Source organism: Salvelinus sp. IW2-2015, linkage group LG1, assembly GCF_002910315.2.
Source record: "Salvelinus sp. IW2-2015 linkage group LG1, ASM291031v2, whole genome shotgun sequence".
Lineage (NCBI taxonomy): Eukaryota > Metazoa > Chordata > Actinopteri > Salmoniformes > Salmonidae > Salvelinus > Salvelinus sp. IW2-2015.
In genome coordinates this window covers 7,172,725-7,244,813 of record NC_036838.1, presented here as the reverse complement: position 1 = coordinate 7,244,813, position 72,089 = coordinate 7,172,725, and the positions used below count along the sequence as shown (strand labels likewise).

The window sequence follows — 72,089 nt, the reverse complement described above, 5'->3', positions numbered from 1 at the left end:
TTTAATTCCTCTGCCTTTTGTAGCCTTTGTTCCATGTCCATATTCTTGTTTTTGTCCGTGTTTCGTTTCAATAATGTCGTCTCAGATTATACTCTTTCAGTACCGCCACACTTTCTCCAAACAGAAGACACACAGGTTTCCAGCTACCTCCGTGAACATATACTCCGACTCCCACCTTGTTTGAAACCCCCGGTTCTCAGTGTCCACCTTCCGTTTTGCCATTTTTGATGGGTATCTGAAAGTTAATTTTACTGTGATGCTGACGACTGCTGTGCCAATAAATATTGAAATGAAGCAGCCTACTGCTCGGTGCGTCACCGTTGCATTGTGGGAAATGTAGTATTGGTTCGTGTAAAAGATCTGCGGGCTGCCGGCTTGCTGCGGTCTGCGGGCCGGTTCTAATAATAAATCAAGATCATCCCAGGGGCCGTAAAAAACCTTCTCGCGGGCCGGATGTGGCCCGCGGGCCTTGACTCTGACATATGTGGTGTAGATGAAGGGGAGGAGACAGGTTAAAAGATTTTTGAGCCTTGAGACAAGTGAGACATAAATTGTGTATGTGTGCCATTTGAACGGGGTATGGTAGTAGGTGACAGGCGCACTGATTTGAGTGTGTCAAGAACTGCAATGCTGCTGGGTTTTTCACACTCAAAAGTTTCCCATGTGTATCAAGAATGGTCCATCACCCAAAGGTCATCCAACCAACATAACACAACTGTGGGAAGCATTGGAGTCACCATGGGCCAGCATCCCTGTGGAACGCTGTCGATACCTTGTAGAGTCTATGCCCCGACGAATTGAGGCTGTTCTGAGGGCGAAAGGTGGTGCAACGCAATAGTAGGAAGGTGTTCCTAATGTTTTGTACACTCAGTGTACATGAAAGTTACAAAACCGAATCATGGTGTGTTTGTTAGGCCATTATTAACTTGTGTATGGACGAGGCACAAAAGAAACCTTACCTTTCTGTGTTTTGACTTCAAAAATCTCAGACTCGTCCCCTGGAGTGAAGTGTTTGAAGTAGGTGCAGTTCTCCGCTGTGGGAGACATGAAAACACAGTCAGCTGGAGGTTCAGATTGTAGCACTTCAGACAATGTGCAGTTTCTCATCAATACGCGGAACATCACAGACGTTACTAAACAATCGTGAAAATAGCTATATTTACCTTGCACAACACTTCGGAAATACAGTAGCATAATAGACCAATGTGTTTACCAAGAACTGTTTCACGAGTCTTCCGCAAATGTAAATACGCTAACTTCATAAAAAAAAAGATTAAAGGATTTTGATGTTTTTTACCTGGACTACCTTTAAACTACTTTTATATGGTACCGATGAATAAGCATTCTGTAGTTGCGGTGTAACAGTTGTTAATCAACACGGATCAACATTTAGGCGCGCAACTTTCATTTTATGGTGTGCGCTGAGTTTACATAAAACCCTTCTCTCTCTGCGCCATGTTGATTGACAGTGTCAGATTTTTTGTTAGTTATGGGCATCCATAAGCGGCGCATCCAATTGGAAGTACATTTAATTGAACTTGCCAAAATGATATAATTACTCCTGTGTATACAAAAATAAATACATTCCTTCAAAACACTACACCAGAGAGTATGATTTAGCCACAGAGGATGATTCGCTTATTTTTTTTTAAATAGCTGTGGATTGTTTTAAATCACAAGGACAGGGCATAACCTACAGTTGGGAAGCGCGCAATTTGGGCAGGCTGCGCAGCATTTCAAATAGCTGATTGTTGATTTACGCCTGTCAGTGAAGTTAGGCTATCAAAATGCTCAACTCACAGTAGGCTATTGAGCGAACAGTAGCCTATTTTATTGGCACTCTATAGCGGAGACCATCGGCCATATACCCGGTGAGCGCGCATATTCAGAGTCTTATTCATTGGGTCCCTGCTCCTGTAGGGACAATAATTTCATCCTCCAGGCTAGTTGAAAGTCATAGCCGGTGTCTCCCCTTTTCATAGGCCTCGATTAGATGGTTGCAGTCAAGACGTTTTTTATTGATCTGAGTTTGTCAGAGTAGCCTGTCATTTTTGTGGCATTAAAGATTCTGCTAGTCTCCAGTTATGGAGACGAAGGTGTCGTAGAATTTCATGAAATGTGTTTATGTTAGTCTGCAAATAGATAGATGCATGCAATTCTTTATCATTTTTTAGCTTCCCCTAACTTGAAACAGCCGATAGGGGCATCCCATTCACTCGGGCCCAATGTGCTAACCACCGGGGATCCGTGCTAAGCACAAGTAAAAGCTGATATTCAGAATACGATCACAGCGATTGCAGAGGGCTAGGAGTATCGCCCTACGCTTTGATGCTAAGCCAGAACGTCAAAACATCCATTCGCCAGGGAAACTATATTTGTAAACGGCGGCGGCAGACCGCTGTGTGTCTCGTCTCTCAGACGTTAGAGGACACTTCAGAGTCGCTCAACTCTGTTCTGTCACCGGAGAGGCCTGCTCTGCATCAGATACGTGGCATCTAATGTGCTGGGCCAACTACAGGGACCACGGGTGAGTAAGTGACAGGCTTTCATGTCGAATTATGTGAGCTAAGCATGTTATCACATCGGCTCCAGCGTTCCTCATATCCACACATACACATGGGCTGGAGATAATTCCTCCCAGGACACCCAGGAAGATAGAGTTAGTGGTGGGTGGGGTTGCCAGTTTGGATGCATTACTCAGAGAAGGCTAATAAAGAAAGATACACAAAGTATGTGCAAGTTCAATTACCTGGATTTGGCGCCCATACATGGCACCAGCAAAACATTCTTTATTGAGTAGAACCCAGCAGACCAAATTTGGAACATGTTTTAATGACTTAATTTTCTCAGCGTAAACTGGTTTTCTGGTTGAGAAGACATCATATAAATCAGAGTACAACCAACTGGTCTGTGTTACAGCCAGGTAAAGATGTATTTTTCAGGACAGAATGAAAACCTGAAGTTAAATATGTCACATTTAGGTTGTTCTCTAGTCAAATCACCAGATTTCCACCAGATAAATATGTATTTTTCTGGTTACTTAAAAGCTGTTCACAAAACAATCTTATACAACTAGTATACAACCTGACAATGATGTCATAAAAACTTACCAAAAACAAACCTTGGTTTTGGTAAGGTAAAGGACCATGAAAAGGGATCTAAATGTTTTAATGTTTGGACTCTCACACATAGAGGATGTTTTTGTGAATGAGGACAGAGACTGGCCATCAAGGGAAAACACAGAGGTGGTTACCTAGCAACTGGCTTGTCTGCTCTTTTTATTGAGTAAGGCGGGTAGGGGAATGAAAAGGAGGCAGAATTCAATGTTTTGGTTTGGCGAGAAAGAGAGAGAGTTTATAGAAGAGTCAGAGTGCATTCGGTCCTTAAAAGGTAAATTGCCGAGTCACCTCAGCTCAACCCAGCCATTTTAAGTCGTTCACCCCTTAAACAAAAGCCTCGGCTCTAGCTTCGGTAGTATCTCTCCGCACCACAAACTCCTTTGTTAATGACCATAATGGACCAGAAGTGATTCTTGTCATCATGCTGAAGACCAAGTGCCCTTTCATTGCGCTGAGAGGAGAGATAGCCCACGCTGCATTATGAGCTACTTAAACAGACATTGGGGCTGTGTCGTTGTCTTTCTGTGTTTGTTAATTGAAACACTAAATCCAGGGATTATGCCAATTATGCGACGGCGGAGCTTGCCTCATTAGCTTTTGATGTCCTCATTACACACTCCCATCCTCACCTTTTAGAGACACACACACACAATATAAAGGCAGTCAGTCAGGTTGGCACAAATACGCACACACACACACACACACACACTGAACGCAGGTAGGCAAGCACACGTGCACGCTCCCTCGCACCCACATGGTCTGTGCCGCTGTGCTCTCTAATGGCATTGGAAGACACTCAAAAGGTCTCTCTAATGATGGGTAGAAGAGACTCGGGCCTTCCAGGAACTGGCTTACAGTATATGTGCTTGGAATTCTATAAGGACTTGTAAAGGCTCCCCCATGTGTTCACCTATCCACATCCATGAATATAGCCCCACACTACCAGATGCCATGGCTCTCTTTGTGTTGTATTAATTCCACCCTGGAACCTTATCACTTGGCACATGTCAGACAATGCTCTGTCTATCAGTGAGTGGATTTGTAATGCCGGTGTTGTCCCACCGTGTAACATCCCAGTGACACCCAAGGCCTCTCCACACCAACAGGGTATATATACAGTGGGGAGAACAAGTATTTGATACACTGCCGATTTTGCAGGTTTTCCTACTTACAAAGCATGTAGAGGTCTGTAATTTTTATTCATAGTACACTTCAACTGTGAGAGACAGAATCTAAAACAAATATCCAGAAAATCACATTGTATGATTTTTAAGTAATTAATTTGCATTTTATTGCATGAAATAAGTATTTGATACATCAGAAAAGCAGAAACTTAATATTTGGTACAGAAACCTTTGTTTGCAATTACAGAGATCATACATTTCCTGTAGTTCTTGACCAGGTTTGCACACAACTGCAGCAGGATTTTGGCCCACTCCTCCATACAGACCTTCTCCAGATCCTTCAGGTTTGGGGCTGTCGCTGGGCAATACGGACTTTCAACTCCCTCCAAAGATTTTCTATTGGGTTCAGGTCTGGAGACTGGCTAGGCCACTCCAGGACCTTGAGATGCTTCTTACGGAGCCACTCCTTAGTTGCCCTGGCTGTTGTTTCGGGTCGTTGTCATGCTGGAAGACCCAGCCACGACCCATCTTCAATGCTCTTACTGAGGGAAGGAGGTTGTTGGCCAAGATCTCGCGATACATGGCCCCATCCATCCTCCCCTCAATACGGTGCATTCGCCCTGTCCCCTTTGCAGAAAAGCATCCCCAAAGAATGATGTTTCCACCTCCATGCTTCACGGGTTGAGATGGTGTTCTTGGGTTGTACTCATCCTTCTTCTTCCTCCAAACACGGCGAGTGGAGTTTAGACCAAAAAGCTATATTTTGTCTCATCAGACCACATGACCTTCTCCCATTTCCTCCTCTGGATCATCCAGATGGTCATTGGCAAACTTCAGACGGGCCTGGACATGCGCTGGCTTGAGCAGGGGGACCTTGCGTGCGCTGCAGGATTTTAATCCATGACGGCCGTTAGTGTGTTACTAATGGTTTTCTTTGAGACTGTGGTCCCAGCTCTCTTCAGGTCATTGACCAGGTCCTGCCGTGTAGTTCTGGGCTGATCCCTCACCTTCCTCATGATCATTGATGCCCCACGAGGTGAGATCTTGCATGGAGCCCCAGACCAAGGGTGATTGACCATCATCTTGAACTTCTTCCATTTTCTAATAATTGCGCCAACAGTTGTTGCCTTCTCACCAAGCTGCTTGCCTATTGTCCTGTAGTCCATCCTAGCCTTGTGCAGGTCTACAATTTTATCCCTGATGTCCTTACACAGCTCTCTGGTCTTGGCCATTGTGGAGAGGTTGGAGTCTGTTTGATTGAGTGTGTGGACATGTGTCTTTTATATAGGTATCGAGTTCAAACAGGTGCAGTTAATACAGGTAATGAGTGGAGAACAGGAGGGCTTCTTAAAGAAAAACGAACAGGTCTGTGAGAGCCGGAATTCTTACTGGTTGGTAGGTGATCAAATACTTATGTCATGCAATAAAATGCAAATTAATTACTTAAAAATCATACAATGTGATTTTCTGGATTTTTGTTTTAGATTCCGTCTCTCACAGTTGAAGTGTAACTATGATAAAAATTACAGACCTCTACATGCTTTGTAAGTAGGAAAACCTGCAAAATCGGCAGTGTATCAAAATACTTGTTCTCCCCACTGTATGTCAGTGCGAATGTAAGGAGTCCAAACCGCACGCTAACCAGGAGGCCACTTCGTCGACGTCAACATCTCAAGGAGACGTTAAGTAATAGCACCCGATGGAACTCAACAGCGTATCAATTAGCCGACTTGCTCAAAACAGAAACTCTACGCACTACTAAACAATCCGACACCTGTCTTGACGGTGAGGAGATCAGAATAAGCCTCCACTCTTGTTGCACTGAGGTGCTTCACAGTGAGTGTGTCTGCCTGTGTATTAACAGCCATTTCATCAACATAAGGTGCTGTGTAAGGCATTTCTCTGAGCCCGTGTTTTCATTCTCTTTGCCTGTTGCACAGGCTATAGCTAGCAGCATGTGTTGTGTTGTAGACGAAAATGACCCACCCAGAAAAATCCCCCCTGACCACTCTAGCTTGTATCCGATGGTGCCAGCTAGGATGAATACGAGACACAAGTTAAATACAAACATTTCAGCTCACGCCTAAAATCGAAATAAGGAAATATAACCCACCATTAGATAGTCTACCCATTGAGATCGTTCTATACAGAAAGGCAAACCAGAAAGACCAACATGCAACATTGGGAACAAGTCACCATTGGCACTTCCACAGCCGGGTTGCCTCTCCCAGGACTGGTATGTGGTTGAAGTTCCCGGTTGCCTACATGCCAGGGCTTTGACTAGCCCACCCCAGGACCCTTGTAGCCCACCCCCAGGGGACGGGAAATCATTTTGAACGGTGGGCAGCAGGGCAGCGCCAGAGGGAGGGGGTTAGGGGTTGAAGGGCTATGCCTGGCTTGTGCAGGTGGCCTTGTCACTCAGTAGGGCTCTGAAGGTGTGCACACACTTGACTCCCTCACGGCTCTTACCCCGGGACAGCTGGGTATTTACACAGCCTATATTTATCCTTCATTGGCCGGCTGCATAGTGCTGCGCACAACAGAAGATCCCACCGATATCTTTGTTTCTGTAACAGTTGCTATATTGGCTTTGGCTGAACATCTCGTCACATCCCTAACCTAGATTGTATGTTTGCTGTTCTGGATAGTATTCATATGAAGTCAATTATATCAATATCCTGTTTCACAGTAATTCTTATTTTCTAACCATCTGTTAGGATTATTTAGGAAGGCAAACAAGATGAGAAACAAGTGGGAAGCAACCTATATGTACATATATACAGAGATCTCCATTTCTCCTCACAGAACTTGATCTTTGTAGACTACCAGCTATAATATATATATATACATTTTTTATTGCAACTCGGATGGCAAAACTCATGGAGGGTCACTTCGACAGTGTCATCATCTTAGAGACGAGAGTGGTTGGCATTTCTCTCATTAAAATGTGGGGCTATAATAAATATTGCTATTCATTCTCAAATAGAGCTAGCGATACCAAATGAAACCCTGGTGTCTAGCTTTGTACATACTAGAAAGGTTATATTCATCTTGGCGCCTATCCACTGCATTACTTCTCACATGCAATGCCATTACTCACTGTGTGTGTGGCATTAGCAATGTAGTCACATTTTATTAGCTACAAGGGAGTTTTAGCAACATGATATTCATTGAGTTTTTCCCATAAAGACCATTTGAAAAGAAGTTTAGGCTTTTTCATTTGTGATCAGAGTGAAGGAGTGTGTTGTCTGTAGTTTCGCCAATGAGTTATCATTCAAAAATGTAAAAGCCAGCCCTACGTCGAGAGATGCCAAGAGCATCTCACCCACACTGGCCACCAAATGTATCCACGATAGACCTACGTCTGATGGTACATAACACCATGTATCTAATAAGACATTGCAAGTTTGGGTATCTCTAAATAGACTGCCCAACACTCTTCCTTACATTACCACTATCTGACTGTGCTGTTGGTTCGGGAATGCCCCAAGCTTAACATTATAAATCCCTTGATTCTTTATAACTAGGAGGAGTCAGCCAAGAATGTTTACAAAATGAGCCTCAACCAGGCATTTCCATCTGTTCATGAACGTGCCTGTACCAGTCGACATATGAAATTCCCAGAAGCCCATAGTTGAGCTAACTATGGAGGGGGGCACATTTGCTTTAGTGAATCTATCCAAGATTGTTGTAAAGGTGTGTATGTTCGGGCATTGGGACCTTTGGCGATTGAGGCGTTCAAATGGCGGAGCAGTCAGAAAGACCTCCAGAAACGCAGGGCAGAATGTATCATAAGTTATCAGAAAGTGTGTTTCCTTCCTTCTGCTTTGTATCAGACCATTACTAAAGCAATGTGTTGTATTGCTTTTACAAGCGCCACTCAATTAGTCCCCTTCCTGTCTATGCGTTTATTTCTCACTCAATGTGATATTGACTCACAACATTTAGTGTGAGTCATCACAAGTTAGTGTAGCGGGATCAAAGCATTAGTTGTCATTCAAAGGTCGGTTAAAGCCGGGATTGAATCCGATCGGCCCTTTTTGGCTATGCACCATTTAAAAAGGCAATGTTACCACAGTCGCAGAGATCGCATTCAAAGTAAACGCTGCAGATGTCGGCTAAATTGGAAATTACCCTTTTAAATGTCAACCGCGCTACAAAACGGATCATCCGTGGTCCAGATTGAATCCTGCCCTGGGTCCTGTTTTGATTGGAGTAAATGACAACTGCGGTCATTATAGAGTGTATTTTAAGGCATTGGAGCTAGACTTGTAATAGCTGGCACTCAGGGGATACTGCAGCTGCAAGAGGTTTTAGTTGCTAAGAGCTGGGGGAGAGACACCTCGTCATTTAATTACTGTGGGGAAGGAGCTGGATTGGGACTTTAAAGGTCAAGATTAGTCTGAAAGTGTTGTGGTCAGTCTGAAATTGCTTGACTTAGCTTAGTTTATCTTATTGTTGTGCTATGTATTGTAGCATAGGCTAATCCTCGCACTGTTGGGTAGTTACGCCTTGTTTCCCGGCTTCTGAAGCCCCAATATCTCAATTCAATAATTGTCTTGACGAGCAGTTTTCCACAACAGGAAGCCTTGTGGTTAAGAGGAACATTAGCTGGCCACATTGCAAAGATGACTGGTGCTTGATGTCAATGGTTAAGTGTTGAACCATGCCCTGAACAAGAGTTAACTGACCCCCTTCCACCAAACCCAATCTCTACAACAATCCAAATACTGTTTTTTATACTGTGTGATGGCACATATTTCTTGATCAGCAGTTAGTGTATCCMKTTTAACAATAGTTATAGACACWGASAATGTTTTAAAYMMSCKKAWTMGMRSYMMMTWKKWTWYGMWYSCRRKYYKKWTMGYKKYYYYYGMRRKYGGMTRYGYWWGYKKKKYYKKGMMSKYYWTTTRKSGMRCKAKSRWWWAYSCSMCRRCSMMMTATCTRGTCTTACCTCCAGGTAAGCTGATGGGGCCACAACCCTTTCCATTGTAGTCCGCCTCACTGATGTAGATGGCCTTCTTACACAGCCTCCAGAGGCCAAAGTGGGCCGCTTCACACGTCGCGTTCACCTGCTCCACCCGCGGGCTCAGCACGGCCCAATGGTCCGTCACCACCGCCGTGAACATGGACGCCATACCCACCAGGATCACAAAGAACGTGATCTTCACCTTCGTACGTTTGTGCATGGTGCAGTTTTGTACGTGGATACACTGACAAGAAGATGTCCAAAGAAGAAGAAATGCGTAGCACCGAGGTCCTCGCTTGGATCAGACTTGAAGGGACGTCAAACCTGTGGGGACGTCAGACTTCTGGAGGCTTCGATGGTGGATTTTCGCGGCCTTCACTCCTGAACAGCCTACACCCTATTACTCTTTGTCTCTCTCTCTCTGTTGGATTTGTGCCTCTAGTTTGAGGGAAAGGGGTCAGTTTTGCTGTGCCCTAGTTTTCGCGGCCCTCTCCCTTCTCTGACTGTGTCGACTGAGGGGGGCCTGTGTGCCTCAGACTACAGCTGTTAAGGTGGATCAGGAAAGTTGATGACCAAACTGACTGCCATGGTGGGGTATGGGAGTGGCGGAGGGGGTCTGCTGCTATAAATGTGTGCAGTGATTCAAGATGTCAGGCTGTCTTTATCGGGTTACATCCGAGTGGGTGGGAATGTGTAAATGCCATGATAAGGGACTTAGTCACGTAAATGATTTTTATCTCCCGATACTTACCGTAATATATTCAACACACTTTATTTGGCAAACATCTCAGTGAACTATATATATGTGCTGTGACAGAGTAAGTCTAGGACCTACCATTTTCACCAGTTCATTTACAACTGCATTGGTGTACTGACCTCTCATGTCCATGCAATGGCAATTAGTGGATGCTGTTTTAAAAGGATTTGTGTTGTTACTATCCTCAAACTGCTTGGTCCGAGTTTCTATGTATCTGTAAACTATTTATAAGGACTAAATGTGTTTGTAAACAGCAGCTGTCTCGCTGTAGGCCTGAGAGTGGCTTTGACATCCCCTCAAGGGACCAGACTCAGAGGTATTACCATTACTGCCATTACTGACTCTGTGCCAAACTCAGGCACATATCAGATTGACAATACATGGTCGTGAGCTTCACCAATGTCCCTAAAAGTAATAATACTTAAGTCTTACTTACTTTTACCCACTACATTCCTACAGAAAAGATGTATGGGAAAGCAAGGTATGTTGTCACACTTTTCACGCTGTCTAACGTTTACTGGGCACAATACATCACAATGGTATAAATGTCATACTTAATGAAAGAAGGAAGTCTTGGGCACATATTTTGTATCATTACATCTTCATATCTTATTTCAGTACAGAGTTGTAGACCGTTAAATAGAGAGCGTGCCCCATCAGCGGGTAAATTGTCACGCTACGTCGGGTAAGTTGTCACATTGGATTATCAACAAAAAAAGAACGCAACTAATTCATTGTGAATATTGATTTTAATTTCAAATTCAAAACTAAATTCAACTTCATTAAAGAACTCAAAATAAAAACAATCATGCCTAGAGAATCTGGCAAATCGTGCCTTTCAATCAAAACAATAATGCTGGCAATACTTTGAAATCGAACGTTCTCTGGCGTGCACATAGATCCACGGTAATTGTTGGAATTGGAATAGAAGGTAATGCTGCAGACAACTTGCTCAAATGTTTAAAGTCTTAACAAAACAGACGTGGTGTTTGAACCCACTAAAGCACAGTTTTGTAACAGCCTATACGACGTACATTCGTATCTGACTAATCAGACTCATCTTCAGAGTCACAGTTCTGGCACACATAAATTGTCTGGCCTGAGGTGCAAGCATCATGGGCCCATTTGTTGCATCTCACACACTTCATCCAAGTCTCCTTTGGAAGGCTYTTTGAAAATGGCTCCACACAGACGAGGCAGAAGCACTCCTCTTCATCTGATGATGACTCTTCTACAATTTTTCTTTTTTCAGCTGCCTTCTTGTTCTGTGCAGATCCAGATTTTGCCTCCCCCCTTSCTTCTCTTTCTTCGGAAACAGCTTTTTGCTAGATTGTGCCTTATTCTTTTCCATTTCTAGTGCCTGCTTCACTGGTGTGTGTCCGTTAGTTTTGTGCCGTTTTCTTCCTTTGCAAGCTGGTTTTCGGGGTCCAGCTTTTGGATATGGCCGGATGTCCTCTGGAGTTGGTAGTCCGCTGTCAGAAATGGCATTGTTGGGCAAGGGTGAGCTGGTGCTAGCATAAGAACTGGGCAGGTCTGAGCTTGTGCTAGGCAGGGCTGGAATGGTGCTGGGGGCCTGGCAGGGCTGGAATTGTGCTGAGGCCTGGCAGGTTGGTGCTGGGGCCTGGCAGGGCTGGAAGGTTGCTGGGGCCTGGCAGGGCAGGGTTGGTGCTGGGGCCTGGTAGGGTTGGGTTCTGAATGAGGCGATCTGTAACGTAGGATGGCGTAAACTCGGTTTCCAGAAATACATCCCTGTTGTAAGGTTGTACCCCAGCCACCCTAAAACCAGCCTGAATGTTCAAGAGGTTTGGAGCCAGAGGATAGGCGATTGCCACAATCCCAGGAATGTCATAAATTGACATTGTCTTCAGGGAATTGTTCCTCATCCAGGCATCACACGCGGTGTTGATGTGCCTCTTTCGCGGCCCGTAGACAGACCCGTCTAAGGGTTGAAGCCGACGAGAGGAATTGGGTGGGAATGACAGCATAATTATGCCATTTTCTTAGGCATAATTGAGTCCATCAATGGACAGATGAGACTCGTGGTTTTGTCCAAAAGGAGTAAACAGGGCTTCTCCTTTGAGCACTTCGTATGCTGTACAAAATGTTTCAGGAAGTCAACAAAGTGCACATCTTTCATCCACCCAGAGGGATTTTCCCCTATGGAGGTATACTATTCCCTGTGGCTGAGACAGCACAGGCCAGTGTGACGAGGGTTCCCCTTTCAGCGGAGGTCAGTGACCCTACTTGTTTGACTCCACGTCTGCCCACCACTTTGTCAGGTTTGTCAGTGGTCACCCCAGTTTCATCAACATTCCATATGTCTCCTGGTCCAAATTGATATCTCTGTAGCACTTCTGATACATTGTCGAAGAAAGCATTAACATTTTCTCTGTTGAAGCTACTTGCCATGGCAAGGCTAGTTGCCTCTGGCTTTCTCAGCGATAGCGTTGGGTGCCGCTTTAAGAAGCCTGTAAACCACTCCGAGCTGGCCTTTTATTTTTTCTGCCCACATTGGCGTGAACTTCAGCTGGTGTGCCACAGCAAACTGGTAGGCAAGTCTTCTGACCTCACTTGGCGACAGACCAAAATAAATGTCAGCTGACCCAGTAGTATACTGAACAAGCTGCATCTCCAAATCAGGTGAAAAAACCTGCCGTGGCTTTATATAGCCACCCGCTGTTGTTGGAGTGGCTCTGACTTTCAACTTCTTCTCTGGTAACCTTTTGACAATACCGAGTCAGAGTACGGTCATTTATGTCAAAATCCTTAGCTGTACTCCTGATTGATTTGTTCTGCAACTTCACCTGCCTCACTGCCTTTAACATCATGCTAGGTGGTGTACTGTACCTTCTTTCTTTTATCATTTCTAACCATCCTTCCTTCCTTCCTTCCTTCCTTCCTTCCTTCCTTCCTTCCTTCCTTCCTTCCTTCAAAAACACATTTCCTCATTGCAATTACATATTCATTACAGGCGTATTACGCCCACCTCCCTGTCTACTATCCTTGTTGCCACAAGGCAAATCATAACACCACACTAAATTCATGACACTGTATGAAGTAGTGTGTGTGGATATACTGTCTCATACAGTAGGCATGTCATGTTTTAGTAGACACACACACACACACATGCCAGAGCCTGTCTGGTGTAGTCCAGGGATATGTCTGCTGCTCTAAACTATACCTATATATACTAATCCATTTACAGTAACATTTAATACTATTATCAGAGCTGATTACACAGTATCACAATGTTTTTTGAGCATGTGCTATGTGCCTATGGATACCGGAGCAAGTTGTCACATGTGAAGACCTGACCCAAGGTCATTGAGACAACTTGCCCCAAACTGACATGTGTGCTAATGTTGACTAAAACTCAAGGTTAGCTCAACATAGGACTGCAGCTAAAGTATCCAAAGGCATGTTATTGTCTCCTCTACTCAGTGCAAAATTATCATTTTGAACATTTATACCTAAAGAAAGTTGTATTGCATAAAATGTAAAGTGCCATTGTTTTACTTTTGAAGGGGAACAATGAGAAACTTGTGCTCACCTCAGATTAGAGTGACCTTGACCACATGTGAACAGGAAGTTGAACATGTAGTCACACAAAGTAGCTATTTGGTTTTTGAGATAGCACCTCTAGTGTTGGAGGTATGAACAGTTTGACAACTTATCCATGTGACTTACCTCACTCTCCCCTACTTTTTACTCCCATATTTTCCCTGAAACAAAAAGTACTTGTTTAATTTCAAATGCTCAGGTAGGAAAGCAATATGGTCCAATTCACGTACCTATCAATATAACACGTTGCCATCGCTACTGCCGCTGATTTGGCGGACTCAATAAACACAAATACTGCGTTTGCAAATGATGGAGTGTGTGCCCCTGTCTGTCCTTTGCTGTGTCTGGGGACGAGTAAAAGTGACTGGAGCTGGGCAAACAATTTCCAGAAAAATCATCCCGACATAGTAAGTGAGAATTAGGGCAATTGCATCATTTAACACACAACACGTGATAAATGTGTCCAAGAAACACTACAAATTCCCCTTGTCAAACAAGCCAAGTAGGCAGCACAAGTTAAAACCCGCATGCAACAACACCGCTGACAAAACAAGCTGACCTTCCAAGTTCGACAGTAAACAAACATGATTAAATACACATCATAGGAGGCGCGTGAGTTTCATGTTTGGGGTAGCAGCTCAACCCGAACTAGAATACATTTATTGTAATCTAATCTGGGCCTACGAAAAGGGGAGACACATTGTACAACATGACATCCATCTAGACAGGAGGAGGAAAGTATCTTCCTAAACTTTCCAGTGGCACTGACTCGCCCAATGAAGACAGTGAATATGCAGTGAATATGCGCACTCACCGGGGATCTGTCCGACGCTCTCCACTAGTGCCAAGAGATTAGTCCTGGTGTAGCCTACTAATGGGAATAAACTACAGTACGTTTTTACAATGTGATTTTCTGGATTTTTGTTTTAGATTCCGTCTCTCACAGTTGAAGTGTACCTATGATAAAAATGACCGACCTCTACATGCTTTGTAAGTAGGAAACACTGCCGATTTTGCAGGTTATCAGATACTTGTTCTCCCCACATATATATATGTACGTACAGCACTTTAGAAGTAAAATTGTTTAACTAGTAGCATTTCACACTTTAGTTGTTCTTATTACACTGATAAATTAACAATGAAAAACATTTGTAATGTGTAACGTGTAATTCAAAGTACAACATTATTAGATTGGAAAACATGTATGTACGTACGTACGTACGTACATACATACATACATACATACATACATACATACATACATACATACATACATACATACGCTTAATATAAGGAATTTGAAGTATTTTTACTTTTCAAGTATGACAATTTAGTACTTTTTCCACCACGGTACTTAAGTACATTTAAAACTAGATCGTTTAAGGCTTGTAGTATTTTACTAGGTGACTTATCTTTAGTCATTTTCTATTAAGGCCTCTTTATTCAGGTATTTGAGTACTTTTTTCCACCATTACCCAGGATAATTTTCTGCAGTTTAAGTTGATTTATAATATGATGATTTTCCTTTTATTTAGCTTATTCACATTTGTTGATGTTTTCCAATCTAATAATGTTGTACTTTGAATTACACGTTACACATTACAAATGTTTTTCATTGTTAATTTATCAGTGTAATAAGAACAACTAAAGTGTGAAATGCTACTAGTTAAACAATTTTACTTCTAAAGTGCTGCTCCCACCACAAGTGCTTTGCAAGTAGCCTGTTGTAACATTGGCTGAAAAGATGCCTTGGTCAATCAAGTTAACCTTTACATGGCTAATTACAATAGCCAATGTGGTTAATGAGTAGAAGTCTATTTGTAAAAGTTTACTTGAAAAACATAAATACACTTTATTTGTAAAGAAAGTACAGGAATTCTAATTCAAAAACCATTTCATTGATGATGCTAGTATACTAATAATACAATGACGTTGTTTGGTCAACTACATCAAACATTTACAGTGAATTTGAATTTTAGTATACTTCTAATTTATTAGAAATATACATAAAATGTACTTAAGATGTATTCAAAGTATATTTGTTGTTCTCTTTATCTAATATACTAAGAATATAAGTACAAAAAAAGTGTCCCAATTTAGATAATTTTATGCATTTAATATACATACAGTTGATGTCGGAAGTTTACATACACTTAGGTTGGAGTCATTAAAACTCGTTTTTCAACTACTCCACAAATTTCTTGTTAACAAACTATAGTTTTGGCAAGTCGGTTAGGACATCTACTTTGTGCATGACACAAGTAATTTTTCCAACAATTGTTTACAGACAGATTATTTCACTGTATCACAATTCCAGTGGGTCAGAAATTTTCAAGGCCTACCTTCAAATTCAGTGCCTCTTTGCTTGACATCATGGGAAAATCAAAAGAAATCAGCCAAGACTGCAGAAAAAGTCTGGTTCATCCTTGGGAACAATTGACTCCAGCTATGTCAGGAGGAATGGGCCAAAATTCACCCAACTTATTGTGGGAAGCTACCCGAAACATTTGACCCAAGTTAAACAATTTAAAGGTAATACTATCAAATAATAATTGAGTGTATGTAAACTTCTGACCCACTGGGAATGTGATGAAAGAAATAAAAGCTGAAAAAAAAACATATCTTTACTATTATTCTGACATTTCACATTCTTAATGTAAAGTGGTGATCCTAACTGACCTAAAACAGGGAATTTTTACTAGGATTAAATGTCAGGAATTGTGAAAAACTGAGTTTAAATGTATTTGGCTAAGGTGTATGTAAACTTCTGACTTCAACTGTAAATACTAATAAAGTTAATATTAAATGTATATAAAATATATTTATTAAATGTTAAATATACTTTAGCGTCTTTATCACAGATACTTAAATATATTAATGAAGTATGATTTAAGTATATTTAAATATGTATTTTTCTGCTTGGTTTGTGATGGAGTCTATTGCTAACACTTAGAAAGAACACCAGTCAGTCATTCCCACCCTGCCGCTGTCTTACTGACAGTTGTGGCTGCTTTGCGTGATGTATTGTTGTCTCTACCTTCTTGCCCTTTGTGCTGTTGTCTGTGCCCAATAATGTTTGTACCATGTTTTGTGCTGCTGCCATGTTGTGTTGCTACCATGTTGTTGTCATGTTGTGTTGCCACCATGCTGTGTTTGTTGCCTTGCTATGTTGTCGTCTTTGGTCTCTCTTTATGTAGTGTTGTCTCTCTTGTCGTGATGTGTGTTTTGTCATATTTCATTTTTTAAATATTTAATCCCAGGCCCCGTCATTGTAAATAAGAATGTGTTCTTAACTGACTTGCCTAGTTAAATAAAATAATAAAAAATAAATAAAAAATATGTTTTAACAGCAACAGTTCAGATTTGTTTACGATGTTTCTGTGGCTGAAATAGAGACTAATCCGCAAATTTGAAAACATGTTCCCATACTTTTGGCCATGTAGTCTATTTAAATTCACAGAATACATTTATAGCAAATTTTTTGTTGAAGACTTCATGTTAGTATTTTTCATGAAGCACAAAAAGCATTGTTATGATTGAAACAATTGTTGTATTCAACACATTGAAACCAGACACATACTACAGTATGAAGTATTGACTCCAAAAATATTTTTTGGGCTTGTTCTCCTAGTCTCTGAAACTGATCCTTTTATTATACTATCTACAAATCTCCACTTTTTTAGTTGTTTTTCATTGTTCTTAAAGTTGAGGGAGAAGGGAGAAGGAAAAGGAGAGATTTCATTTTAGTACAGCAAACTTCTTTGTATGTTAATTTCTAAACCAAAACACAAAAGAGAGGGCAAGGAAGCGTTCAACCACACTTTCAGATTTGGTATCAATTACAGTAGAACAGTGTCTGATATTTCACCTTCTGAAACAATACAGTCCTCAAACATAATTAGATGAATAAACATGTTTTACCCTCACACATGGATGTATTCTACATTCTGATTAGGAACAGAACGCTAGGGGCTTGAACTCCCACTATGAGAAATGTCTGCCATTTTGATAATGAGGATTCAAGCTTTTAAGAAGGAAAAATGTAGTGGGATGGCAGTGTTTTTTTCCCTCCAGTTCTGTGTTTGATCTCTTTTGAGTATTCAGATAATATCTTGGAACTATAAATCTGGATGAGCACAACTCTTTGGTGATCTCAACTCAATAAAATCATGTTTCCCAAATTCCCAATCTGGCTTCAACCATCACGGTCACCTAATAATCCCCAGTTTACAATTGGCTCATTCATCCCCCTCCTCTCCCCTGTAACTATTCCCCAGGTCGTTGCTGCAAATGAGAACGTGTTCTCAGTCAACTTACCTGGTAAAATAACGGATAAATAAAAAATAAATAAAATAAAAATGTTTCAGACAGTGAAAATGACTTTTTTGTTCAGACACTTGGAATCATATACAATACATATTTTAGAGGGAGGCCTGACAGAGATTTCAGTGGATTGATGTTGTGTGTCCCTGCACTAAGAATGAGCCTTAAAGACAAAAAGCCTGGCAGATGATAGAGCTACTCTCATTCATTCTGTATCTCATTTACATGCACGTGCACAAACACACACACACACACAATTGGTGTAAATGGTTTACCAAGGCAGCATCACCACATACACCGCTCCCGAGTGGCGTAACGGTCTAAGGCACGGCATCTCAGTGCAAGAGGTGTCACTACAGTCCCTGGTTCGAATCCAAGCTGTATCACATCCAGCCGTGATTGAGAGTCCCATAGGCCGGCGCACAATTGGCACCAGCGTCGTCCGGGGTAGGCCGTCATTGTAAATAAGAATTTGTTCTTAACTGACTTGCCTAGTTAAAGGTTAAATAAAAAAAATTACTTTCATGTGCCCCAATAGAGTTTTCAGAGATTAGCCAAGATAAGGCCTGTAATATTATCTTCCCGGAATAACATTACATTAAAGTAGCACTGGCTGTTACCAAGACGATGGCAGACATCAATACCTACATTGAGAGAGGAAAAACATCAAGCGGATGGACACTCTTTTCTCCCTGTTCAACCACGACTACTGCCTGTTCTCCCACGACTGCGTGGCCAAATATGACTTCAACACCATCAAGTTTGCTGATGACACGACGGTGGTAGGCCTAATCACCGACGGCGATAAGAGTCTTGGCACCGCCCTTGACCGCAAAAGCGCTACAGAAGGTGGTGTGGACGGCCCAGTACATCACTGGGGCCGAACTCCCTGCCATCCAGGACCTCTATATCAGGCTGTCAGAGGAAGTTCCGAAAGATTGCCAATGACTTCTGCCACCCAAGCCATAGACTGCCGGACGGTATCAGAGTGAACAAACGGTACCAGAGCATTGATTCTCAGACCAACAAACTCTGAGACAGCGTCTACCCCCAATCCAGAAGACTGCTAAATAGCCATAAGACTGCTAAATAGTTAATTAAAATGGTTACCCATTCTATCTGCGCTGACGCTTTGCACACTCACAAGACTATACAGTATAAACACTATACTCACACACTACACTGACACTCACACAAAACCATTCACATACACTACATACGCACACATACTTTTGTCTATGGAGATTACGTGGCTTTGTACTCAATTTTATACACCTGTCTGCAACGGGTGTGGCTGAAATAGCCGAATCCACTAATTTGAAGGTGTGTCCACATACTTTTGTGTGTATATACAGTGCATTCAGACCCCTTGACTTTTTCCACATTTTGTTACAGCCTTATTCTAAAATGGATTAAATAGTTTTTTTCCTCATCAATCTACAAAAAATAAATATTACATTTACATAAGTATTCAGACCTTTACTCAGTACTTTGTTGAAGCACCTTTGGCAGTGATTACAGCCTCGAGTCTTCTTGGGTATGACGCTACGAGCTTGGCACACCTGTATTTGGGGAGTTTCTCCCATTCTTCTCTGCAGATCCTCTCAAGCTCTGTCAGGTTGGATAGGGAGCGTCGCTGCACAGCTATTTTCAGGTCTCTCCAGAGATGTTCGATCGGGTTCAAGTCTGGCCTCTGGCTGGACCACTCAAGGACATTGAGTCTGCGTTGTCTTGGCTGTGTGCTTAGTCATTGTCAGGTTGGAAGATGAACCTCTGGAGCAGGTTTTCATCAAGGATCTCTGTTCTTTGCTACGTTCATCTTTCCCTCGATCCTGACTAGTCTCCCAGTCCCTGCCGCTAAAAAACATCCCCACAGCATTATGCTGGCACCACCATGCTTCCCCGTAGGGATGGTGCCAGGTTTCCTCCAGAAGTGACACTTGGCATTCAGGCCAAAGAGTTGAACATTGGTTTCATCAGAGCAGAGAACTTCAAGCGGGCGGTCATGTGACCTTTACTGAGGAGGCGCTTCCGTCTGGCCACTCTACCATAAAGGCCTGATTTGGTGGAGGGCTGCAGAGATGGTTGTCCTACTGGAAGGTTCTTCCATCTCCACAGTGGAACTCTGGAGCTCTGTCAGAGTGACCATCGGGTTCTTGGTCACCTCCCTGACCAAGGCCCTTCCCCCCCGATTGCTCAGTTTGGCCGGGCGGCCAGCTCTAGGAAGAGTCTTGGTGGTTACAAACTTCTTCCATTTAAGAATGGAGGCCGCTGTGTTCTTGGGGACCTTCAATGCTGCATATGTTTTTTGGTACCCTTCCCCAGATCTGTGCCTCGACACAATCCTGTCTCGGAGCTCCACGGACAAATCCTTTGACCTCATGGCTTGGTTTTTGCACTGTCAACTGTGGGACCTTATATAGAAAGGTGTGTGCCTTTCCAATCATGTCCAATCAATTGAATATACCACAGGTGGACTCCAATCAAGTTGTAGAAACATCAAGGATAATCAATGGAAACATGCACCAGAGCTCAATTTCGAGTCTTATACTATAGCAAAAGGGTCTGAGTATGTATGCAAATAAGGTATTTGTTTTTGATTTTTCATAAAATTTGCAAATATATCTAAAAACCGGTTTTCGCTTTGTCCATATTGGGTATTGTGTGTAGATTGATGAGAAAATAAATATTTCAATAATTTTAGAATAAGGCTGTAACGTAACAAAATGTGGAAAAAGTCAACGTGTCTGATTACTTTCCGAATGCATTGTATAGTGTATCTACCTCAAATACCTCATACCCCTGCACAGTGATATGGTATTGGTACTCCCTGTATATAGCTTAATTATTGTGTATCTTGTTACTATTTTTATTTACAGTATTTTTATTTTTTTATATATTTTTTTTACTCTACATCGTTGGGAAGGACTCTCTTCTTGAAGTATACCAAAATCATTAGCGGGAAGCTGTTAAGAAATAAACTAAAAATATACAGTGCAAAGCATGTTATGGTGATAGCCATGGACCAAGGTTAAAATAAAGAGGTTAAAGTAAATAATGATTGAAAGTTCATGATAAAAAATTTAATAAAGCTGTCTATCAATGTGAAGTTCAAATTAAAAACTAACATGGAAAAGGTTGATGATTAAATGTGTTCCTAAGAGGACTGCCGTTCACTGTTTTGTCGGTCATCTTATCCTCAATTGCTATGAGACAGACCCAGACCAATCGTTCAACATAGTGCAGAGGTACTGTCACACAGTAGCTAGCTAACTGCTAAGTCATTGGCCAAGTGGAACACAAAATCCTGTTATTTCTGTCTCTATTAGAGGGGGAAGAAAATCACTGGCGCACACTGGAGAACAAGCTTAGTTTTATCATGGATGAAACTATCGGTGGTGAGGGGAGAGAATTGTTCAAATTCATGGCTGATGAACAGAACAGGATGTATGTTCAGTGGACCATTATTGCATAACAAAGGCATCATATTCTGTCTCCACAAGTCATGGGTAACAACTAGCAAAGGAAGCAGCAGAACCATGCAACCAACCCTGGTGATTTAAACACGCATAGTCACCTGAAACGACAGAGTCACCAATAATCACCTAATGAAATAAATCAAAATGGCCACTAAAAATAAACACCAGAAGAACAACCGTGACAACGACGAGACAGCCTATAGGGAGGAAGTCAGAGACCTGGCCGGGTGGTGCCAGAATAACAACCTATCCCTCAACGTAACCAAGACTAAGAGATTATTGTGGACTACAGGAAAAGGAGGACCGAGCACGCCCCCATTCTCATCGACGGGGCTGTAGTCGAGCAGGTTGAGAGCTTCAAGTTCTTTGGTGTCCACATCAACAACAAACTAGAATTGTCCAAACACACCAAGACAGTCGTGAAGAGAGCACGACAAAGCCTACTAAAAGGAAACTAAAAAGGTTTGGCATGGGTCCTGAGATCCTCAAAAGGTTCTACAGCTGCAACATCGAGAGCATCCTGACTGGTTGCATCACTGCCTGACATGGCAACTGCTCGGCCTCTGACCGCAAGGCACTACAGAGGGTAGTGCGTACGTCCCAGTACATCACTGGGGCTAAGCTGCCTGCCATCCAGGACCTCTACACCAGGCGGTGTCAAAGGAAGGCCCTAAAAATAGTCAAAGACCCCAGCCACCCCAGTCATGGACTGTTCTCTCTACTACCGCATGGCAAGCGGTACCGGAGTGCCAAGTCTAGGACAAAAAGGCTTCTCAACAGTTTTTAGCCCCAAGCCATAAGACTCCTGAACAGGTAATCAAATGGCCACCCGGACTATTTGCATTGTGTGGCCCCCCCAACCTCTCTTTTTACGATGCTGCTACACTCTGTTTATCATATATGCATAGTCACTTTAACTATACATTCATGTACATGCTACCTCAATTGGGCCGACCAACCAGTGCTCCCGCACATTGGCTAACCGGGCTATCTGCATTGTGTCCCACCCACCACCCGCCACCCTCTCTTTTACGCTACTGCTACTCTGTTCATCATATATTCATAGTCACTTTAACCATATCTACATGTACACACTACCTCAAATCAGCCTGACTAACAGGTGTCTGTATGTAGCCTCGCTACTTTTATAGCCTTGCTACTGTATATAGCCTGTATTTTTACTGTTTTATTTCTTTACCTAACTATTGTTCACCTAATACCTTTTTTGCACTATTGGTTAGAGCCTGTAAGTAAGCGTTTCACTGTAAGGTCTAAACCTGTTGTACTCAGCGCACGTGACAAATAAACTTTGATTTGAATCTAACACAAGGATCCAATGAAGGAATGAGTCAGGTGAACTCTAAATGAACTCCGGTGATGTAATAGGCGTATTACCCAATTCCCTTATAAAGTCTCCAGTTGGGGAGGAGAGATATTGGAGTCTGTTAGTAGACTCACGCTTGGAGTGACTTGATGTTGATTCCCTTCATTCGCACCCTGTGGATGCTCGTAATGTCTTAATGCCTTTCGTGCTGCCACAGAATGGAGCATTACAGGCCTATCAAGCCTGCCTCATTAGCTCAATGTGAGGGGGAACTGAACACCATGAACAATGTGGCGTAAAGGAAGTTGACTCTGAATAGGGGCCTTTTTAAGCCTTGTTCACACTGCAAGCCTTAATGATCAAATCCGTTTTAGAATATTGACGGTCCAAACAGCAAGTTACCAAATCAGATGTGTGTGTGTTCAGACAGAAGTAATTTGCTGACATGGCTATGCTAGTTGTCATAGTAACAATGGGTGTGTGTGCAGTGGTGTAGGCTGATTGGCGGTGGTGCTCCTACTTCCGATCACTCAGAAGTTATGTAGCAAGTTAAAGTGACAACAATGCCAGCCATGGATGTTTCCCAGTTGCTTTGCATGTTCAAAATCATAGTGTAAGAACAGGATCCAACTTTCAAAACGAGTCCTTTTTCGCTAGCCACAGCAGTCAACTAGCTAGATAGCTAGCGGTTTAGCTCTCTAGCACATTCACTCATTTGTTTGTAAACAGTTAACTAGCTAGTTGGCCACCACATGTTCTTGTCAAACTGTCAACAGAGTAGCTAGCAAGAAGCAAGATATTCCAAATAACAGTCTAAAACCCACTTGAGGGCAAATAAATCAGATTTGACCGTTCAGACACAAGTCGCATGGCCAGGAATCAGATTTCTATCTGACTTCAAACCCCCTACAGAGGTGGTTAGAAATGTGGCTTGAACTATCCAATTCCATGTGCTTTTGGGCTGTTCAGAAAATAACATATTCAAGTAGGGGATGCACATTTTTTTTTGGGGGGGGGGGGGGTTTGAGTCACTTCAAACTGCCAATGTGAACAAGGCTTTAGTTTTCCAACACATAAGGGAATGACATTTTCTCAAGATGCTGATCCAAGGTAAGTTTAGAGTTTTATCCCCTCATGGTTAAGGTCAGGATTTTGATGCTAGATCTGTTCCTATGGGCAACTTCTACATGGAACTTGCCATACACACAGTCCTCCACAGAAGTACATGATTAATATGTAGATTCATAAACAACAAGACACAGCCTACAGTGTGATCTCAGCTCTATTTGTGGACACTGATGACAGCCTTTATGGCATTAGATAAGATATAACATAAATGCTTTTATGTAATATACCTAATAGGTAATACTTCATAAGGGTGTAAATGAGTCAATACCAACACATCTTCCCTGAGCAAAATTGAAATTAAACTAACACTCAATAAAGACAATGTACATTTGATTGAAATAAATCTACTATTTATATTGATTGGAATGTTATTCATGAAAAGGAGTTCAGTATTTCCATACATCCCCTTACTTATTTTCAATCTACAAAAGGGTTAGTATTTTAATAATTACTAATAGGAAGAGTATGGCAGTGGGTCAGATAATAGTACAAACATACGTAGCATACAGGTACACCAGTTCCCTCCAATACAAAGACCACAGAGGATAGATAGATGAGTATCACATGACAGTTGGAGGGAAGGATTAGAGTCACAAAATTCCAGTAAGTTTACCAAAATCCCCAGGTTTTAGAAGAACATTTGCTATCTAGAACCGAAAAGGGTTCTTCAGCTGTCCCCATATGGGAACCCTTTAAATAACCCTTTTTAGTTCCAGGTAGAACCTTTTTGGGTTTAATGTATACTGAACAAAAATATAAAACGCAACAATTTACGATTTTACTGAGTTACAGTTCATATAAGGAAATCAGCTAATTGAAATAAATTCATTAGACCCTATTCTATGGATTTTACATCACTGGGGCACAGGCATGGGTTGGCCTGGGAGGGAATAGGCCCAACCACTGGGGAGCCAGGCCCAGCCAATTAGAATTAGTTTTACCCCACAAAAGGGCTTTATTACAGACAGAAATACTCCTCAATTTCATCAGCTGTCCAGGTGGCTGGTCTCAGATGATCCCGCAGGTGAAGAAGCCGGATGTGGAGGTCATGGACTGACATGGTCTGCAGTTATGAGGCCAGTTGGACGTACTGCCAAATTCTCTAAAACGTTGGAGGTGGCTTATGGTAGAGAAATTAACATTAAATCCTCTGGCAACAGCTCTGGGGGACATTCCTGCAGTCCACATGCCAATTGCACACTTCCTCAAAACTTGAGACATCTGTGGCATTGTGTTGTTTGACAAACTGCACATTTTAGAGTGGCCTTTTATTGTGTCCAGCACAAGGTGCACCTGTGTAATGAGCATGCTGTTTAATCAGCTTCTTGATGTGCCACACCTGTCAGGAGGATGGATTATCTTGGCAAAGGAGAAATGTTCACTAACTGGGATGTCAAATTTGTGCACAACATTTTAGAGAAATAAGCTTTTTGTGCACTTGGAACATTTCTGGGATCTTTTATGTTCATATTTTTATTCAGTTTGGAATCCTGTCCAAAAGAGTTCTACCCGGAACCAAATAAGGGTTCTACCTGGAACCAAAAAAGGGTTCTCCTACCCTTAATCAGAATATTTAAAGTGTGTTGAAAGTGTATAGCACCAGTTACAATGGCAAAACCCCTCAAGTGAGTTTTATCACTTGACAACATCAAAACAACAAGATATGACTACCATTTGTTGAGGGGTATGCAAAACACTATCATGTATCACAAAAGCATTGCTACTAAAGGTCTGGGTTTCTGTAGTCTTTTTTTAAATGGACTTATATTAGCTTTACCAAAGGTTTTCGTAATAAACCTTGGGTAATGTTCCATTTCTCCTCCACATCCAAATGAAGACAGACAGCAATTTGTTATACCAAAGAAAAGAGCACACTCCATCATATGAACTATGACCTTTCAACATGGAAGATGGTCTAGGAATTGTAGTTGCAACAATGATCCTGGATCTTGTGCTGTCCAGCTGTTTCCTTTACCGTTTTGTGAAGTCTCCTGTATCCTACCAAGTTCAGAGATGCATTCCAACTCTCACACGGGAGTCGTTCTCCTGTTCACACCCTCCTTCAGATCTTTCTGGAAGCAATTGTGGACCTGCAGGAAGCTTGAGTCACGCTCTGGACTACAGTACCCAGCTATCCCACTTTTCATAGTGTCCCTGCTGAGGGCGTACATGGAGATCCCACCCATGGGCATCCCAAAGCTTGCTCCACTTCCTACGCCTGCTCCCCCTCCCATCTTCACCCCGACGGGTGAGGTCTCTCGGGACGGGTCGGTGGAGCGGGAACTGGAACGTCGCCGCCGGTAACGGTAACTAGGGATACGGGAGTAGGGCGAGGTGGTTTTGATGAACTCACGCCTCGCCCGGCACCGCGTCTCCTTGTTCTTCTCAATGTAGATGTTGACAGCGAGAACGCCGACGGACTCGGCCACGATGAAGGACAGAGCTCCGAAGTAGAAAGACCAGCCGTATCCATAGCTGCCCTTATTGTTCTCGTCCTTCTTGTCGCTGGGGTCACCGGCATTACTGGAGATGTAGACGATGATGCCGATGATGTTGCTTAGACCTGAGGAGATACATAAAGAAAGAGGTAGAAATGAGAGGTGCTACGGCCTCCCGGGTGGCGCAGTGGTCTAAGGCACTGCATCGCAGTGCTAGCTGCGCCACCAGAGATTCTGGGTTCGAGCCCAGACTCTGTCGCAGCCGACCGCGACCGGGAGGTCCATGGGGCGGCGGACAATTGGCCCAGCGTCGTCCGGGTTAGGGAGGATTTGGCCGGCAGGGATATCCTTGTCTCATCGCGCACTAGCGACTCCTGTGGCGGGCCGGGTGCAGTGCATGCTGACCAGGTTGCTAGGTGTACGGTGTTTCCTCCGACACATTGGTGCGGCTGGCTTCCGGGTTGGATGTGCGCTGTGTCAAGAAGCAGTGCGGCTTGGTTGGGTTGTGTTTCGGAGGACGCATGACTCTCGACCTTCGCCTCTCCCGAGTCCGTACGGGAGTTGCAGCGATGAGACAAGACAGTAACTACTACCAATTGGATACCACGAAATTGGGGAGAAAAAGGGGGGTAAAATAATAAAAAGAGAAAAAGTTTTAAAAAGAAATGAGAGGTGCTTGTAGGGCCTTGCCCATACAGTAGCTTAGTGATTTCAAAAGTACATACAGTATATGTAAAATTAGTGGGTAATCTCTACTCCAAGGCAATGCTAAATATGCAGGAAATCGCCGCCATTGCAATATTATTAATAGCTGTGTGACGTCACCTACCTGCAGCCACAAACAGGATGCCGGCGCTGAGCAGGATGTTGTTCCTACTGCTGTAGATCCTCCCAGCCCCGACACACAGTCCTCCCAGCAACAACAAGATGTTGCTCAGGATGGGGAAGAGGCTGGAGGCCCGCACTATACCTGTATAGTACACAGCAGTTAGGATGGTTAGTATGTTTGCAACGTTAGCATGACTACAACATTAGTATGTTTAGGATGATTAGCATGTTTCAGCATTAGCATGTCTAGCATCGTCACTAACTCACTATCTCTGTACATTTTCTGCTGTTATTGCATTATGGATGTACAGAGAAGTGTGCTAGTACTTTTAACAGTATTGTTAATGCCCCATGTTGGCTGCTATTGCATTACATGCATGTAGCCAAATGTAAAGGACTAGACATTTTTGGCATCATCACTAACATACAGTTAAAACTATGACACGAGCCGTTTTTTCTTAGTTTTTCGCATTGTTTTATAAATGTATTTTTGTAAGGTGGTTACCAACACACAGCAGGCCAAGTGCTAGCAGCGGTTAAATTTCTATTTACTTTTGATACTTACGTACAGTATATTTAAAACCAAATACTTTTAGACTTACTCAAGTAGTATTTTAACTGGGTGACTTTAACTTGAGTCATTTTCTATTTACGTAACTTTACTTTTACTCAAGTATGGAAATTGGGTACTTTTTTCCACCACTGACGGCTCTATATAAACCCAGCACTTACGCCATTGGTCTCTCTCTCTCCATAGCTCCAATTACTGCCATGACATCATGCTGTTATGGACCAGGGCCAAGGGAGTATTGACAGATAAAGCACACCTTGTCCACTGACTACCATTGAGTATCTATGGGCAACCATTGAGTATCTATGGGCAACCATTGAGTATCTATGGGCAACCATTGAGTATCTATGGGCATTGTGCTTTTACACACGATGATAAAGGATGAAAAGACATCAGGATGTGGTGGCGGGAGACAAGCACTTACGTAAGATGTATTCTGAGCTGTCTGTGTCATAGTTGTTATCTTCTGGGAAGTGATTGATCCGAAGACAGCTTCCTTTGTTGATCCCTGTGGAGTCCAAAGAACCACAGAAAGTCTTGTTAGAAAAGAGTGCACACTTCACAGAGAAGGGTTCGAGACGTTGATTCCAGCTCGTGCAGGTTAGTGGACATTTGAAACATGGCTAATGGTTTTTATACAGTACCAGTCAAAAGCTTGGACACACCTACTCATTCAAGGGTTATTCTTTATTTTTACTATAATAGTGAAGACATTAAAACTATGAAATAACACATATGGAATCCTGTAGTAACCAAAAAAGTGATAAACAAATCAAAATATATTTGAGATTTGAGACTTTTCAAAGTAGTCAGCCTTTGCATTCTCTCATCCAGCTTCATGAGGTTGTCACCTGGAATGCATTTCATTTAACAGGTGTGCCTTGTTAAAAGGAATTTCTTTCCTTCTTAATGCGTTTGAGCCAATCAGTTGTGTTGTGACAAGGTAGGGGTGGTATACAGAAGATAGCCCTATTTGGTAAAAGACCAAGTCCATATTATGGCAAGACATTTACTCCTGAGGTGCTGACTTGCTGCACCCTCGACAACTACTGTGATTATTATTATTTGACCATGCTGGTCATTTATGAACATTTGAACATCTTGGCCATGTTCTGTTATAATCTCCACCTGGCACAGCCAGAAGAGGACTGGCCACCCCTCATAGCCTGGTTCCTCTCTAGGTTTCTTCCTAGGTTTTGGCCTTTCTAGGGAGTTTTTCCTAGCCGCCGTGCTTCTACACCTGCATTGCTTGCTGTTTGGGGTTTTAGGCTGGGTTTCTGTACAGCACTTCGAGATATCAGCTGATGTACAAAGGGCTATATAAATAAATTTGAAAAATAAAATAAATTTGATTTGAAATAAGCAAAGAGAAATGACAGTCCATCATTATTAAGACATGAAGGTCAGTCAATGTAGAACATTTTAAGAACTTTAAAAGTTTCTTCAAGTGCAGTCGCAAAAACCATCAAACGCTATGATGAAACTGGCTCATGAGGACAGCCACAGAAAATTAAGACCCAGAGTTACCTCTGCTGCAGAGGATAAGTTCATTAGAATTACCAGACTCAAAGAAATGCTTCAGAGTTCAAGTAACAGACATCAACATCAACTGTTCAGAGGAGACTGCGTGAATCAGGCCTTCATGGTCGAATTGCTGCAAAGAAACCCCTACTAAAGGACACCAATAAGGAGGAGAGACTTGCTTGGGCCAAGAAACCCAAGCAATGGACATTAGACTGGTGGAAATCTGTCCTTTGGTCTGATGAGTCCAAATTTGAGATTTTTGGTTCCAACCGCCCGTGTCTTTGTGAGACGCAACGTAGATGAACAGATGATCTCCGCATGTGTGGTTCCCACCGTGAAGCATGGAGGAAGAGGTGTGATGGTGCTTTGCTGGTGACACTGTCAGAGATTTATTTAGAATTCAAGGCACACTTAACCAGCATCGTTACCACAGCATTCTGCAGCGATACGCCACCCCATCTGGTTTGCGCTTAACGGGACTATAATTTGTTTTTCAACAGAACAATGACCCCAAACACACCTCCAGGCTGTGTAAGGGATATTTGACCAAGAAGGAGAGTGATGGAGTGCTGCATCAGATGACCTGGCCTCCACAATCCCCCGACCTCAACCAAATTGAGATGGTTTGGGATGAGTCGGACTGCAGAGTGAAAGAAAAGCAGCCAACAAGTGCTCCGTATATGTGGGAACTCTTTCAAGACTGTTGGAAAAGCATTCCAGGTGAAGCTGGTTGAGAGAATGTCAAGAGTGTGCAGTGCTGTTATCAAGGCAAAGGGTGGCTACTTTGAAGAATATAAAATATATTTTGATTTATTAACACTTTTGTGGTTACAACATGATTACATATGTGTTGTTTCATGTCTTCACTATTATTCTACAATGTAGAAAATAGTAAAAAATTAAGAAAAGCCCTTGAATGAGTTGGTGTGTCCAAACTTTTGACTGGTACTAATATATATATATATAACTCCAATTCAGCATTGATTCAGATTGTTTAATAGTCACATGTACAGAGTTGCAGGTGCGATTGCAGGGCACAGTGAAAATCTTATGCTTTGAGCTCCAACATGCAGGGGAGCAACAGGAGAAAGAATGTTCATAGGGGGAGTTGCAGGTAAGTTGAGACAACACTACACAACAACACTATACTAATCCAACAATGGTTGTACATGAACAATGTCTGCTCATTAGAAAAATATATTATGCCTCATGCCATGTCACAGTGGAAGTGAAGCTAAAATGGTTCCCAACACTCAATGCACTTCTGTGTTGAGCTGTAAAGGCACTCACTAAGTCTTAGAGATTGCAGTTTTGCTATACATTGGGGTTGCTTAATTGTCATAATTAAAAATGACAATACAAATTGATTGCCAAAGAAGAGATGCCAATTAGAATGCTGATTATTTTGTTACCCCACTGATTTTCATACAAAACAAACAATTTAACCTGTGAATTATTCATTTATTTAAAATTATTGTCAAATCTGCAAGGGACATTTTGTATTCTTGTGGTTAGGGTGTACCACAGTTAGACAGACAGTCCATTTTCAATATACACATCCCACCACTAGGGGCAGCAGCGGCCAGGCGATTTTAAGTGCCAACAGGGTTAAGAAAGAGTGATTGCTCACAGGCAGGGGTTGAAACCAATTTTTTTCCCAATCATTTAGTTCTGAACAGAACCATATTTTTTTCGTTCCGTTACACTGTTCCAACCTGCAAAATAAAGTTCTGAACCGGTTCTAACCCCCAAAAAGTTATGGTTTATATTGTTCCTTTTTAAACCTCTGAAATGTTTACATTTAGCTCAACATTAAATTAATTCACCAATCAGTGAGGATAGAGCAGCTTGCAATGGAGTGGGCAATCTATAGTTGTTTACATGTGCGATGGACAGACAACTGTAGGGCTTGAGATTACAACTGAAATTTTGCGTATTGGGAAAGAGCGAGAGAGGTTGGAGGAGGCTTGACATGCATTATCTGAATTAGGCCTACATAATTATACATTCAGAGGAGCGGCTTCTATGGAGGAACTTTGAATGTCTTTGAACTTCAGAGAGTTGGCTAAACGTTGAACCAGAGCAAGCGAGCTAGCTAGCAAGCTGTGTGTGCAGTGCGGCACAAGAATTAAAAACACGTCTTATCTTTTTGTAGTTAATAAATCCAATGTGAAACGTGATAACTATAGTATCCTTAACTAGCATTGAAAAAGTTATATTTAAATAAATAACTTCACTCTAATTTCTGAATCCCGCTTGTAACGTCAGTAGGATACAGTAGCTTTGGAGGGGGAGGGGCAGGTAGCCTACACATGCGCACACACATTGGCAGAAATGTTCAGCTGGCAGGTAGACACCTGAGTGACAGAGTAAGGGCTTTACATAGGCTCTTTGTTGCGTTTTTTTGTGGGACTGCAAAAAATGCCTGGAACTTAAAACTTTGTCACATGCGCCGAATACAACAGGTGTAGACCTTACTATGAAATGCTTACTTAGAAGCCCTTAACTTCTTATGGCTGAGTGGCAGTATTGAGTAGCTTGGATGAAAAGGTGCCCAGAGTAAACTGCCTGCTACTCGGGCTCAGAGGCTAAGATATGCATATTATTAGTATATTTGGATAGAAAACACTCTGAAGTTTCTAAAACTGTTTGAATGATGTCTGTGAGTATAACAGAACTCATATGGTAGGCAAAAACCTGAGAAAAGAATCCAACCAGGAAGTGGGAAATCTGAGGTTTGTAGGTTTGCCTATTCAATATACAGTGGGATATTGGTCATATTGCACTTCCTAAGGCTTCCACTAGATGTCAACAGTCTTTAGAACTTTGTTTGATGCTTCTACTGTGAAGAATGAGGGAAGGAGAGCTCTTTGAGTCAGGTGTATGGCATGAGCTGAACATGCACGCTCACGTGAGAGCGACCTGCTTTCCATTACATTTCTGAAGACAAAGGAATTCTCCGGTTGAAACATTATTGAAGATTATGTTAAAAACATCCTAAAGATTGATTCTATACATCATTTGACATGTTTCGATGAACTGTAATGGAATTGTTTGACTTATCGTCTGACCTGCGCGTCATGAATTTGGATTACTGGACTGAACGCGCAAACAAAATGGAGGTATTTGGACATAAATGATGGACTATATCGAACAAAACAAACATTTATTGTGGAACTGGGATTCCTGGGAGTGCATTCTGATGATCATCAAAGGTAAGTGAATATTTATAATGCTATTTCTGACTTCTGTTGACTCCAAAACATGGCGGATATCTGTATGGCTTATTTGGGCTCTGAGCGCTGTACTCAGATAATAGCATGGTGTGCTTTTTCCGTAAAGTTTCTTTGAAATCTGACACAGCGGTTGCATTAAGGAGAAGTTTATCTAAAGTTCCATGTATAATACTTGTATCTTTTATCAATGTTTATTATGAGTATTTCTGTAAATTGATGTGGCTCTCTGCAAAATCACCGGATGTTTTGGAGGCAAAACATTACTGAACATAACGCGCCAATGTAAACTAAAATTTTTGGATATAAATATGAACTTTATCGAACAAAACATGTATTGTGTAACATGAAGTCCTATGAGTGTCATCTGATGAAGATCATCAAAGGTTAGTGATTAATTTTATCTCTTCTGCTTTTTGTGACTCCTCTCTTTGGCTGGAAAAATGGCTGGGTTTTTCTGTGACTAGGTACAGACCTAACATAATCGTTTGGTGGGCTTTCGTCGTAAAGTCTTTTTGAAATCGGACACTGTGGTGGGATTAACAACAAGTTTATCTTTAAAATGGTGTAAAATACTTATATGTCTGAGGAATTTTAATTATGATTTCTGTTTTGAATTTGGCGCCCTGCACTTTCACTGGCTGTTGTCATATCGACCCCGTTAACGGTTTTAACCAACAATGCAGTTTTAAGAAAATAGAGTTAAGTAAATATTTACTACATAAACTAAAGTTTGTTTTTTTAAAGTAAAAAAATAATAACACAAGGGGGGTACCGGTACCGCGTCAACGTGCGGGTACAGATTAGTCAAAGTACTTTTTACATGTAGGTAGGAGTAAAGTGATTATGCATAGATAATAAACAGCGAGTAGCATTGGGGATTTTCCAATACCTATACTGTTTTCTTCAAATATTTCTACGACAGTAGCAGCAGTGTAAAAACAAAATAGGGGGGCGTCAATGCAAATATTTGGGGTGGCCATTTGATTAATTGTTCGGCAGTCTTATTGCTTGGAGGTAGAAGCTGTAAAATAACTTTCTTAACTGGTTCCCATGCTTTTAAAAAAACGGTTCTGTTCCCGGAAGAGTATAGATAACTTTCGTTCCCGGTTCTGATTCTGTTACTACAAATGTTTTGTTATTTTCTGTTCTGTTCCCTGAACTGGTTCCAACTCTTGCTTACAGGTACAGTTGAAGTCGGAAGTTTACATACATTTACGTTTGAGTCATTAAAACTAGTTTTTCAACCACTCCACAAATGTATTGTTTACAAACTATTGTTTTGGCAAGTCGGTTAGGACATCTACTTTGTGCATGACACAAGTACATTTTCCAACAATTATTTACAGACAGATTATTTCACTTATAATTCACTGTATCACAACTCCAGTGGGTCAGAAGTTTACATACACTAAGTTGACTGTGCTTTTAAACAGCTTGGAAAATTCCGGAAAATGATGTCATGGCTTTAGAAGCTTCTGATAGGCTAATTGACATCATTTGAGTCAATTGGAGGTGTACCTGTGGATGTATTTCTAGGCCTACCTTCAAACTCAGTGCCTCTTTGCTTGACATCATGGGAAAATCAAAAGAAATCAGCCAAGACCTCAGAAAAACAATTGTCGACCTCCACAAGTCTGGTTCATCCTTGGGAACAATTTCCAAACGCCTGAACGTACCACGTTCATCTGTACAAACAATAGTACGCAAGTATAAACACCATGGGACTACGCAGCCGTCATACCGCTCAGGAAGGAGACGCGTTCTGTCTCCTAGAGATGAATGTACTTTGGCACGAAAAGTTCAAATCAATCCCAGAACAACAGCAAAGGACCTTGTGAAGATGCTGGAGGAAACAGGTACAAAAGTATCTATATCCACAGTAAAACGAGTCCTATATCGACATAACCTGAAAGGCCGCTCAACAAGGAAGAAGCCACTGCTCCAAAACCGCCATAAAAAAGCCAGACTACGGTTTGCAACTGCACATGGGGACAAAGATCGTACTTTATGGAGAAATGTCGTCTGGTCTGATGAAACAAAAATGAAGTGAAGCACGGCGGTGGCAGCATTATGTTGTCGGGGTGCTTTGCTGCAGGAGGGACTGGTGCACTTCCCAAAATAGATGGCATCATGAGGACGGAAAACCAAAAAAAAGCAACATCAAGACATCAGTCAGGAAGTTCAAGCTTGGTCGCAAATGGGTCTTCCAAATGGACAATGACCCCAAGCATACGTCCAAAGTTGTGGCAAAATGGCTTAAGGACAACAAAGTCAAGTTATTGGAGTGGCCATCCACAAAGCCCTGACCTCAATCCTATAGAAAATGTGTGGGCAGAACTGAAAAAACGTGTGCGTGCAAGGATGCCTAAAAACCTGACTCAGTTACACCAGCTCAGTTTTTTTTCCAACTTTATTTAACCAGGTAGTTGAGAACAAGTTCTCATTTACAACTGCGACCTGGCCAAGATAAAGCAAAGCAGTGCGACACAAACAACAACACAGAGTTACTCATGGAATAAACAAGCGTACAGTCAATAACACAATAGAAAAATGTCTATATACAGTGTGTGCAAATGGCATGAGGAGGTAAAGCAATAAATAGGCCATAGTAGCGAAGTAATTACAATTTAGCAAATGAACACTGGAGTGATAGATGAGCAGATGATGTGCAAGTAGAAATACTGATGTGCAAAAGAGCAGAAAATAAATAAAAACAATATTGGGATGAGGTAGGAAGATTGGGTGGGCTATTTACAGATGGGCAATGTACAGCTGCAGTGATCGGTTAGCTGCTCAGATAGCTGATGTTTAAAGTTAGTGAGGGAAATAAGTCTCCAGCTTCAGCAATTTTTGCAATTCATTCCAGTCACTGGCGTCAGAGAACTGGAAGTTAAGGCGGCCAAATTATTTGTTGGCTTTGGGGATGACCAGTGAAATATACCTGTTGGAGCGCGTGCAAAGGGTGGGTGTTGTTATCGTGACCAGTGAGCTGAGATAAGGCGGAGCTTTACCTAGCATAGACTTATAGATGACCTGGAGCCAGTGGCGACGAATATGTAGCGAGGGCCAGCTGACTAGAGCATACAGGTCGCAGTGGTGGGTGGTATAAGGGGCTTTGGTAACAAAATGGATGGCACTGTGATAGACTGCATCCAGTTTGCTGAGTAGAGTATTGGAAGCTATTTTGTAGATGACATCGCCGAAGTCGAGGATCGGTAGGATAGTCAGTTTTACTAGGGTAAGTTTGGCGGCGTGAGTGGAGGCTTGTTGCGAAATAGAAAGCCGATTCTAGATTTGATTTTGGATTGGAGATGTTTAAAATGAGTCTGGAAGGAGAGTTTACAGTCTAGCCAGACACCTAGGTATTTGTAGTTGTCCACATATTCTAGGTCTGAACTGTCCAGAGTAGTGATGCTAGTCGGGCGGGCGGGTGCGGCCAGCGAACGGTTGAATAGCATGCATTTGGTTTTACTAGCGTTTAAGAGCAGTTGTTGGCCACGGAAGGAGTGTTGAATAGCATTGAAGCTTGTTTGGAGGTTAGTTAACACAGTGTCCAGAGAAGGTCCAGATGTATACAGAATGGTGTCGTCTGCGTAGAAGTGGATCAGGGAATCACCCGCAGCAAGAGCGACATCGTTGATATATACAGAGAAAAGAGTCGGCTCCTCTGTCAGGAGGAATGGGACAAAATTCACCCAACTTATTGTGGGAAGCTTGTGGAAGGATACCCGAAGTTAAAAGTTTGACCCAAGTTAAACAATTTAAAAGCAATGCTACCAAATACTAATTGAGTGTATGTAAACTTCTCACCCACTGGGAATGTGATGAAAGAAATAAAAGCTGAAATAAAGAATTCTCTCTACTATTATTCTGACATTTCACATTCTTAAAATAAAGTGGTGATCCTAACTGACCTAAAACAGGGAATTTTTACTAGGATTAAACGTCAGGAATTGTGAAAAACTGTATTTGGCTAAGGTGTATGTGAACTTCCGACTTCAACTGTAGGTGCTAGTGATTGACAGGCAATGGTGGAGTGAGAGGTAAATTGAGTAGCCTCCCATCCCGGAGGCTGTGTTTGTTTGGACACTTTTAATTTGATATGACTGTTTGTTTTTGTTTTTTTAGATGATCGTTTAGGTCACTGTCTGTGAACATTGATAACCTGCTTGGGCTGGCGGTTCAAGCTCAACCTGAACCCTGGCGAGTACACCTTCTGCCATAAGGACACACGCATTGCTTAACTGACTTCTCATGTGAAATGCACACATTTATATCAGATTATGAATGACTTGGGTAAACTTAGGTCCCCTAGACGTAGCAAGCTTAGTTTCACACCCCATATTTGAAACCAACTGAGGACAGGAAAGTCAGTCTGCACACCCACAAAAGAGTTCTGATGTTCTTCAGCCCCAAGGCAAACTTCCATTCAAAGAGTTTGACTCTTGGTTAAGAAAATCTTCCCTGCACTTTTAAGAGAATAAAACATGGCGGTGACATGAATATTGAAACGTGTCTCACTTTTCCACTGAAATTGCTGCCTCAACCAGAGGTTGGGGAGTCAAGTGTGCGAATGAACAGAGACTTCATTCACTCTAAAACAGATATCAATCATTTATGAGACAAGATAGTAATGTAAACATGCCTTTTAAGTGGTTTATTGGTCTGTGTGTGGTGATTCTATTTTTCTATGATTGGTATCTCTAAGGCAGATTTGTATTCTTCCCCTCTAAATCAGGAACTGATTCAGGACACCAGGTGAGTGGAATCTATGGGCAATCAGTGCATTTAATAGCTAACCGGACTATGGCATTGACCCTTTCTTACACTGACTCTATGCAAACTCACTGGACTCTACCCACACATTCACACATACTTACACTGACACTGACACATACACACAAAACACACCCACACACAAAACACTCTCCACATATACTGCTGCTACTTTGTTTATTATCTATCCTGATTGCCTCGTCACGTTTACCCCGACCTACATATTACCTCAACTACCGCTACCTAATTTGCTCACAAGTGGCGCAGCGGTCTTAGGCAGTGCATCTCAGTGATAGAGGCGTCACTACAGACCCTGGTTTGATTCCAGGCTGTATCACAAGTGATTGGGAGTCCCATACAGCGGCGCACATTTGGCCCCGCGTCGTCCGGGTTAGGGTTTGGCCGGGGTAGGCCGTCATTGTAAAGAATTTGTTCTTAAAACTGACTTGACTAGTTAAATAAAGGTTCAATAAATAACATAAAAAATACCCCTGCACATTTATTCGGTACCAGGACTCCTTGTATAGTGTTACTATTTATATTTTTATTTGCAAATGTTCTTACTTTTTAACTCTGCATTGTTGGGAAAGGGCTCGTAAGCATTTTGCGGTACGGAGCAACTACCACCAAACAGTCTCCACTGTCACAGTGGAAATCAATGAGAAAGCTACGACCAGGACACCCAACTTAGAAGGGACTGAGAGACCCCTAAAACGCCTCCAAAATAGACCCCCTGGTCTGGGCACAACCCCCACATTGTGGACCACTGCCCCAGACACCCCCTGGGCCCAAAAGCAGCCAACACTCCAATTTGAAACGCACATAAAACAGCTGGAGTGCACCGCTCTTTAACACATTGTATAGCCCATGGGAGAACAGTGACAGTCACCCAACAGCATTGGAAAAATTGAAAAACACCTCAGAGGAACAAAACTCTGGGCTGGTTACAACCTCAACATAGGATACTTCTACCTGCTATAGCCCCAGGACTCTAACCCACACTCACGAGGAACCAAGGCCAACAGAACACAACAAGAGCCCACTGCTCTCTATAGCTACAATGGAAGCCTATGGGAAATCGATAACATAGACGCCTGACTTCACAGACATCCTAAGAACTTCAAAATAGATAGGTGCCCAGACCAGGGGGTCTAACATGGTAAACCACTGCCCCAAACACCCCCTGGGCCTGTCTGTAGTCAGCTCTGATGTGAGTACTCCCAATGGCTGTCTGCAGTCAGCTCTGATGTGAGTACCTCCAATAGCTGTCTGTAGTCAGCTCTGATGTGAGTACCCCCAATAGCTGTCTGCAGTCATGGCATAGACTATTTCCCTATGGCTCATAGTGAATGTCAGCTCAGGGGTTAATTACATTTACAAGTCAAGTGTAATGCGTTTGTCGACAATCGCTGTCTGTAGTCAGCTCTGATGTGAGTACCTCCAATAGCTGTCTGTAGTCAGCTCTGATGTGAGTACCTCCAATAGCTGTCTGCAGTCATGGCATAGACTATTTCCCTATGGCTCATAGTGAATGTCAGCTCAGGGGTTAATTACATTTACAAGTCAAGTGTAATGCGTTTGTCGACAATCCCGGTCAAGCTGATCTCAAATAGCTGTTGTAATGACAGTCCTGGCTACTGAGCATGGAGAGAGAGAGAGAGAGAGAGAGAGACCAAGTTACCCAGACTGCACTGGTCTCTCTGGGCCTCCCAACGCCTCTGTATTTGTCTCCGTCTTTCTTACTGATAATATGGGATTGAAGAGACACACACTCCTTAAAGCTTGTAGTGGGTCAGAAGACATTAATTGCAATTGAAATGACTGGTTAGGGTGTTCAACTCAGGAATGCAGACTGGTGAGGGCCCAAAAATACTTTTTTTTGCATGCAAAACATGTGTGAAGCTGTTAACATCTCTGTTAGCCCCGTCTCCCAGGATAAAAGTCTGTCCCTGATATTCACACCTATACTCAATATAACACATTTAACTTCACACTGTTTACTGTATAATACACTGAACAAAAAATATAAATGCAACGATTTTACTGAGTTACAGTTGATATGGAAATCAGTCAATTGAAATAAATAAATTATGGATTTCACGACTGGGAATACAGATATGCATCTGTTGGTCAAAGATACCTTAAAAAAGGGTTGTGGATCAGAAAAAACAGCCAGTATCTGGTGTGACCACCATTTACCTCAGAGTTGATCAGGTTGTTCATTGTGGCCTGTGGAATGTTGTCTCAATCCTCTTTTTTATTTTAATTTTATTTTACCGTTATTTTACCAGGTAAGTTGACTGAGAACACGTTCTCATTTGCAGCAACGACCTGAGGAATAGTTACAGGGGAGAGGAGGGGGATGAATGAGCCAATTGTAAACTTTAATCAGCTCTTCAATGACTGTGCAAAGTTGCTGGATATTGGTGGAAACTGGAACAATCTGTCGTGCACGTCGATCCAGAGCATCCCAAACATGCTCAAAGGGTGACATGCCTGGTGAGTATGCAGGCCATGGAAGAACTAGGATACTTTCCGCTTCCAGGAATTGTGTACAGATCCTTGCGACATGGGGTCGTACATTATCATGCTGAAACATGAGGTGATGGCACGACAATGGGCCTCAGGATCTTGTCACGGTATCTCTGTGCATTCAAATTGCCAACAATAAAATGCAATTGTGTTCATTGTCCATAGCTTATGCCTGCCCATTCCATAACCCCACCACCACCACCACGAGGCACTCTGTTCACAACGTTGACATCAGCAAACCACTCGCTCACACGACGCCATGTGTTCAGCCATCTGCCCGGTACAGTTGAAACCAAGATTAAAACTGTGAAGAGCACACTTCTCCATCGCGCCAGTGGTCATCGAAGGTGAGTATTTGCCCACTGAAGTCGTTTACGACGTTGAACTGCAGTCAGGCCAAGACCCTGGTGATGAAGACGAGCACACAGATGAGCTTTGCTGAGATGGTTTCTGCAGTTATGCCGAAATTCTGGATGTGGAGGTCCTGGGGTGGCATGGTTACACATGGTCTGCGGTCGTGAGGCCGGATGGACGTAGCAACATTGGAGGCGGATTATGGTAGAGAAATTAACATTAAATTATCTGGCAACAGCTCTGGTGGACATTCCTGCAGTCAGCATGTCAAATGCATGCTCCCTCAACTTGAGACATCTGTGGCATTGTTGTGTGACAAAACTGCACATTTTAGTGGCCTTGTATTGTCCCCAGCACAAGGTGCACCTGTGTAATGATCATGCTGTTTAATCAGCTTCTTCATATGCCACACCTGTCGGGTGAATGGATTATCTTGGCAAAGGACAAATGCTCACTTACATAACTGTTAACAAATGTGTGCACAAATTGAGAGAAATAAGCTTTTTGTGCACATGAAACATTTCTGGGATCTTTTTATTTCAGCTCATGAAACAAACACTTTACATGTTGCGTTTAGATTTTTGTTCAGTATAGAATAGGCTATACCTACTGCAGAAAATAGCTGATTTGCTCATATCCATAGGCAGGAGGAATGTAGTAAGGTCCGGAATATACAATTGAAGTCGGAAGTTTACATACACCTTATCCATATACATTTAAACTCAGTTTTTCACAATTCCTGACATTTAATCTTAGTAAAAATTCCCTGTCTTAGGTCAGTTAGGATCACCACTTTACTTTAAGAATGTGAAATGTCAGAATAATAGTAGATAGAATTATTTATTTCAGCTTTTATTTCTTTGATCACATTCCCAGTGGGTCAGAAGTTTACATACACTCAATTAGTATTTGGTAGCATTGCCTTTAAATTGTTTAACTTGGGTCAAACTTTTAACTTCGGGTAGCCTACCACAAGCTTCCCACAAGAAGTTGTGTCAATTTTGGCCCATTCCGCCTGACAGAGCTGGTGTAAATGAGTCAGGTTTGTAGGCCTCCTTGCTCGCACACACTTTTTCAGTTCTCACCACGAATTTTCTATGGGATTGAGGTCAGGGCTTTGTGATGGCCACTCCAATAACTTGACTTTGTTGTCCTTAAGTCATTTTGCCACAACTTTGGAAGTATGCTTGGAGTCATTGTCCATTTGGAAGACCCATTTGCGACCAAGCTTTAACTTCCTGACTGATGTCTTGAGATGTTGCTTCAATCTATCCACATAATTTTCTGTCCTCATGATGCCATCTACTTTGTGAAGTGTACCAGTGCCTCCTGCAGCAAAGCACCCCCACAACATGATCCTGCCACCCCCATGCTTCACGGTTGGGATGGTGTTCTTCGGCTTGCAAGCCTCCCCCTTTTTCCTCCAAACAAAACGATGGTCATTATGGCCAAACGGTTCTATTTTTGCATCATCAGACCAGAGGACATTTCTCCAAAAAGTACGATATTTGTCCTCATGTGCAGTTGCAAACCGTAGTCTGGCTTTTTTATGGCAGTTTTGGAGCAGTGGCTTCTTCCTTGTTGAGCAGCCTTTCAGGTTATGACGATATGGGACTCGTTTTACTGTGGATATAGATATTTTTGTACCCATTTCCTCCAGCATCTTCACAAGGTCCTTTGCTGTTGTTCTGGGATTGATTTGAACTTCTCGCACCAAAGTACGTTCATCTCTAGGAGACAGAAGGCGTCTCCTTCCTGAGCGGTATGACGGCTGCGTGGTCCCATGGTGTTTATACTTGCGTACTATTGTTTGTACAGATGTTTGGAAATTGCACCCAAGGATGAACCAGACTTGTGGAGGTCTACAATTTATTTTCTGAGGTCTGGGTTGATTTCTTTTCATTTTCCCATGATATCAAGCAAAGAGGAACTGAGTTTGAAGGTAGACCTTGAAATACATCCACAGGTACACATCCTATCAGAAGCTTCTAAAGCCATGACATCATTTTCTGAAAATTTCCAAGCTGTTTAAAGGCACAGTCAACTTAGTGTATGTAAACTTCTGACCCACTAGAATTGTGATACAGTGAATTATAAGTGAAATAATCTGTCTGTAAACAATTGTTGGAAAAATTACTTGTGTCATGCACAAAGTAGATGTCCTAACCGACTTGCCAAAACTATAATTTGTTAACAAGACATTTGTGGAGTGGTTGAAAAACTAGTTTTAATGACTCCAACCTAAGTGTATGTAAACCTCCGACTTCAACTGTACCTGTAAGCAAGGGTTGGAACCAGTTCAGGGAACAGAAAATAACAAAACATTTGTAGGAACAGAATCAGAACCGGGATTGAAAGTGATCTATACTCTTCCGGGAACAGAACCGTTCTTTTTAAAGCGTGGGAACCAGCTAAGAACATTATTTTACAGCTTCTACCCCCAAGTCATAAGACTGCTGAACAATTAATCAAATGGCCACCCAAAATATTTGCATTGACACCCCCCTCTTTTGTTTTTACACTGCTGCTACTGTCATAGAAATATTAGAAGAAAACAGTATAGGTACTGGTAAATCCCCAATACTACTCACTGTTTATTATCTATGCATAATCACTTTACTCCTTGATGCCCTTCCAGACTCCCTCTGCCTACCCAAGTCAGAGGACAAAAATCAGTTAACCACCTAACTGAGGAACTCAATTTAACCTTGCGCAATACCTAACTAAAAACATTTGTCATAAGAAACTAGCTCCCTGGTATACAGAAAATGCCAGAGCTCTGAAGCAAGCTTCCAGAAAATTGGAACGGAAATGGCGCCACACCAAACTGGAAGTCTTCCCGACTAGCTTGGAAAGAAAGTACCGTGCAGTATCGAAGAGCCCTCACTGCTGCTCGATCATCCTATTTTTCCAACTTAATTGAGGAAAATAAGAACAATCCGAAATTTCTTTTTGATACTGTCGCAAAGCTAACTAAAAAGCAGCATTCCCCAAGAGAGGATCGCTTTCACTTCAGCAGTAATAAATTCATGAACTTCTTTGAGGAAAAGATCATGATCATTAGAAAGCAAATTACAGACTCCTCTTTAAATCTGCATATTCCTCCAAAGCTCAGTTGTCCTGAGTCTGCACAACCCTGCCAAGACCTAGGATCAAGGGAGATACTCAAGTGTTTTAGTACTATATCTCTTGACACAATGATGAAAATAATCATGGCCTCTAAACCTTCAAGCTGCATACTGGACCTACTACTGAAAGAGCTGCTTCCTGTGCTTGGCCCTCCTATGTTGAACATAATAAATGGCTCTCTATCCACCGGATGTGTACCAAACTCACTAAAAATGGCAGTAATAAAGCCTCTCTTGAAAAAGCCAAACCGTGACCCAGAAAATATAAAAAACTATCGGCCTTTATCGAATCTCCCATTCCTCTCAAAAATGTTAGAAAAAGCTGTTGCGCAGCAACTCACTGCCTTCCTGAAGACAAACAATGTATACTAAATGCTTCAGTCTGGTTTTAGACCCCATCATAGCACTGAGTCTGCACTTGTGAAGGTGGTAAATTACCTTTTAATGGCATCTGTCCTCGTGCTCCTAGACCTTAGTGCTGCTTTTGATACCATCGATCACCACATTCTTTTGGAGAGATTGGAAACCCAAATTGGTCTACACGGACAAGTTCTGGCCTGGTTTAGATCTGATCTGTCGGAAAGATATCAGTTTGTCTCTGTGAATGGTTTGTCCTCTGACAAATCAYCTGTAKATMTCYGTGTTCCTCAAGGTRCCYTTTTAGGACCACTATTGTTTTCACTATATATTTTACCTCTTGGGGATGTCATTCGAAAACATAATGTTAACTTTCACTGCTATGCGGATGACACACAGCTGTACATTTCAATGAAACATGGTGAAGCCCCAAAATTGCCCTCGCTGGAAGCCTGTGTTTCAGACATAAGGAAGTGGATGGCTGCAAACTTTCTACTTTTAAACTCAGACAAAACGGAGATGCTTGTTCTAGGTCCCAAGAAACAAAGAGATCTTCTGTTGAATCTGACAATTAATCTTGATGGTTGTACAGTCATCCAAATAAAACTGTGAAGGACCTCGGCGTTACTCTGGACTATATTGACAAACATATCAAGACTGTTTCAAGGACAGCTTTTTTCCATTTACGTAACATTGCAAAAATCAGAAATCTTCTGTCCAAAAATGATGTAGAAAAATGTATCCATGCTTTTGTTACTTCTTGGTTAGACTACTGCAATGCTCTACTTTCCGGCTAACCGGATAAAGCACTAAATAAATTGCAGCTAGTGCTAAATACGGCTGCTAGAATCCTGACTAGAACCCAAAAATGGCATGATATTACTCCAGTGCTAGCCTCTCTACACTGGCTTCCTGTTAAGGCAAGGGCTGATTTCAAGGTTTTACTGCTAACCTACAAAGCATTACATGCGCTTGCTCCTACCTATCTTTCCGATTTGGTCCTGCCGTACATACCTACACGTACGCTACGGTCACAAGACGCAGGATTCCTAATTGTCCCTAGAATTTCTAAGCAAACAGCTGGAGGCAGGGCTTTCTCCTATAGAGCTCCATTTTTATGGAATGGTCTGCGTATCCATGTGAGAGACGCAGACTCGGTCTTAACCTTTAAGTCTTTATTGAAGACTCATCTCTTCAGTAGGTCCTATGATTGAGTGTAGTCTGGCCCAGGAGTGTGAAGGTGAACGGAAAGGCACTGGAGCAACGAACCGCCCTTGCTGTCTCTGCCTGGTCGGTTCCCCTCTCTCCACTGGGATTCTCTGCCTCTAACTCTATTACAGGGGCTGAGTCACTGGCTTACTGGTGCTCTTCCATGCCTTCCCTAGGAGGGGTGCGTCACTTGAGTGTGTTGAGTCATTGACGCGGTCTTCCTGTCTGGGTTGGCGCCCCCCCTTGGGTTGTGCCGTGGCAGAGATCTTTGTGGGCTATACTCGGCCTTGTCTCAGGATGGTAAGTTGGTGGTTGAAGATATCTCTCTAGTAGTGTGGGGGCTGTGCTTTGGCAAAGTGGGTGGGGTTATATCCTGCCTGTTTGGCCCTGTCCGGGGGTATCATCGGATGGGGCCACAGTGTCTCCTGACCCCTCCTGTCTCAGCCTCCAGTATTTATGCTGCAGTAGTTTGTGTGTCGGGGGGCAAGGGTCAGTCTGTTATATCTGGAGTATTTCTCCTGTCTTATCCTGTGTGAATTTAAGCATGCTCTCTCTAATTCTCTCTCGGAGGACCTGAGCCCTAGGACCATACCTCAGGACTACCAGGCGTGATGACTCCTTGTTGTCCCCAGTCCACCTGGCCGTGCTGCTGCTCCAGTTTCAACTGTTCTGCCTGTGGCTATGGAACCCTGACCTGTTCACTGTGATGACTATTATTTGACCATGCTGGTCATTTATGAACATTTGAACATCTTGGCCATCTTCTGTTATAATCTCCACCCGGCACAGCCAGAAGAGGACTGGCCACCCCTCATAGCCTCGTTCCTCTCTAGGTTTCTTCCTAGCTTTTGGCCTTTCTAGGGAGTTTTTCCTAGCCACCGTGCTTCTACACCTGCATTGTTTGTGGTTTTAGGCTGGGTTTCTGTGCAGCACTTTGATATATCAGCTGATATAAGAAGGGCTATATAAATAAATTTTATTTGATTTACTCCTACCTACACGTAAAAAATTACTTCGACTAACCTGTACCCCCGCACGTTGACTCGGTACCGGTACCCCCTGTATATAGCCTCATTATTGTGTTTTTGTTGTTGTGTTTTTTAACTTTAGTTCATGTAGTAAATATTTACTTAACTCTATTTTTTTTAAACTGCCTTGTTGGTTAAGGGCTTGTAAGTAAGCATTTCACAGTAAGGTCTACACCTGTTGTATTCGGCGCATGTGACAAAGTTTTAAGTTCCGGGCATTTCTTGCAGTCCCACAAAATAATGCAACAAAGCACCTATGCAAAGCCCTTACTCTGTCACTCAGGTGTCTACCTGCCAGCTGGATATTTCTGCCAATGCATGTGCGCATGTGTAGGCTACCTGCACCTCCCCCTCCGAAACTACTGTAGCCTACTGACGTTACTAGCGGGATTCAGAAATTAGGGTGAAGTTATTTATTTAATTAGAATTAACTTTTTCAATGCTAGTTAAGGATACTATAGTTATCACGTTTCACATTGGATTTATTAACTACAAAAATAAGTGTTTTTAATTCTTGTGCCGCTCTGCACACACAGCTTGTTAGCTAGCTCACTCGATCTGGTTCAACGTTTAGCCAACTCTCTGAAGTTCAAAGACATTCAAAGTTCCTCCATAGAAGCCGCTCCTCTGAATGTATAATTATGTCGGCCTAATTCAGATTATGCATGTCAATAAGCTCTTCAAGCCAAACCTCCTCCAACTTCTCTCGCTCTTTCCCAATACGCAATTTTGTTTTGTCATCTCGAGCCCTACAGTTGTCTGTCCATCGCACATGTAAACAACTATAGATTGCCCACTCCATAGCAAGCTGCTCTATCCTCACTGATTGGTGAATTAATTTAATGTTGAGCTAAATGTAAACATTTGAGAGGTTTAAAAAGGAACAATATAAACCATAACTTTTTGGGGGTTAGAACCGGTTCAGAACTTTATTTTGCAGGTTGGAACAGTGGAACGTAACGAAAAAAATACGGTTCTGTTCAGAACGAAACGATTGGATTTTTTGGGGGGGTCCCAACCCCTGCCTGTGAGCAATCACTCTTTAACCCTGTTGGCACTTAAAAATCACCTGGCCTGGCCGCTGCTGCCCCTAGTGGTGGGATGTGTATATTGAAAATGGACTATCTAACTGTGATACACCCTAACCACTAGAATACATAATTTCCTAGAAGTGATAGAAAATGTCCCTTGCAGATTTGACAATCATTTAAAATAAATGAATAAATCACAGGTTAAATTGTTTGTTTTGTATGAAAATCAGTGGGGTAACAAAATAATCAGCATTATAATAGGCATGTCTTCTTTGGCAATCAATTTGTATTGTCATTTTTAATTATGACAATTAAGCAAACCCAATGTATGGCAAAACTGCAATCTCTAAGATTTAGTGAGTGCCTTTACAGCTCAACACATAAGTGCATTGAGTGTTGGGAACCATTTTAGCTTCACTTCCACTGTGGCATGAGGCATAATATATTTTTCTAATGAGCAGACATTGTTCATGTACAACCATTGTTGGATTAGTATAGTGTTGTTGTGTAGTGTTGTCTCAACTCTCACTTACCTTACCTGCTACCCCTATGAACATTCTTTCTCCTGTTGCTCCCCTGCATGTTGGAGCTCAAAGCATAAGATTTTCACTGTGCCCTGCAATCGCACCTGCAACTCTGTACATGTGACTATTAAACAATCTGAATCCATGCTCAATAATAATAAATTATTGAGATCAATAATCTCAATAATCCGTCTGTAAACAATTGTGGAAAAATGACTTGTGTCATGCACAAAGTAGATGTCCTAATCGACTTGCCAAAACTATAGTTTAACAAGAAATGCGTGGAGTGGTTGAAAAACGAGATTTAATGACTCCAACCTAAGAGTATATGTAAACTTCCGACTTCAACTGTAAATGCATATTGATCTGCATATCATTGTAGTAAGGGGAAAACACACTATATGAAACCATCTTTAGCTTACTCTTCAGATAACTTTACGCTGTATATTTCACACATACTTACTCTACCTCCCTGTCTTACACACAGACTCACATCACTCTCTCTTTCTTGACATGAATTGTTGCCCAATGTTCTAACAAAACCCTAAGGTGGTATCGCTCAGCCTATAAGAAGTCAGCTAAGCATACAGAGTTATGATTTACCCAGGAGATTTACAGGGAGATATCATTAGCATTGGTTCTGGTGTAAGCTGTAGCGTTGGATACAGGGCAGTACTCAATCTAATATTGCCTCAAGGTCTCGCTCACACACACACACGCACACTGCTCCCAACTTAGAAAAGTTAGGCACCAAACAGATTTGAAGGAACACCGGAAAAATATTGATTTTTGATTTAAGACATAGTTTAGATTTATTTATATTAGGCATATGCATCTTACCTTTGAAGCACATCTCTTTGAGTAGGCTCTCTTTTCCATTCTTCCTGTGCAATCCACATTTGTGCATAGCCTATTGGTCAAGTTACCAGGTTGTTTAGCTAGCTAGGTAACATGACTGAACAAGGTCGTTTATCAAAACAACAATCAGCGGCCTGAGTAGTTTAAAACGGCCCGCAACGTGGTTTATGAAATGATATCAAATGTGAGACGTGGTTTTCAAAGACATAAGGGTGCAAGCATGACTGTCACTGTGCACCGCTTTCACTCTATGGCACTGGGGCTGCGTGACCAGCCTGATCTCATTGACTAGAGGTAACAAAATAAGCTAAATCTGGGACACTCAATTTAGTATATGTGACATTTGGTATGGTTATATAAGACCGATCGTTACTTAAGGCAAAAACGAAAGTAGGGTGGTTGGGCGGGCATATAACGGGAACGTCTAGCAAACCAAAGGTTGCGAGTTCGAACGTCATCACGGGATAACTTCAGCATTTTAGCAACTTTTCAACTACTTACTACTTTTTAGCTACTTTGCAACTTCTTAGCATGTTAGCTTCCCCTAACCATTTTAGCTAACCCTAACCTTAACCCTAACCCCTAGCCTAGCTTATGTTAGCAAGCTAGCTAATGTTAGCCACCTAGCTAGAATTTGTAACATATTGTACGTTTTGCAAATTCATAACATATGTTACAAATTAAAATGTGTATATCATACAAAATGGGTGATGGATATCCACAAATTAATACATACCATACAAAATGTAACATATCATACTAAATGGTGTGTCTCGGATTTACATACAGAAGAATATACGAAATGCTCTGAGACCAGGTTGGCTTGATAGCCAGACTGGCCTGTACTCTTGGTTCTAACAATGAAAAGATACAATGTATCCACTTTTCTCCCACTGTGAGCCACTCCAATAATTAAACAAATGTAGCAGAAGATTCCTCAGTGTCTGCACAACCACAGCTCGCATCACGGCTAAATTTCATTTGTTGGTACTTTTACACCTTTTTCTCCCCAATTGGTAGTTAGTCTTGTCCCATCGCTGCAACTCCCGTACAGACTCGGGAGAGGCGAAGGTCGAGAGCCATGCGTCCTCCAAAACATGACCCTGCTACTTCTTGACGGACTGCTCGCTTAACCCAGAAGCACCAATGTGTCGCAGGAAACACCGTACAACTGGCGACCCAAGTCAGCTTGCAGGCGCCCGGCCTGCCACAAGGAGTCGCTAGAGCGCGGCGGGACAAAGAAATCCCAGCCGGCCAAACCTTCCCCTAACCTGGACGACGCTGTGCTGCCTCATGGGTCTCCCGGTCACAGCCAGCTGTGATACAGCCTGGGATCGAACTCGGGGCTGTAGTGACACCTCAGGCAATGTGATGCAGTGCCTTAAACCGCTGCGCCACTCGGGAGGCAATTATTATTATTTTTTTTTACTGATGGAGATGTGCAGAAAGAGCTAACAGAGAAAAGCAGGTGAGTAATGGCTGGTAGGGGATGCGGCTGGCTAACCACAGCTGTCACAGGTGATACCGGATGAAGCACTCATTCTGATATGACATATCTGTCATCACCCCCCCACATCTTTTCAGATCACTGATCAAAGAGATTGTCTAAGAAAGGAAGCCATCTTAGACAATTGGAACACAGCTGATATGTTTGACCTGTTGGCCTAATAAAGTTGGTGATGAGAGAGATACACATATGAAGAGAGCGAGAGAGAAGGGGAGTTTCTCTCCCGTCTGTCAGTCATCACGAGTTACCACAGCCACAAAGTCATAAACCCTGCCTATTTCTACAATTTCTCTTCTTAAAATGTGATTTTAAATCTAAATCTAACCACACTACTAACCTAAGCTTACATTTTTACGATATAGACAATGACTTTGTGCCTGTGGTAACTAGTGGAAACTCAGTCTGTCTGCCTGCGAGACAACAGTGCATTCTTTATTACTCAGCATAGCTTTGCCATGGCAACCTCCTCCTAGTGCCCAAGAAGCACATTTCATGCCTACATCTCAGAGGAGCCCTTTGACATCCTACTGATGCATTCATAACAGGGACTGGCGGGTGTGCACACAGACGTGCGTACACACCCACACACAACACAATGTTTTGAAACCCCCAAAATGTGTTTTGCTAGCTATAAACAGTCTCTCACAGCCCACCTTTGCTTATTACAAACATCATTCAACAATTACCTCACAGAGCAAAACACCCAACAAGACCCATGTATCATCCTCATTATCACCAAGAAGTCTTTCTTATTCAGTCTGGCAAGCAACAATAGCTATTCAAAATCAAATGCCATTCAATAACACAAAGAACCCATCTGAGAGAGCTTGACAGTCATTCAACAGGTGTCTGTCTACTTAGAAGGAAGGAAATAAGACCCCTCTCACTCTCTTTGAAGTACGTCATCTCGTCTCCCGCCGACACAGGAAGGAAGCGCTGGTTAAGTGGGAGTTCTTGTTTGATTTAAAGGCGAGCTGGGAAGAAGACTCAGGTCGTTCCGTGCGCGTTTTAAAACGCCTCCCCTATGCTCTCCCGCAGCGAAGAACGTGTTGTTTTACAAAGCACTAAATAAAGAGCTTTACATTTGGAACACTTCGTTAAAGAGGAGAGCAGTGTGAGGCCAATTTAGTAACTTATAGTTTTCTACATACATGTTATGTCACGTTAGGGGTTGGAGAAAAGGTATGGAAAGTACAGAGGGTGGAGAAAGGGAAAGAGGATTGTGAGTAATGTTGCCACTTGACATTGTATTGCCTAGCTGTGGACATGCATGGAATAGCAATAATTGAGAAATGTATTTTTTCTCAACCTTGACTTCTCTCGCTCTCTCTCTGTATGTTAGTATTCTTCTTTGCCACTGAATAATTTCACTTAGCAGTCTGTAGCTTGTAATTCATGCTGTTACTCAACACATATTGACTGTGGAAGTTGAAATGGTCTTCTCCGGTTGCGTTAGTATTCTCTCATGGGGGTCATCGCTTTCCGCTGCGCTTTGTGAAGACACGTTTCAGCGCCACGCACAATGGACAGCACCAAATCAGCCGGCTCGACTTTCAGACACTTCATGCGCACTTGATTCGACTTTGAAGAAATGCGTTTTATGCAATGCTTCACTTACTAGCCTACAGAATAAATAACGCCAAATAATATTTACCTAACATATCACTTTTGTATCATATAGCAAGGTTTGATAATCAAAATCTTAAGTGGAAGTGTCCATTTTACCCCGGGACAATTTACTTAAATGCACTTCACTTCGCTAGAGAATAATTTCTCAATCTCAACACTACAGCGGTTAGCTGCGGTATATTTATTAAAACGTAGTTGATTTCGCTTAACAGTGACGCAAGTAATCTGGAAGAGCTGGCTAGTGGCTACTTCAATGCAGAAGAGTAAATAACTGGGGTTTGGTAGGGAAAAGTAGAGACCCAACATCCATTAATTATCCATTATGTAATTTAGATGCTATATTGATCTGGATGTGACCAAATCGAAGGACACCACTTAACAGATTGATCGTATTGATTAAGATGTATTGATAGATACAATGATCAGCACCTGGCTCAAATGGGTAGACATGATTAATTATTTTGACTGAATATTTCATTGCTGTGCAACTCTATTAGCCAAGCCCAACCCAGCTCGTGTTGAAACGAGAAAGCAATTTATATATTCGTTCCATCTCGTGTCGGTGAAAAACATATATGATTAGAATTTTATCAAAGTTAAACCTATTTGCAGACAACTCTATTTCTAAATCTCAATCATGTTCCCATAGCAATGTCTTAGGTGTAGTTGCCAAGCAACAGCATCACATACACTGAACTGGATGGACAAAGAACCGCCGTTTGGAGAAGCGCATCTAAACAGTCTGAAGTTGAACTCGTAGTTTTGCACTCCTAAAAGTAACAGCCATTGATTATACACGGGTTGAGTAGGCTATGACATTTCCATACAGCCGTGCATTATGCATGTGGAGTATATGGTAACGATGCCACGTCATATCCGAAGCAAAAACATAAAGTAGGCCTGATACATTGCATTACGCACAGGGATGCATTACGCACAGGGATACATAATGGTATAACGCGCCCACAATTAGCCTACACCTCCAGCTGCACTTCGCGTTCCAAGATCTCTGTTCTATCAAACGTCCTAACAACTTTTCACTCTGTGCATGGACAGTTTTTTTTCACTATAGACAAGGTTGTTTTTCCTCAAATGCCCCAACATAAAGTCGTATCATAATACACTATGCTAACTAAAAACGGGTGTCACAAACTAAACATGTACTACTTTTACGCACGTCAATGATTCATACATCAGATACTTTCCTATATTAACCAAATGAAAAACTCAAAAGAATAGACCAGAATAAATAACAACAGTACCTTCTATACAACAAATCCGCCACAGCCCGGAATGCGTCAGGTCGCCTCTAGTTTTCTTGGGTTGCATGTCATCGGTGGTGACATTGGTGGCGTTACATATGTACGCCCGAGAATAGAGCCAGTAGTCGGTCCCAATAGCTATTGTCATCAGACTGAAAGCTGCAAAAGCGCCCACGATGGTCAACAGTATCTGACACCCACGGTCACACCACGCCATGACGCCTCATAATAATCCACAACGGGCTAAAAACACACTAAAGAGGCATGCGCTCTAGCCATATGGCGAATTGGTGCAGCAGAATATGGCTATCGTTGCCGTGTTTTTCTTCTAGAACATCACTTTCATGTAAACTTCAACTGGAGTGCTTCTTAATGGTTAAATTCAGTAGCTTTTTCCTTTGCACGCTTCTCGTGGATTTAATACCCCAAAGTTCACATCGCAGAAGTCGTTGATTCCTCCACAGGTTGAATTTTATAAACTTGCACGTTTCTTGACGACGGGTGTTTTTCGATGTGCGAATTGCTTTCACTTCTCAAATGAATTGATTTGCCAAAGAGCGCAAGATCTTCGACCAAGACCACACCTTCTATTCAACTAACCAATGAGCGACAACAATGATGGGTCTCGAGTCGGCATCAGAAAGATACAACATAACAACTGATATCTAATAAGGCAAACCCCCATATCCCATTGAAGAAAAAAAAAGAAAGTATACTGAAATATATAAACGCAACATGCAACAATTTCTAAGATTTTACTGAGTTACAGTTCATATAAGGAAATCTGTCAATTTAAATACATTAAATAGGCCCTAATCTATGAATTTCACATGACTAGGAATACATATATGTGTCTGTTAGTCACAGATATATATTTTTTTTAAAGGTAGGGGCGTGGATCAGAAAACCAGTCAGTATCTGGTGTGACCACCATTTGTCTCAATGCAGCGTGACACATCTCCTTTGCATAAAGTTGACCAGGCTGTTGATTGTGGCCAGTGGAGTGTTGTCCCACCCCTCTTCAATGGCTGTGCAAAGTTGCTGGATATTGGCGGGAACTGGAACACATGTCGATCCAGAGCATTCTAAACATGCTCAGTGGGTGACATGTCTGGGACATGAACTGGGACATTTTCAGCTTCCAGGAATTGTGTACAGATCTTTGCGACATGGGGCCGTGCATTATCATGCTGAAACATGAGGTGATGGCAGCGGATGAATGGCACTACAATGGGCCTCAGGATCTCGTCACGGTATCTCTGTGCATTCAAATTGGCAATTGTGTTCGTTGTCCGTAGCTTATGGCTGCCCATACCATAACCCCACCACCACCATGGGGCACTCAGCAAACCGCTTTCCCACACGACACCATACACGTGGTCTGCGGTTGTGAGGCCAGTTGAACGTGCTGACAAATTCTCTAAAACGACGTTGGAGGCAGATTATGGTATAGAAATGAACATTCAATTCTCTGGCAACTGCTCTGGTGGACAGTCAGCATGTCAATTGCACGCTTCTTCAAAACCATAGAGACATCTATGGCATTGTGTTGTGTGACAAAACTGCACATTTAAGAGTGGCCTTTTACTGTCCCCAGCACAAGGTGCACCTGTGTAATGATCCTGCTGTTTAATCAGCGTCTTGATATGCCACACCTGTCAGGTGGATGGATTATCTTGGCAAAGGAGAAATGCTCACAAACAAGGATGTAAACAAATTTGTATACAACATTTTTGTTAAGTAAGGTTTTGTGTGTATGGAACATTTCTGGGATCTTTTATTTCAGCTCATGAAACATGGTACCAATACGTTGCGTTTATATTTCTCTTCAGTGTAGAAATGGTCAGAAAATGACCATAATTTCACCCCCCAAAAATTGATTAATTCACAAAAGAAGAGTGTAGATAATTCACGGCTGAATTTAAGCTTGTCATCAAACCTCCAACTCCCATTTATTGGAATTGTGGTCTGCAGACTTTAGACCACTTTTGAGAGTTATGTCCAATTTAACTGTAATTTCAGGGGGTGAACAGTCCCTTTTAAGGTCCAGGCTTTAGCTGGTTCAGCTGGGGTCCATGCAGAGCATTTCCCTTTCACAGACACACAGAGAGAGAGAGAGAGAGAGAGAGCCTGCTGGGCTTGGCTACCTTGCTGTCGTTTATGTCCCATCCCTTTGAAAGAAAGCCCCCAGCCTCTCTCTGATTCACTTCCTGTGTGTGTGTGTGAGAGAGAGAGAGAAATGGGCCACTTGAAGGGGTTGAAGCATATCCTGAACTGCTCCAGTGAATGGGAGTGGAGACTTCCTCTGTGGGGAGACATTACAGTGGGAGACATGTCAGTGTTGTTTAGATAGGACATGAAGGTACTCAGGGTTGTTTAGATAGGACATGAAGGTACTCAGGACATGAAGGTACTCAGGGTTGTTTAGATAGGACATGAAGGTACTCAGGGTTGTTTAGATAGGACATGAAGGTACTCAGGGTTGTTTAGATAGGACATGAAGGTACTCAGGGTTGTTTAGATAGGACATGAAGGTACTCAGGGTTGTTTATATAGGACATGAAGGTACTCAGGGTTGTTTAGATAGGACATGAAGGTACTCAGGGTTGTTTAGATAGGACATGAAGGTACTCAGGGTTGAGTTGTTTTCTCCTTGTAAGTATGTTAGTGGGTTCATCTCAGTATGATTATAGTTTTAGAACATAGAGCAGCAGAGAAAGCCTTCTGGTTTGTGTTAGTTCATCACTTTCCTCTTAATAGCTAAATTTATATTGCACAGAGGGAAAGACAAAGAGCAGAAAATACACAAATGTAACGTGTGAGACAAAGAAGAGGGAAATTGAGAAACTGATGTTTTTGCCTAGTGTCAATGAAGACACATATCCTTTCATATATCTGTTGCACGTTGCAGCAAAATGTTATTTTCATTACTTCTAGTCTGTGGCATCTTGAACTCATGCAGACAACAATATTAGAGACAATCTGTGTAACCCCCTCCAAGGGGATTATGCTGGTCGGCAATGAGCTTGAACTGAAATGGCATGGATGCCATCTGTTTCAATGGTAGGTCTCCTTGGTATCAGTATGACGTGTTACATACAAATGTATAGTGCATTCGGAAAGTATTCAGACTTTTTCCACATTTTGTTAAGTTACAGCCTTATTCTAAAATTGATTAAATATTTTTCCCAGTCATTAATCTACACACAATATCCCATAATGACAAAGGAAAAACAATTTTTTTGAATTGTTTGAAAAAAAACATATATCTTATTTACATAAGTATTCAGACCCTTTGTTATGAGACTCAAAATTGAGCTCAGGTGCATCCTGTTTCCATTTATTATCCTTGAGATGTTCCTTTATTATCCTTGAGATGTTCCAATAGTTGAACAGTTTTGACTTGTTTGGAGTCCACCTGTGGTAAATTCAATTGGACGTGATTTGGAAAGGCACACACCTGTCTATTTAAGGTCCCACTGTTGACAGTGCATGTCAGAGCAAAAACCAAGCCATGAGGTTGAAGGAATTGTCCGTAGAGCTCCGAGACAGGATTGTGTCGAGGCAGAGATCTGGGGAAGGGTACGAAAAAATGTCTGCAGGATTGAAGATCCCCAAGAACACAGTGCCCTCCATCATTTTTAAATGGGAGAAGTTTGGAACCTCCAAGTCTTCCTAGAGCTGGCCGCCCAGCCAAACTGAGCAATCAGGGGAGAAGGGCCTTGGTCAGGGAGGTGACCAAAAACTCGATCGTCACTCTGACAGTGCTCCAGAGTTCCTCTGTGGTGATGGGAGAACCTTCCAGAAGGACAACCATCTCTGCAGCACTCCACCAATCAGGCCTTTATGGTACAGTGGCCAGACGGAAGCCACTCCTCAGTAAAAGTCACATGACAGCCCGCTAGGAGTTTGCCAAAAGGCACCTAAAGGACTCTCAGACCATGAGAAACAAGATTCTCTGGTCTGATGAAACCAATATTGAACTCTTTGGCCTGAATGCCAAGCGTCACGTCTGGAGGAAACCAGGCACCGCTCATCACCTGGCCAATACCATCCCTATGGTGAAGCATGGTGGTGGCAGCATCATGTTGTGGGGATGTTTTCAGGGGCAGGGACTGGGAGACTAGTCAGGATCGAGGGAAAGATGAACAGAGCAAAGTACAGAGAGATCCTTGATGAAAACCTGCTCCAGAGTGCTAAGGATCTCAGACTGGGGCGAAAGTTCACCTTCCAAAAGGACAATGACCCTAAGCACACAGCCAAGACAACGCAGGAGTGGCTTTGGGATGGGGAGCGTATACCAGCTAAATTGCTTACTGACTATACACTGTAACGTTACTGCATGATTGTAACGGGTTTACTAACACATTAGTTATCTGAATGTCCTTGAGTGGCCCAGCCAGAGCCCGGACTTGAACCCGATCGAACATCTCTGGAGAGACCTGAAAATAGTTGTGCAGCGACGCTCCCCATCCAACCTGACAGAGCTTGAGAGGATCTGCAGTGAAGAATGGGATAATCTCCCCAAATACAGGTGTACCAAGCTTGTAGCGTCATACCCAAGAAGACTCGAGGCTGTAATCGCTGCCAAAGGTGCTTCAACAAAGTACTGAGTAAAGGGTCTGAATGCTGATATTTAAGTTTTTTATTTGTAATAAATTTGCTAACATTTCTAAAAACCTATTTTTGCTTTGTCATTGTGGTGTATTCTGTGTAGATTGGTGAGGGGAAAAAACAATTCAATACATTTTAGAATAAGGCTGTAACGTAAGAAAATGTAGAAAAAGTCAAGCGGTCTGAATACTTTCCGAATGCACTGTATCTGTGAGCGTAGCACATCCAAGAATGCTATGTGCATGTGGATATCTTAAAGATGGCTTCTTTTAAAGTTAAGATGATGTCCAGTTATTTCAAATAATGAACTTGATTTTGATGGAGTGACTCAAATCATTTGTAGAACTTTCTTCTGGTAAACCTCACCTAAAAATCATATTATTTACACGTTTGGAAAAAATTTGAAGAACCTGTTTTTGGTTGCAGGTAGAACCATTTTGGTTCCAGGTAGAACACTTTTGGGTTCCATGTGCAGTAGATCCCTACAGAGGCTTCTAGATGGAACCCAAAATGATTCTACCTGGAACCAAAAAGGGTTTTACATGGAACCAAAAAGAGTTCTCCTATGGGGACAGCCGAAGAACCTTTTGGGAACCCTTTAAAAGAAATTGTTTAAAGAGTGTAGGGAATAGCGTGTCATTCAGGTCCACTATGGTCCTGGGTATAGAGATGGCTTCCCCCTATGATGTCAGAGGAGACAGTGGGTGTCTAGACGGGGCTTGGAGCAGAGGAGGGGAGGAGAGAGAAAGAAAGGAACAAAGGAAGAGAGAATGAAGAGAACAAACCAATCCCTCAGGCTGTGGTAAGCTGCTTAGAAACAGAACTCTGTACTCAAACTTCACTAATATAGCTATGTGTGTTGTTAACGATGGACACCTCCACCATACAGGAAAAAGTGTCAAGTTGAAACATTTAGGATCTTTTGAAGGGAAACTTCACCAATTTTTAACCTCATATTCATTAAACGTGGTGAAGTTTCCCTCGACCATTGACATAAAACCATGCAGGAAAGATTACCCTCGGTGGGGGATTGCCTTTGAAAAAGTCCTGCTACAGAGAGAATCAGTGATGTGCTATTATTTAGTCATAGTTTTTTGGAGGTTTGAAGAAGAAGTGGTTGAAGTGGGAGCCTGATTTTCAAAGGGCTGAGTCTCCACTCCCCGAGTTGAATCAGCTTGAATCCTGTAGAGGTACACCAATGATTAAAAGCAAGATGCTCTTTTTAAATATTTCAAGCAGGTACCCAAGCTGTTATACCTTGATACAAATGAGCTTTTTGATAATTGCCCGGGCAACAGACAGGGAAGACAGAGAGAAGGAGGCACGGATGAACACACACACACACTCACAAAAACATTTTGTTCACAACGTTCTATATACATCAAGTTTTTCTCTTCATTTCCTCAGTTGTATTACACACTATAAAACGCAGGACATGAATTGTATTCCAATGTTCTAACAAAGCAGGAGGCATCGCTCGGCCAATAGAAGTCTCTCTGTGCATTTCAGCTAAGGATACACAGGCTCATGATTCACCCAGGCGATTTGGAGAGAGATATCATTTGCCCGTGTGCTGATGTGCGTCATGTTGGAGACAGGGCAGTACTCTGAAACTATTATGCTGGCTGGCTGGCTGGCTATCTGTCTCTCTCTCGCTCGCTCTCCCTCTCTCTCTCATTAACGAGAGGGATGGGAAACAGAGGAAAAAGGAAACAGATCAAACCGTTTTCAGCCAAGTTCCCAAGGGACGAGAGGGAACGGCTAACCTGATATAACATTATTATATTGTAGCTATGGTTTGTGCCATTTAATTATGTGGTACAAACAGTGTGTGTGTCTGTGTGGATTTTAGGAGTGAGTGCTATTTGATGGATGTTGTAATTTCCTTTGGACCATTTTTTGAATAATGAAATGAGGCTGTCAATCATTTCACAATTCCCAAATCAGTCAATTGTTATGTACGCACCATTTGGATTTGTTATCAGTGAGTCACTTCGTAATGCACTTAACCTACCTCAAGCTACCGACTGGGGTAATTTAAAAAAATCATTGCCCAAAGGTAGTTTATTCAATTCTTCAACATTTTCATAACTTTGTCAATCAACCTGTTCTTAACAAATCTTAATAATTTCTGTATCAATATGGACAAAAATAAATAAAAATCTGGTCCTTTGGGGTCTTGACCCCAACCACAAACACCTAATTCCACCTATAGTAATTTGATAAATACATTTAGTATACCAAAAATGAAGGACACTTTCCTAATATTGAGTCATACTGGTCCTCCGTGGGAATCAAACCCACAACCCTGGCGTTGCAAGTGCCATGCTCTAGCAACTGAGCCACGCGAGAGACATGGGGTCATTTTAACAAGTGACAATAAGCGATCATGGCTTTCACCTGGATTAACCTGGTGAGTCTATATTTGCGTTTCCGATAATGGACAACATTGCCTAGGATGTATGCTTAGTTGCAGTCAAAACAGCTCATAAAAGTCTCGGTGGTATGAATACTTGGTAGAACTGTAAAACAAATACCCTCTGAATGTACACATAGTGCTCTATTTGTGTGTATTATCCAAAAAATAGTTATTCTACTGAAAATGTTATATAACAGTGGAGGCTCCTCAGAGGTGGAAGGAGACCATCCTCCTCAGTGAATTTCATATAAATAAAAATTAATGTCTACAGTAGCCTCAACAGCACTCTGTAAGGTAGCACCTTGGTGTAGTCGGAGGACAGCTAGCTTCCATCCTCCTACGGGTACATTGACTTCAATACAAAACCTAGGAGGCTCATGGTTCTCATCCCCTTCGATAGACTCACACAGTAATTATGACAACTTCCAGAGGACATCCTCCAACCTATCAGAGCTCTTGCAGCATGAACTGACATGTTGTCCACCCAATCAAAGTATCAGAGAATGAATCTAGTACTGAAAGCATAAGCTACAGCTAGCTAGCACTGCAGTGCATAACATGTGGTGAGTAGTTAACTCAAAAGAGCGAGAAAGACAGACAATAGTTGAACAGTTTTGAACAAATTCATTTCTCCCAAAATGAAGGAGAAGCAAGAGAGATATTTCATCATTTTTTTTTTGTTGGACTAATGATTCCACCCTAGATCAGCTAGATGCAGGCAAGATTCTGCAAGGCAGTATTGAATGTGTTACTGTCTGTCACCTAAACTTTCATTCATAGGCTAGGTTGTAGCAACGTCATGATGGGTACAGGGAACATTTGAGTATCATATAGTAGCCTAAACCTATCACTGTTACATTGAACTGGGTGAATGGAAAATTAATGACAGTCATCCAATATGCTGTAATAGAAATAAGGCCATGCTCATTATGTTTTTTTTGTCCCCCCTCATCTTAAACGGCACTGTTGTATAAATACCCAAAGTCCTATAATATCCTCCAATATTCTATATGTGCAACTTGTTATGATATTGTTTCACTAGAAGCGATGCTGATGCTGGCTGTGGGGTAAGTAAATAAAGAAAACGAAGGCATGTTTTTGGTCAATGTCTCTCAGGATCACTTTTTTAAGTGAATTGAATCACTTTTTGCCAGTAAAATTAAGTATTTCAAATGTTGGTGTACTGCCCCCTTAATGGACGTTTTTTACCACGAATATTACAGCTGATATTTACTTCAAATTGATCACTAACAAGGATGTAAACAAATTGGTGCCCAAGATTTGAAAGAAATACACATTTTGTGTGTATGGAACATTACATGTTGCGTTTATATTTTTATTCAGCATAGTACTAATGTAGAGTGTACTTTAGAAAAAGGTTCACATTACAAAAAGGATTTATTTTTATTTTCATTTGACAGAATGTGCTAATTTGTGTAATTTTGCCAAAATAAGTCTGTTTGAGTCATGCTTTGCTATGACAGTTGATTTCTCCAATAGTTTCTTCTTGGGGTTAAAATTACCCCAGTTGGTAATAGATGTCAAATATGTTGGTAGCTTGATGGTTAATCAACCTTACCCTCTTTCACAATGGGCCCATTGCTGGAAGTTCTTACATTCAAGTATGTAGCTTTAGTTAGCCTGTAACATATAGTCTCAGGGCCTTCACGTACAGTGATATACAGTGGGGTTATGTAAGGCTATTGAGGAAGAAGGCATCCAGGGCCATAGTAATCATAAAAGTCCTTGTCTAATGAGGTCTATCTCAGCGTTCTTTTTTTTTTTTTTTTGTATTTTACCCCCTTTTTCTCCCCAACGGGCTCAGGAGAGGCAAAGATGGAGTCATGTGTCCTCCGAAACATGACCCGCCTAACCTCGCTCCTGAACACCCGCCAGCTTAACTCGGAAGCCAGCCGCACCAATTTGTCAGAGGACTGTTCAACTGGCGACCGGGGTCAGCCCGCAGGTACCCGGCCCACCACAAGGAGTTGCTAGAGCGCGATGAGCCAAGTAAAGCCCCCCCGGCCAAACCCTCCCCTAACCCGGACAACGCTGGGTCAATTGTGCGCCGTCCTATGGGACTCCCAGTCACGGCCGGTTGTGGCACAGCCCGGGAAGGAACCCAGGTCTGTAGCAATGCCTCGAGCACTCGGGAGGCCTCTATCTCAGAATTCCTGATCAACAGCTGGTTTGGGCGAAGTAGAGTTGAATAATGCATCCGCCCTCTCCTTTAGCCATCCCTCTCTCTTCCTATCTTCCCTCATCCCCCTCTATTTCTCGCCCCCTCTCCTCATTCCCTCGCTCCCTCGGCAGACTGTTCTGAGACCTGTTAGCTCACCTCGGCAGACTGTTCTGAGACCTGTTAGCTCACCTCGGCAGACTGTTCGGAGACCTGTCAGCTCACCTGTGCCTTCTGGTGATGTTGAGAAAGTAAACAGAAAGCTGATCACCATCTATTCCAGATGGACGGCCATGGTGGCGCTGACAGAGAGACACAATGTGCCCACGCTGAACCTGACAGGTGTATGTATAGGGTCCTGACATCGTCGTCACATTGGTGATTACTGTTTTTTTTTTCAATGTGTGTACATGCACGGAAGGTTTATTCTAAACATGTTTCAACATTAGCGTTAGAGTTTAGTGTGAGTATCCTCTGACCTTCTGTTCAGTTCTCCTGTCACCCAGAGGCTAGGACTGAGGCGTCACAGATGAAGACGCACTCAGCTGTGAGAGAACTTTTCTGTGTAAAAAGATCTCATTGTAATAATTATCACTCAGTTGAAAGGTTGATATTTCACCCAAGATGAATGTTTTTTCCTCCATGGTCCACAGTTGATATGTTTTGGACAAATATTGGAATATCTTTGTTGAGACTGTTTTTTTTTGTTTAACATGGTAAATATAGAATAATCACAAAGTAGATGAAATAATGTGTTTTCAGTGACACAATGGTGCTACTGTAGATGAAGCTCTGACCTGTCTTTCTATAACCAACACTAGATGGCATTGTAGTACAGTGCCACAGCTCCCCATCTTCTGCATGTCTGTACTGAAGTCATCATTTGGATCTCGAAAAGGTGGATGATGTTCGCTCTGTTTATCCACACAGGGTACATCCCAAATGGCACCCTATTCCCTACATAGTGCACTACCTTTGACCAGCCTGGCACCCTATTCCCTACATAGTGCACTACCTTTGACCAGGGCTGGTCAAAGGTAGTGCACTATGTAGGGAATAGGGTGCCATTTGGGACGAGCCCCTGCATTGATGACAGAGGGGTGGTAACACTGCAATAATCTTTAAAAAGGGTGCATCTCAAAACTCCCAATAAAGCTGACATCTCAATACTTTAATACACCACTTTAATGTAACATTTCTAGTGTTGATTCAGGAGTTAAATTCACTCTGTACATGTGAAATTAACAATAAGTGGTGTAAAATAACCCCCCAGTGCTGATGTTAATAACCAGAGTTATTGTTTTACACTGTGGCGAGTAAAACAGTCCTATCAAAACCACACCCATTATTATATTTGCCAGCATGCTCTACTGCACGTTTTTAGGATTGTTTTTAACATCTGTGTTTGCATGTACATTGATCGATTAACTACACAAAGATAAATAACTGTCATGACGTTTCCCTGTTGGCGAGGTTTATGACCCCCATAAATACCTTCCTCCCTTTCCTCTCTCTACTCTACAGATGTGACTGTTGGAAAGCCCTTTGTTAACATAGAGAGAGTCTGGAAACATCAAAAGGGGTGGGGAACAGAACCATATTTCGGTAATCCAACCAGCTGAAAATATGCGTTGGTACTTAAAGAATATGATGTCAGATCAGTTGTCGTCTGAGACATTATTACTGATGATAGGATGACAAACTGTATCTTGGAAAGTCTACACATTCTAGTTATCAGATTCACATGGAATTGTTGTGCAATTTAAATGTTTAAATATGAAACTATTAGTGAAAAGATTAAATGTAATTTTAGCTTCTAAATGAGAATGGTTTTCATAAAGTAAAAACTCTGCTCACTCAGTGGCCCCGCTCAAGTAAACAGACATTGGTTATAAACTATGAAACACGCCCTTCTCTCCCACCACTACATAAGCCCCTTTACGAAAATGTAACTTTGTGTTCCTGAGGACGTGAGGACTGCTGTCCAGACGTTAAAAGGGCTAATATCAACTACAGAACTAAGCCAAACTCAGCGTGAGCTCTGATTGAACAACAATAACCTAATGAAATTAGCATCGTTTTCCCGGGGACGTGAGGACTGCTGTCCATATGTTAAAAAGGTCGAATTTCAACGTGGAGGTGACGATCGACACACCAGCCAGAATATCGCATGAGCTTAAAGTATGGCAACTTGGTATGAACTTTAAACTCTTATTCACTAAAGAAGTGATACCTCCTAGCCGTTGAGTTAGCAGCAGCAGCTGTAAACGTGGGCTAGGATAGGACGGACAATCTCTTCAGAAAGACAGGGTACTGGGCCTCCCGGGTGGCGCAGTGGTCTAGGGCACTGCATCGCAGCGCTAGCTGTGCCACCAGAGATTCTGGGTTCGCGCCCAGGCTCTGTCGCAGCCGGCACAATTGGCGACGCACAATTGGCCTAGCATCGTCCAGGTTTGGCCGGTAGGGATATCCTTGTCCCATCACGCACCAGCGACTCCTGTGGCGGGCCGGGCGCAGTGCACGCTAACCAAGGTCGCCAGGTGCACAGTGTTTCCTCCGACACATTGGTGCGGCTGGCTTCCGGGTTGGATGCGCGCTGTGTTAAGAAGCAGTGCGGCTTGGTTGGGTTTCGGAGGACGCATGGCTTTCGACCTTCGTCTCTCCCGAGCCCGTACGGGAGTTGTAGCGATGAGACAAGATAGTCATTACTAACAATTGGATATCACGAAATTGGGGAGAAAAAGGGGGTAAATAAAAAAAATAAAAAAAAAGACAGGGTACTACAACGTATCCGTCTACCACACGACGACGGATGCCACAACGCATCCGTTCTACCACAAGACATTCTTCAAAGGACAAAAGAGATCCCTGCTGGGCAACCTAGCATAATTACATAATTAGTCCATCTACGACCAACCTATCGAAGCGCAGCTCAGAGTAAATATTTCTTGCATTTTCCTTTTCCAAATGGGCGGTTATTTAGAATGCATAAGATTCTGTATTTAAGGTATGATAGAGACCCAAACCTTTTGTTCCTCAGTCTTTCCGCGCTTTCATTCAAACCCCTTTGTTTGTGTAACCAGCTGTCATATTGGTTCCGTCCACCAGGGATGTTTTCTTGTATGACATAATTAGTCATCAATGTATGATCCATCCTGTGTATATGTAATTCTGTGTGATTATTTAGGTATTTAGTAAATAAATAATTAAACCAAATGTTGTATTGCTGTTTCAACTTGTTAGCCAGGATTCGTGAAGATAACCAAGAATTGACGACGTTCAGATGAGACTGAATAAGGTGACGATTAATGATTGACTTCTACTGTGGTAAAGGATTACCAGGTCTTTAAGAGTTTATTCGGAAGATAACAGCTCTATAAACATTATTTTGTGGTGCCCCGACTTAGTTTAATTAGGTAATATTAATTACAGAGAAATTATTTTATAGAATAGCATGTCATATCACTTAATCCGGCATAGCAAAGACACGACATAACATACAGTACTTTTTATTTTATTTAGTATGTTACCCCCTTTTTCTCCCAAATTTAGATCTTGTCTCATCGCTGCAACTCCCCAATGGGCTCGGGAGGCGAAGGTCGAGTGATGTGTCCTCTGAAACATGACCCGCCAAGTTGCTCTTCTTAACACCCGCCTACTTAACCTGGAAGCCAGCAGCACCAATGTGTCAGAGGAAACACCATTCACCTAACGACGAGGTCAGCCAGCAGGTACCCGCTAGAATGCAATGAGCCAAGGAAAGCCCCCGCGGCCAAACCTTCCCCTAACCCGGACGACGCTGGGCCAATTGTGCGCTGCCCTATGGGACTCCCGATCACGGCCGGTTGTGATACAGCCGAGGATCGAACCCAACAGTACATTTTTTAAAACTAATTCAATCAGTTAATTTGATTTATTGCACCTATTACTGAAATGCTTGTTCCGGTTTAAATGGTTAATGTAGATAAAATAAAATAAAGTCTCCCTACCCTGACAGTCATTCTGAATGCAGGTTGCGGGTGAATAAAAATTCCAACTCTAGCTGGATTCCAATAGGAATTAAACATCACTTTGCAAGCCAGCATAATGTGACTTGCAGGCCTGATGTGGCCTGTAAACAAGGTGTTTCCTAACACCACTGTGTGAAGGTAAAACTAGATCATCAACTAGGCCAATAAGTAAGACCTTATGATATATGTAATATATTGTCAGAGTATAATTTTAATGATAACATTCACCCAGGAACTCACTTGGGGAAAGTCAGAGGCCTTTAAAAGGAAAGAGTTAAACAATCATGTCTCTGTCTCAAACAAATACAGTCATGGGTGTTAACTCTACAATTTATTCAAAAAGAAAATGCAACCTGAGAAATATGCAAATTAGGCTTTACACCATACAGTGTTAAAACAGCCAAAAAGGTATTTACTGTAACGCTACAAGTGTTAATTTCTTACACTGAGAAAGTGTAACAGCGTCAGCACTAAGCGAATTGAGTCCAGTGTATTCTAAACCAAGTGTTATGTTTTACACTGTAAGTGTTGCGTATTACTCTACATTAGAGCTATGCAAACACCACAATCAAGTTCCTTTGAACACGGTAAGGGTAAAAATGGGGAACACTGCAACAGAGTTAAATCTTTAACACTTTCGATAGTGTTTTTTAACACCAGTACAGTGAGACTCATATGTTCACTGAAAATAGCGTACACCATTGATTTTGCTGTGTGCGTTAAGTTCAAGGTCAGAATACACATAGAGAAATGTGCATGAAAAGGGAATTCCATTCCATTTAAGTACGCATCACTCGGGTCTGAATCAGCCCCCATTATGTGTTAAAAAGAGTGCATCTCAATACTCTTAAGGGTACATCTCAAAACTCACAATGAGGGGTATATCTCAACTCTTAATGAGGGGTGCATCTCAATACTCTTAAGGGTACATCTCAAAACTCACAATGAGGGGTATATCTCAACTCTTAATGAGGGGTGCATCTCAATACTCTTAAGGGTACATCTCAAAACTCACAGAGGGGTATATCTCAACTCTTAATGAGGGGTGCATCTCAATACTCTTAAGGGTACATCTCAAAACTCACAATGAGGGGTATATCTCAACTCTTAATGAGGGGTGCATCTCAATACTCTTAAAATGGTGACTGCATCTTAAGTGTAAAATGGGCACATCTCAATAGTCTAAAGGGAATTCTTTAACAATTACTATACTAGTAAAGAGCATTGGCCATGCAGTGTACAAAATATATAGTACTGTACTACTAGACCAGCGGTTCCCTACCTTTTTTGCTTACTGAAGTTCTCTCTGCCCGGAGTACCCCCTCATGTGTATTTTACCAGTAGGCCTATGGTCTCACGAATCTTACCCCTGCGGATATGCAAAGTACCCCCCCCAGGAGTCCTAGTATCCCTGGAACCACTATACTACAAGGAGACTATGTGTAGCACATCACACAAATCAACAGATTATCATTACTCTTTTTATTTATTCCTCTATTATTTATCTCTCTGCGTTGTTGGGAAGTAAGCATTTCACTGTTAGTCTACACCTGTTGTTTACCAAGCATGTGACAAATAACATTTGATTTGAGATAATCAGTCTCTTGATGTAGTGTAGTATAATGTGGATACATTCGTTTATTTTAAGAGGAGACAAGAAGTTCCGCCTTGAGGTACTTCATCAAATACAGCAGTTTTTATTTATTTTCAACAGAGATATAATACAGTAGATTGCACATTGAACATCATGAAAATTACTCTTCGTAAAAAAATACATTTCAACATCTCCAATGACTTCTTCTCGGACTTGAATATTTTCTAAAATATTAAGCGTATTACAACAAATGCAAAATCTCACATTTTGAATAGGCGATGCAAGAGGCAAAGCAGCTATAACCACAGGCATAATAGATATACTGCATAGATGAATGGTTCTATGGATTACCATGGCTACAAATGAGTAGAACATCCAGATGGTTATAACTTACACATGTAATAGTCTATATAAAAGATTTCAGTCCATGTACATGTTTATGATTAAACATATACAGTGTTAACACAAATAGAAAGCAACAAATATTGAGAAGACTGTTCTAATCTGAAGAAACAACTCAAATAGTGTTTGACAATGTGAGATATTTCATATTTGACTGACAGTTTTAACATTTGTATTTTTTCTCAAAATAAACGACTTATCCTTCAAACTGAACAAAGCTATCAAGTGGAAACATGCCATATGTATTTTATGAAGCTCCAATGTAGAAATGTTGAACAACCATAACACTATCGGATGTTGTTAGATGTAGCCACACGCTTCTCCACTCCAATACCCTTCTCCTTTTTTTTGCTATTCTCTTTTTTTCCCGCCTTTGCAATTTGCGCACTGTGGGTAGAAACTTCTAGGCTGTCAATGAGACCACCGATCAAGAAAAAACATAATATTGTTAATAAATAACAACTAACATCAGTCGCAACATTGAACATCGACAATGGTTGTCCTCTAAATTGATAATTGACTTTAAAATGTACAAAGATTGAACAATTAATGAGGTCTTACTATGGCATAAATACTATAGCTTAAATATATAACGTATATGAGACAAGATGTATTTTCAAGTTGGTCACATTTAACACAGTAAGATTTTTTTCTAACAGGGTATCTCCTTAACAGCAAAATCAGGATTAGCTTATATCAACTTTGCATTCTTCATCAGCTACATTACATTCAAACTGGCTCTCCATATCTGATGGTCTCAATGACCATCAAACCATGTTCTGAGGCTATACACACACTATTCTCTTTTCTCTCTCCTTTAGCTTCATCATCCCTTTAGTCCCCCCTTTTCAATGCATTATGTACATCCTGTAATTCTGCAGGGACTTCATTTGGACTCCATGGATGTAGTAGAAGCTTCATGGTTTCTTTCCATTCAAAAATATACAAACTTTATCTCTGTCTTTATTAACAGTACTGAGCGTGAGATGGATGATGAAAAAAGAATCAAATTGATAAAATACTTGTAATAAACCTCCTGCTCTCTGACGGGATGATTAAACCACAGTCAAAATAAATAGATAATAAAGAGAGGAAAACGTTTCACTTTCAATCTACCCACTTATAGTATATTATCTTACAAGTTATACATTTGACAGAAGTCCTATGTGGGTTACCGGGGAGATATCGGCTTCTATATTGACCAAGATGGAGAACGTACTGTATGGCGAAGGTGAACAAGGTCTGATTGAGAATTACTACTTCTACTGTATTTTGAGTAAAACCAGAGATGGAAGGTTGGCTGTGGGGGTCGCCATCTCCCAAATGTGTCAAAATTCAGAAAATGGCACTACAAGAGGACTTCAAAAGAGGTCGTCACACACATGGAAAAAGATACGCCCCCCCCTCTCTCACAAAACACAACCTAGGCGCCATCAGCCCTCCCAATCGCCCTCCTCCAGACCGACCAACCTTGTCTACCACCTCAGCAACCCAGCCAGACTCTCCCTTCCTGGGGATGTGTGTGCAACCCGCTGCCCAGGCTCCAGGGCTTCACGCAGGCCTCAGCATGGGGAGGAGGACATGCGGTCATACTCGGGACACTTGAGGAGCGCTGGGTAGTTGGAGTGGAGGGAGTGGTTCATCTGGAGCGAGGCTTCGCTGGAGATGCTGGAGGGGCTGCGGCCGTGCTGGTCCCAGGTGTCCGGGTGCAGGAACTGACCAGAGTAGTCGGAGCAGTTGCTGTGGCGCGGCCCGTATAAGCCCGGGTGGGGTCTGTACATCTCCTCGGCCGTGTAGCGCTTCATGAACAGGTAGACGGACATTACGCCGGCCGTCTGGAGATATATGACAGATGCAAGGGAGCAGGATAACTTGCAGTATCCTCTTCAACAAATGATATCACAACTGCAGGGTTGTGCCTTGAGCAACAGTTCATTGCCCAATCAACCTAGATGTCCCCTTATCTGTATCAACACACTTAAGAATGTGGGTATCATTGCACAAAATATTTGATCTACATAGACCCCTAGACCCTATGTCAGCATTTCCCAAACTCTATCCTCGGGATCCCACGTTTATTTTTTTCCCCTAAGCACTATACAGGCGATTCAAATGATCAACTAATCATCAAGCTTTGATTATATGAATCAGCTGTGTAGTGCTAGAGCAAAACTAACCAAAATGTGCACCCCTTGGGGTCCCCAGGACCGAGTTTGGGAAATGCTGCCCTATGTACTCTACATTGACAGGTGTAAGCAAAGTCCATAGATTCTAGGGGTAGGTTAGGCTATGGGGGTGGATTTGGGATTGGGCCTACAATATAATGAAGAAGCAAGGAGGAAGTTACCTCAGTTAGCAGGAAGGAGATGGCAGCGAAAGCGAAGGACCAGCCGTACTGGTAACTGAAGTAGGCCTCGTTGGTCTTGGTCCTGTTCAACATCTCATCATTAATACTGGAGATGTACAACACCAGGCCCACCACCAGAGACAGACCTAGCAGAGAGAGAGGAGGGATGGAGAGAGAAAAAGATGGGGGGAGAAAGCGCGAGAGAACGAGAGAGTGTTTGAGAGAGACAGAGCAATAGGAAGAATACAGATTCTTCTGCATAAGCAGGATGTTGTAATTCTATGGTGATACATTTGCGTACTTGTACATTATGTTAATGATATGCAACATTCCATTAGAAATAGATAGTATAGCTTTCATGGTGTGATCACTGATACAGGACCCCAATTTCCTGTTACTACGCAACAAGGGCTGCATTCTATGATAATGCCAGTAATAATTGTGCATGCAAATCACTACTAGATGAAACAACAAAGAATATGTCCTGGGGACTTTAAATTAAACCATATTGAGTCAGTTTCCTTGACACAGATTAAACCTAGACTTGGACTAACACATATTGTCCATGGAGATGGTCACATCTGCTCCTGCTACGCCCTCGTGTTCATCCGGTGTCTCCTTGACCTGCAGCCACTCCCCCAGTACACTCTCCCTCTCTGTGTGTGATTGTGTGGTTGGAGACAGGTGTGCTGAGTCAGAGCAGATCCCCACCAGCTGCAACCCATTCCATAATCAAGACCTCTACAAATACTCAGTCCTGCCACTTCCACTCTGCCAGATCGTAATCTCTGCTCAATTTTGCCGCTTTGACTCCTGTTCCACATCTCACCACCCTGCTACCCTGTTCTGGATTCCCCTCTGGACCCTGTCCCAACCCAGCTCACTCCAACCTCAGCCTCTAGTTTCCTACAACTCATCTGAGCTTCCCTGGATCTGCACTCCATATCTCCCTGTGTTACAATAAATACCTTGGTTCATTTCATCCCTGTTTCTTCGTCTGCTCTTGGGTTCCCCTGTGCCGCTCCGCCTAACAGAGATTCTCCATTGAAATAGTTTATCAGTCCAGGACTAGGTTAAATCTCTGTCCAGTAAATTGTCACTTAGACTCAATAAATAAATGTGAAGAATCTCGTTTCAACAAAATGCATTCACAGAAGTGATATGTCATTTACCTGAGAGGATGAAGAAGATTCCGGAGATGAAGGCCAGGATGGTGCGGTGGGGCCGGATATGACCGATGTTGCTCAGGACAAAACCAATGAACAAGAAGAAGAGACTAACCAGAGGGAAAGGAGTGGCTGAACGGATCATCTCTGGAACACGGAAAGGAGATAAAGAATGGATGATACATTTAGTAAGTTTGTTCGTTCATTCATTTATTCAGTCAATTCATCCAAGTCAATCTATTGTGATGAGTCTTTGTGTTCTATGAAGAGTTTAAATATACGAGTCAATTAAATGTGTTCTCTAACCACTGAGATAAAGCACAACATGATTTGATTGACTCAGTAAAATAAAGCAGTGAATGGCATAGAGCAAACACTAGATTCGTTTCCTGGTTAAATTGGTTTTGTAACTGTTTTCAACTTCCCACAGTTGATTGCTTTTCTCTCTTGAGGTCTCTGACAAACAAGGAGCAATATAGCTACCTCTGTTCCTGGTGTCATTCCATTTGCACACACCAAGGGGTGGTTCCACTGCCTGGGATGTCTCCACAGGCATCTCAACTTAAGGAGATGTTGCTGGGACCCCCACTGTGAGAATGGTTTCTTCCTGGATTCTCCATTAACCATACCAATATAACTGCAAGACCCAATTCTGTCTTGTGCTCTGATATCTGCTTCACTGACTTCTGCTCTCGTAAAAACCTGGGTTTTCTGCATGTTAACACTAGAAGCTTATGACCTAAAATTGATCAATTGAAAGTGTGGGTGCACAGCTCCAATCC

At 42.2% G+C, this 72,089-nt stretch overlaps 3 protein-coding genes across 4 annotated transcripts in view; all 3 read right to left on the bottom strand.

Moving 5' to 3' along the window:
• The window catches only part of LOC111957640 (voltage-dependent calcium channel gamma-1 subunit), a 24,694-nt gene extending 14,920 nt beyond the window's left edge, over positions 1 to 9,774 (bottom strand). The window contains exons 1-3 of one of the 2 annotated variants that reach the window (XM_023978569.2): positions 9,537 to 9,774; positions 9,198 to 9,503; positions 960 to 1,034 (exon numbers count right to left, since the gene is read on the bottom strand). In XM_023978569.2, coding sequence (XP_023834337.1) covers positions 960 to 1,034; positions 9,198 to 9,432 — 310 coding nt within the window. In that variant the 5' untranslated portion in view covers positions 9,433 to 9,503; positions 9,537 to 9,774. Of the gene's footprint in view, positions 1 to 959; positions 1,035 to 9,197 lie in introns of both variants that reach the window. The other variant, XM_070435261.1, reaches the window with a different exon arrangement.
• A 14,321-nt stretch (positions 9,775 to 24,095) lies between these two features.
• Positions 24,096 to 53,095, bottom strand: LOC111964574 (voltage-dependent calcium channel gamma-4 subunit-like). Its single transcript, XM_023988455.2, has 4 exons — positions 52,577 to 53,095; positions 28,046 to 28,129; positions 27,052 to 27,192; positions 24,096 to 26,347 (listed from the first exon to the last, which is right to left on the bottom strand). Exons 1-4 carry the CDS (start codon positions 52,791 to 52,793, stop codon positions 25,812 to 25,814), a joined length of 978 nt encoding a protein of 325 aa, XP_023844223.1. The 5' UTR covers positions 52,794 to 53,095; the 3' UTR covers positions 24,096 to 25,811.
• A 14,377-nt stretch (positions 53,096 to 67,472) lies between these two features.
• Positions 67,473 to 72,089, bottom strand: part of LOC111957559 (voltage-dependent calcium channel gamma-5 subunit) — a 27,400-nt gene continuing 22,783 nt past the window's right edge. Inside the window, exons 4-6 of the mRNA XM_023978446.2 lie at positions 71,314 to 71,454; positions 70,142 to 70,287; positions 67,473 to 69,629 (exon numbers count right to left, since the gene is read on the bottom strand). Coding sequence (XP_023834214.1) covers positions 69,357 to 69,629; positions 70,142 to 70,287; positions 71,314 to 71,454 — 560 coding nt within the window. The 3' untranslated portion in view covers positions 67,473 to 69,356. The remainder of the gene's footprint in view (positions 69,630 to 70,141; positions 70,288 to 71,313; positions 71,455 to 72,089) is intronic.

Bases quoted from the DNA above. Each gene is read 5' to 3' on its own strand.
- LOC111964574 (XM_023988455.2), bottom strand. From the start codon at position 52,793: ATGGCGTGGTGTGACCGTGGGTGTCAGATACTGTTGACCATCGTGGGC. The intron at 27,193-28,045 runs GTAAGTGCTTGT...TGTACTATACAG, and splicing joins CAGCTCAGAATACATCTTAC to GTATAGTGCGGGCCTCCAGC. The intron at 26,348-27,051 runs GTAGGTGACGTC...GTATCTCCTCAG, and splicing joins CATCCTGTTTGTGGCTGCAG to GTCTAAGCAACATCATCGGC.